General features: G+C 40.7%; 2 protein-coding genes, 1 long non-coding RNA gene and 1 pseudogene across 3 annotated transcripts in view; 3 read left to right on the plus strand and 1 right to left on the minus strand.

Moving 5' to 3' along the window:
- Nucleotides 1-7,884: 7,884 nt before the first annotated feature.
- LOC131244748 (probable methyltransferase TCM_000168) lies at nt 7,885-25,989 on the plus strand (annotated as a pseudogene).
- A 16,609-nt stretch (nt 25,990-42,598) lies between these two features.
- LOC131236956 (uncharacterized) lies at nt 42,599-43,578 on the plus strand. Its single transcript, XR_009166965.1, has 3 exons — nt 42,599-42,724; nt 42,820-43,320; nt 43,437-43,578. It is a non-coding gene; the product is annotated as an uncharacterized LOC131236956 (long non-coding RNA).
- Nucleotides 43,579-47,153: 3,575 nt separating this feature from the next.
- Nucleotides 47,154-48,078, minus strand: LOC131242572 (uncharacterized). Its single transcript, XM_058241300.1, has 2 exons — nt 47,712-48,078; nt 47,154-47,409 (listed from the first exon to the last, which is right to left on the minus strand). Exons 1-2 carry the CDS (start codon nt 48,076-48,078, stop codon nt 47,375-47,377), a joined length of 402 nt encoding a protein of 133 aa, XP_058097283.1. The 3' UTR covers nt 47,154-47,374.
- A 19,827-nt stretch (nt 48,079-67,905) lies between these two features.
- LOC131242590 (S-adenosyl-L-methionine:benzoic acid/salicylic acid carboxyl methyltransferase 2-like) overlaps nt 67,906-72,089 on the plus strand; it is a 10,981-nt gene continuing 6,797 nt past the window's right edge. Inside the window, exons 1-2 of the mRNA XM_058241333.1 lie at nt 67,906-67,993; nt 69,237-69,641. Coding sequence (XP_058097316.1) covers nt 67,919-67,993; nt 69,237-69,641 — 480 coding nt within the window. The 5' untranslated portion in view covers nt 67,906-67,918. The remainder of the gene's footprint in view (nt 67,994-69,236; nt 69,642-72,089) is intronic.

Consider the following 72,089-nt stretch of genomic DNA (forward strand, 5'->3'; position numbering starts at 1 on the left):
TCCGTGACCGTCCATTCAACGAATCCAAGCATCTTTGGACATTTGATCTCACATTTCTATGTGAACTTTGCTCAACCTATCCGCGCTTGAGAGAAAGTAGAACCAGGAATACGCATAGCGACGATCTCTCGGTGGCCTCATTGGGCCCCTCTAATCAAACGGAACAAAGTTTAAGGAAGACCTGTGGGATACGAGAACTAAAATGACAACGGTTCCGCCCATTGCCTGTACAAGCAAATAACATTATTACCACAGCTAAAGGCACCTAGCATACGCCTTAACAAGGATGCTAGAAGTACCAGCAATTCCACCCTTAGTAGCAACAATGGAAATATTAACCACCACCACCACCTCCACCGCAATAAAACCCACAGCCACAACCTCCACAACTACAACAGTAACATCATCAGCAACCCAAAGGAAATGCCTAGTACCCCCACTAGAATCGAAAGATGACTAGGGAGTTCGGGAGATTCACCTCAGTCATGCAAATGTACCGCCATATCATGACAACGTTAGTGCAGAAACAACTCCTTACTCCCCTACAACCCAGACTACCTCCAAATCCTCTGCTAATGAATAACAATGAGAATGAATATTGTGCGTTCCACTAGGGCCGATGTCACTTAACAGAATGATGTTTCTCCCTAAAACATACGATCTAGGATCTCATCGACAACAGACTAAACTTTTGGCTCTAATACCAATTGTTACGGACAAATACCCGCACATGATCAATGTAGGCAAGGCAAAAACACAAAAGAAATGGTCAAACAAAAACAAGAGATATGATCAAGCATAGGGATTTACATGGTTCAACAATCTGCATACTCAACGGGGCAACCACACAACTTTCTTCTTCACTAGAAATAAGAGAAATAGGAATGCAAGGCTTACTTCTCTTCCACCTGTAAAAAGAATCCAACACCAAAGAATACTCCAGAAGACGAATTAATAGAATAGAATATCTCCCTCTAAAAATTGCTTCTCTTTATATTAATAGACAAATTGCACACACACACACACACACACACACACAGACACACAATTCTCACGAGAATTCATGAGATTTTTTTAAGAACTCATCTCACGTGATATGAGCACAAAATTTGAACCATCCATGTGATGTGATACCCCATGAAACCTCCAAAGACCAACTTTCACTTTGATCTAAAACTCTGGTAGGCCATGGAAAAAGGAAATATAGTTTCCTTCTTTGATTTCTCCTCTCTTTGCTATGGCTAACCAGAGCTTTGGATCAAGGTGATAGTTAGGCTTTGGGGGTTTCATGGGGTGCTACATCATATGGATCGTTCAAATTTTGAGCCCAGAACACATATGCTTTTGCGCTTGTAAAAAGGTGCATATATATATATATATATATAAACACATAAAGAGTGTGTATTATGCTCACCTATGCATCTTTTTACAAGTGCACTTTTGCATAGAACCATATATGTGTGTGTGTGTGTGTGTGTGTGTGTGTGGTACTATGAGGTCAACCTCATGGAACTTCCCATGAGGTTGAGCTGTGTGGGCCCCATCATGATGTGTGTCTAACATCTACCCCATCAGTCAAATGCACCATTCCATGGTGGGCCACCGGCTTAAAAATGAAATCAATACATGCCTTGGGTGGGCCACACCACATACATCAGTTTAGAGGGGTTACTCTCCCATTAAAACATGCATAATCATTTATTAAGCCCGTCAAGATGCGGTTCACAAATCCAGACCATCCATTGTGTATCCCACTTGGATGAGGGCTCATACGAAGTTTCAGTGGCATCCAAAACTCGGGTGGGCCCTATCAAGTGCTTTTATATGTTTTAGGCATGTCTTCACATGGTTTTAAATGGTATGGCCCACCTGAGTTCCGTCTATGGTTGATTTATGAGAAATCCCATAACCTAATTAAAGGGGACCCATCAAATGCACGGTGTTGATGTTTGACACACATCACGGTGGGGCCCACATATCTTGACCTCATGGAAAGTTCCCATGAGGTCGACCTTATAGTACCATTTCCCATATATATATATATATATTGTTATGGAAAGATCCGAGCCCCTTCAAGTCTGAGGATCGACGCCATCTTAATCCGATCGGACACATAAGAGTTGACCTGGAACGGTGGAAACAACTGATGAGAAAGGTTCTCGGCTCGACCCCAGTCGCACCCTTGCTCCGAGGCTGTCGGTTCGGGATAATCTGAAGCCAACTCAGCCGGTGTGAAGTTCAGATCGAAACTTACGCGCAGAGCATCAGGCCACCCTATAACTACATGACCAGAGATGATTATCCAACCATCTACGTCTAAATGTTGCTCGGCATGAAGAAATTCGAACGGACGGGATAAGTCCACTACTCGCCTCTGAGCTCGGAAGGGAGATCTCGAGAGTATATGACGGGTGAGGGGGACCACCGTGAGATTGGATCGGAGTCCGTCCCAACCTTTGAATGCTGTCTTTGCTCAATAACTCGACAAAAAAGTCCATATGTATTAGTCCAAATCCAAAGCTCGGAATCAGAGCTTCCTTAGTTTAAGACCCCGAGCTGAGGCCGACGTCAATTATGAACGTCTAGTGTGCTGAACTTAGAAACTGCTTTAACCGGTTACTACCGAGTATCTCGCCCGCAGATACGTCCCTCTAAGGCATGATACATAACATGATCCCAAGATTACGGGCAAAATCCCCACGATCTCAGTATCCCACTGATTGAGTGGATCGTGCTGAGATTAACGGACGCAGATTGTCCAATGCACAGGTATAAATACAAGAAGGTCTCAATCCTACAGGTACGCAAGATCTTACACCCTCTCTCTACACTCAACTTAGACCCATAATCCATAACCTGACTTAGGCATCGGAGGGTCCCCCGGCTTAGCCATGGTCTCCTTTGCTCACTTCTCTGCGTAGGTCCAGGGTCTGTCGGAGGTTCACTATATTGAGTGGAGGGTGATCCAAATTTTGTCCTCAACATATATATATATACTGCACATGTGTGCACCTTTGCACATGTGTCATGGGCCCAAAATCCAAATGGTCCATGTGATGCGTCACCCCATGAAACCCACACAGACTAATTTTCACCCTGATCCACAACTCTGGTGGGCCATAGCAAAGAGATATGTAAATCAAGGGAGAAAGCTATTTTCTTTTGCCATGGCCCACCAAAGTTTTGGATCAGGGTAAAAGTTAGGCCCTGAGGGTCTCATGAGGTGTTGCATCACGTGGACCATTAAGATTTTGGGCTCACATCACGTGTGATGAGTTCTCAAAAAGTTCTTTGGAGAACTCATGAGAATCCGTGCGGAGCGAGGATTGGTGTGTGTGTGTGTGTGTGTGTGTGTGTGTGTGTACGAGGGATGCTCACCTGGGCCCCAGTTCTCGTGAGAACTCATTTTCATCTTATGCAGCACCCCATTAAACCCCATGGCCCAATTTTTACCTAGATCCAAAACTTTGGTGGGTAGTGACGAAAGAGAGAGGCAAATCAAGGGATGAAACTATTTCCTTTTGCCATGACTCACCAGAGTTTTGGATCAAGGTAAAAGTTGGGCCCTACAGGGTCGATGGGGTGCTGCATAAAGTAAACGGTTCAGATTTTGGGCTCATATTACTATAAATGAGTTCTCAAAAAGTTCTCATGACAACTAGTTCATTTTCATGGAACTCTTGAGAACTGGTGTGCAGAGGAATGCTCACCTGTGCATGAGGATTTTTTGAAAACTCATTTTCGATGATATGAGCCCAAAATCTGAACCGTCCAACTTATGCAACATCCCATGAAACCCCTAGTGCCCAACTTTTACCTAGATCCAACACTTTGGTGGGCCATAACGAAAGAGAGAGGCAAATCAAGGGAGGAAACTATTTCCTTTTGCTATGGCTCACCGAAGTTTTGGATCGAGGTAAAAGTTGAGCCTTAAAGGTTTTATAAGGTGTTGTATTAGGTAGGTGGTTCGGATTTTGGGCTCATACTATATATATATATAGGGAAAAGGTACTATGCGCTCGACCTCACGAGTCCGTCCCATGAGGTTGAGCTGTGTGGGGCCCACCGTGATGCGTTTCGAACATCTACCCCACCAGTCAGATGCACCATTCCATCGTGGGCCTAGGTCTCAAAAATCAAGTCAATCTGTGACTTGGGTGGGCCACACCAAGTGGAGAGGGGCCGTGCACCATTCATAATCATTTTTTGGGCCCACCGAAATGTGGTTTGCAAATCCAGCCCATCCATTATGTGTGTCCCACTTGGATGAGGGTTCAAACCAAGTTTCAGACGCATGCAAATTTCAGGTGGGCCCCACCAAGTGCTTTTATATGTTTTAACAGTGTCTTCACATGATTTTAGATGGTATGGCCCACCTGAGTTCTGTATACGGCTGATTTTTGGGATATCCCATAATTTAAAGGGGACCCATCAAATGTACTGTGTTGATGATTGACATGCATCCACACAGCTCGACCTCACGGGAGCTTATCGTGAGGTCGAGCGCATAGTACCTTTTCCCATATATATATATATAGTTGGGAAATGGTATATAAGGTCGACCTCATGGGAACTTCTCATGAGGTTGAGTTATGTAGGCCCTACTGTGATGTGTGTCCAAAACACCATGCATTTGATGGGTCCCCTTTAAATTACATGGTATCCCAAAAAATCAATTGTATACAGAAATTAGGTGGGCCATATCATCTAAAACTATGTTAAGACATGCTTAAAACATATAAAAGCACTTAGTGGGGCCTACCTGAGTTTTGGATGCGGTTGAAACTTGGTTTGACCCCTCATCTAAGTGGGACACACACAATGGATGGGCTGGATTTGTGAACCACATTGATGGGTCTAATAAATGATTATGAATGTTTTAATGGAAGGGTAACCCTTCTCAACTGTTGTATGTGGTGTGGCCCACCCAAGTCATGGATTAATTTGATTTTTAAGGCCATTGCCCACCATGGAATATAGCATCTGACAACACATCACGGTGGGGCCCACCATGATGTGTGTCGAATATCTACCCCCATCAGTTAGATGCACCATTCCACAGGCTTAAAACACCACATGTTTTAGGCATGTCTAGCATGATTTTAGATGATATGACCCCCTTGTATTCCCTGTACAACTGATTTTTCGATATCCCATTACCTAAAGGATACCATCAAATGCACAGTATTGATGTTTGACGCACGTCACGGAGTGCCCAAACGGCTAGACCTCATGAGAAGTTCCCATACGTGAGGTCGACCTCATAGTACCATTTCCCACATGAGACATCATTCCAGCGAATTAGAAAAATAGTCTTCACTGTATATGAACAGAGGAGAGGAAAAGAGAGACGTCTCTTATCAAGAAACGTGTCCTGATGGGAGAATCTCACCACCTAACATGACATGCATCATACGTCTCACATCCTTAAGTTTGGATGACATAAGTTTGCTTAGTAGTTGACTTCATAATGTCATATGATGGATGACTTCATAACGTAATATGATGGATTCATGATCCCACGTGTTGTAAAAGAAAAACAATCACACCTATCCTTTCATCTATTTTACTCTCTTCACGTGATGTAGGTTCCACGCCTAATTTGTATGGGATTTTGAACGTATTGGAATCGTTGTATGGTCAAATTTTTTAAAGAGATTCGACCTTCCAAAGATTCCGAGTATAACCTTCTAACATGTTTTGAGAAATTTTTAAGACCAAATCGCCATTGTTCTTGGTTCAATAACTGTACGGTTTTTTAGTGAATGAGAAGTTATCATGTATTTAATGCTGAGAAAGTGAGGTAGACTGAAGCCTTTTTAGGCATGGGCAAGGCTCAACTTGTGGGGCCCACATTGATGTATGTGTATGATCCATGCCGCCCATCATTTTTGTCATGTCATTTTAGGGTTGGGGCTCAAATATTAGCCTAATCCAGAGCTCGTGTAGGCCACATAATAGAAAATAATAGTGACAATGACATCTGCTGTTGAAACTTTACAGGCTCACTGTGATATTTGTTAGAAGAGGACACTATCCAAGTCTTGAGTTTTTGGGCCCACAGTGAGCTGGCTGACAAGGCGGACGGAACGGATCACGCCATTATAGGCCTCAACTCCTATTATTTAAAAATAATCAAGTTATTAATTACATCAGCCTGACAACCACGACCCTTGCTACATTACAACCACGACCGTTACCATGTTATATGGGTATGAGTCGTGGTTGTCATATTATATGAGTCATGGTTGTAATGTAGTAAGGGTCGAAGTTGTTATGCTATATGGGTTGTGTTTGTTATGTTATATGGGTCGTGGTTGTCATGTTATATGAGTCATGGTTGTAATGTAGTAAGGGTTGAAGTTGTTATGTTATATGGGTTGTGTTTGTCATGTTATATGGGTCGTGGTTGTCATGTTATATGAGTCGTGGTTGTAATGTAGTAAGGGTCGAAGTTATTATGTTATATGGGTTGTGTTTGTCATGTTATATGGGTCGTGGTTGTCATGTTATATGGGTCATGGTTGTAATGTAAAAAGGGTCGAGGTTGTTATGTTATATGGGTTGTGTTCGTCATGTTATATGGGCTGTGACTGTTATGTTATATGGGTCGTGGTTGTCATGTTATATGGGTCGAGGTTGTCATGCGATGTATGGAGGTCTTGGTTGTAATGTAATAAGGGTGGAGGTTGTCATGTTATGAGGGTTGTGGGTCCGATCATGATTTATGTGTCGAATACATTCCGTCCATTAGATTTAGAATTAAATTCAACGTCATGCGCCCAAAAATTAGTTACATCCAAAATTTTTAAAGCCCCCAAAAGATTTTCAATGGTAGGTTTTCAATTTCACTACTTTCTATGGTGTGGTCCACATGAGCCTTTGATATGCCTTATTTTTGGGCTCATTCCTTAAAATGATCTTTCAAAATGAATGGATGGCGTGGATAAAATATATACATCACAGTGGGTCCAATAATACCATCCATCTCTACATACGTCCGGATGCCCGGTGGGCCTAGTTACCTAATTCGTAAGGACCACAATATTTTTAAAATGTACCTGCTCATATTACTCTCCAGCCAATCCCCTCTCTCCTCTTTCTACTCATGTGTTGCACGATACCCAGCCATGTTACTGTTCATTTTGGAAGTGACTTGCCAGTGTACTTGGGCCTCACAAAGTTCCTATGGTGGGAAGCTATGTTGGCCGACAGAGATGCCTGTGACCAATCCACTCCATTCATTAGTTTCAGTATCCAAAAATCAGGCAGACCCAACACTTAGGTGGGTCACACAGATTAAACAACAATCAATAAATACTTACCATTGGAAACTTTGTGGGGGCCACAGAAGTTTTTAATCCGGAAGATATTTGTACCCACAGTTTATCTGAGTGGCAGAAAGCCTATGAACGGTTTAGATGGCATATAAAGATCCTGGTCAGCTCTTGGAAAGTTTCAAAGGTGGACGTTTCCGTTCTAACCGTTTCATGTGGCGTGTCCCACCTGAGGTTTGTATCTACCTGATTTTTGGATTTCAATACTATTGTGATCTTTTGAAACTAATGGACGGAGTGGATTTGTCAAGGGAATATCTTTGGGCCCCAAATAGCTTCCTATCACAGGAACTTCATTTCCATTCCTTAAGCTGTTCCTTTTCATCTACATGTCTTTCATGCGTTTCATGCACCAGAACCTCTAATTTGGACGGGACAGATGATGTGGGTACCTTTTCGGTGCATTAAAATAAAAATAAAAATAAAATCATTTACACATTCCCTGTATCTCCTTTCCTCTGTCCACGTGTGCACGTGCCACAACCCATAGATATTTATGCCACTAAGTAGAAGGCCTATATAAGCTGAAGCATGGCTCTTTACCCTTTCAAAGAGAAGCTATGGAAGTGCAGCAAGTTCTTCACATGATTGGTGGAGCTGGCGAGACCAGCTACGCCAATAACTCAACACTCCAGGTCTCTCTCTCTCTCTCTCTCTCTCTCAAACTACATGGTAGACGTGGACAGTCTACAGCATAGATCTGGGCAGCTCATACAGAGAGATGAAAAGGGGGCTCTATCTTACACAGCAATATGGATATATGTGTAGTGTGATCGAGTTGTTAGGCCTGGGGCTGGGCATGTGGGTCCACTTATGGGCCCTCTCTAATTAGGATTTCTCTTTATGCTATTTTTAAAAAATTGTAAATGAAGGCATTTTACAGATAAACCTCTATAAGCTGAAGCATGGCTCAAAAAGCTAACAGAAAAAGAAAAAGAAAAAGAAAAATATAACTTACGCGGCCATCCAATTAAAAAAAAAAAAACACAATAGTCTAATCCAGATAAAGCAATCCAAGAGATACTGAATCAATGAAAAAAGAAATCCAAACTCACTTGGCTTGTAGATGTTTATAGAACGACACACTTCCCCTTCCTTCATGAGTAAAGATCAACATTGGCACCATCTTCCTCAGCTTCATCTTCTAGGTTCATTTCCAAGATCTAAAAAAGTCGATGAATAACCATTAAAATGCTTATCATGACTATCTACGGAAAGCCTAAAAAGCATATAGAGATCAAGCAATATAACAGATTTAAGAAGGCTTAAACTCTAGTCTTCTGAGTTAAAAATAATTGTTTTGTTTTTTGAACCATAATCTCATTTTCTGTTTTACTTTGGGAATCATGGTTCCAATCATGTATTGATAATTAGCAAAAAGAATTTTCGATCAGGCAAAAGTCCCACTTGAAAGAAACAACTGAATGCAAAGACAAAGTTCTATGAGACGATTATATTACATGTCTAGGGTTAAAATTATCTGGAAGAATCGTGGAAAGAGAAGATGAAGAAAAGAATGGTTGGACTGACCTTTATCATCAAGAAGAATGTGTCCAAGGTCTTCATGAATACATTATTTCCATGCAAAATAGAAAAGAAAATGATTAGCATACAGAATTTACTCCTTTAAAGTTTCAATAGCTACAAATTCATAATCAATACCAAAACTGTGTATATGGCCTCAGTGATGAAACTACAACAGTTACTACTACCAAACATCCACAAAAATAACACATAATGCTTCAAAGTGACTAAGGGTATGACAAAAGTTGAATTTTGTAAAGAAATGAAGAAGGCAAAGATTATGTTAATAGTTTCAGTGGACTGACTAAAACATTAGTTTAAGCAAATAAACCTCGAAGGGAGGGAACAAAGGAAGGAAGGAAGGAAGGAAGGAAGGAAGGAAGAAGAAGAAGAAGAAGAAGAAGAAGAAGTTTCTTGGTTTCATCTTGAAAGGCAGTCGCTAAGACACCCAAGATACACAAGAACCACCCTATCATGGATAAATTCTAAAACAATGTTGCCCCCCATGTAAATTCAAATCTGGGAAGCACAAACAATATCACCTAGTAGAAACTAATTGAGATTGATGAATACATGCTAGAAGATGGAAGCCAATAATATAAACCAAGCCTAGTACAAGGCATCTCATAGGGAGGTAAAGAGAAGAACGTAAACTATACAATGTATATTTCCAACATTGATGCCTACAAACATTAAAAAGGAAAATACATCTGAACAAAATTAAGATCGCCCATAAATCAGAACAAAGGGAGATATTTAGTCAAAAAATTTAGACACTGACCTGCATTTTATATGAACACCCCTGGGATAAAAGTGATTGGCTGGTTCGAAAAATCTGTTCTAGGGAACGAGGTGTCAGTCCCTTTTGCTCCGGATCTTCCAGCCTACCCATCATGGTATAGGTTTTCCCAGAACCTGTTTGACCATGTGCGAATATACAGACCTGCTAAAAAAAACAAGTATATATCATTTTGCACAAAATTGTAAAGTTCATGCTTCATGACACCAAGTTTACACCCATAAGCATTCCACAAAATCATGTACCATTAATCACACAACATCAGCACAACAAACATTTTCCCTTACTAATGGATAACAAGAATTTAGTAAGGAGCAATAAAGGAAACTACGTTGAAAGGAAGAGTTACCAATACATAGAAGACCACTGTATACCACCATTAGAAATAAAATAATACAAAAAAAAAAAAAAAAAAAGACAAAAAAAAAAAAGAAGAGAGAGCAATGACTCCATGAATATAAGCCTACAAAAATATGAATAAACCCTTGTGAAGGGTATGACCACAGTGGAGTTGGGTGAGGTTTTGTGTCCCGACAATGAGTTATTCATTCAATTCCAGCATACCCACTAAAAGTGAAGACATACAAAATTGAAACGAGGCCTAGAAAGTAGAAAGTGTAGAGTTTTAAAAAATCATAAGATTCAATCGTGATTTTGCTCCACCAGAAAAAATCATAAGATTCAATCGTGATTCTATGGGAAGGAGTCCAACCTAAGATTCAATTGTCTTCCATAAGATTTGACTGGAATCATAAATCATAAGATTTTTACTCAAAATAAAAGGCACCTATAAAAGCATCGAAATGCATTTCTAGGTGAAATTTTCTTTTACTTTCTATAAATTGTCTAAAATATGAAGAAAATACCTTGTAAAAAGGTTCCAATTTGTTTGGAGTTTGAATCCCATTTTTCAATAAATCCAGAGAAGTGTTGATGATCATTTCCATATCAGCTTCTCAACTCATCCTTTTTTTTTCAGCTTCTAACATCCATTTAGAGACAAACCACAACAACCAGAAATAGAATGCAAACCGAGCTAGTATTAAATCTTACCAGAGAATTCGAAAGGAAAACAAGGGAATCAAGCAATGTTGTTGGACTAAGACCCAGAGAAATTGTCAGGTAAGGAGACTGAACTTCTGGGCACGAATAAGATAACAAATTAGCTGATCTAATCCTTGCGGTATTCAGCTTAGGAGCATTGAACCCAGCTCTTAGGAGTAAAATCATAGCAACGAGGTTATCTGTGAAATGATTGAAGACAACAGTTTTTGAAACTGTAACAGCTTTCCCTTGAGGTCCAAAGCATGCTTATTAGGAGTAAAATCTATATAAAGCAAAAACATTCACTTGAGTGTAGAACCAAGCATTGCATTGGAAAGTCTGAAAATTAAACATCACTATATGAACTACCCTGGCCCCCAAGAATCAATATAGAAGGTTATGCATGTCGAAAAGGCAGTGTTTTAAATAGCGGTAGCGTGTTGCGTAGCGTTCAACCCTCCGTAGCGTGTAGCGAAATAGCGTAGCGTGTAGCGTAAGCTACACAATACTTCTATTTTTTTAATTATATTTATATATATATATATATATATATATATATATATATATATTAAATAGTAAGGAAAAAAGTAAAATATATAAATGTCACATTCTTCAAAATAAAAATTCCAAAGTTAAGAGCATTAAGTACAATACAAGTATAAAGAACATAAACTGACAGTAACCGGCATTTTAAAAGGGAAAAAATCGGGAAAAAACTAAAAAGACCAAGTTATTTTGTATGATATCTAAACCGTTCATAAGGTCTTTACTATTTATATGCTATCCAAACCGTTCATAAGGTCTTTACAAATGTGATAAAGTGAAAATACCCAAAAGATAGCCTGACACAAAACTTTTTTGGCCATAAGAATGCTTCAACGGTGCTCACTAAATGCCCACTTTTTCCTCTCGCGTGGCCCACTTGAATGTTGGATACGCCTCATTTTTGGTCACATGTCCTAAAATGAGCTGGCAAAACTTATGAATGGGGTGGATTTCTCATAAACATCTCATTGGGCCCTAGCATCCTTGCGCAGGAAGTGCCTGCAAAAGGGCTTCGCAGGAAATACACATCCGAAGGCGCGCGCTGTCACTCTCAAGCTCGAGTTGCATTGGCGGTTCGAAGTTATATAGGCCCCACAATAATGTATTTATTATATCCACACCGTTCAACCATTTAGAGAGATCATTTTAGTTGATGATCCCAAAAATGAGTCATATCCAAAGCTCAAGTGGACCACATCACAGATAACAGTGGGACAGTGATTCTCACCATTAAAACATTCGTAGGGCCCGCCATAACTTTTATTTTCCATCCAATCTGTTCATTAGGTCACACAGACTTGGATGAAGAGGAAAAACGAATATCATATTCATCCAAAACTTTTGTGACCTCAAAATGGTTTCAATGGTAGACGTTCAATCTCTGACCGCTGTTTGCAGTGTGGTCCACTTGATCCTTGTATCTGTCTTATTTTTCGGGCCAAGCCTTACGACGAGCCCGACAAATGGATGAACGGTTTGGATATAATGCATACCTTATGATGGGACCCACAAAACTTGGTGACGTCAACGCGCCAGTAAGCTCGTGGTGTGCGGTACACCAGCCAACGCAAATACCTTAAAAAAAGGCTCGCACGCCATTTTTTTCTACGCAGATAGGGTTCCGGCATTCTGGAACCCTAAAATCTCTCCCAGATTGATGATTTCTCAAATATTAGCGATGATTTCTCCCGATTTCAGAGAGGATTTCTGTGGATTTCGCCCAAATCTAGTCGAACACTACTCTCTTGGGCGGATTGAACAGGTAAGTGTTTTTTTTTTTTTTTTTTTTTTTTTTGGAATTTCTGGATGGGATGTGGATGAGATGTCGCCGGATGTCGCACGACTACAGTCCTACGCAAAAATCTGCAATATCAGGCCTTATCGTGCGATATATCGGCGATATCTCACGATATTTTGTGATATATCGCACGATAAATGGAAGTTTGGCGTTTTTTCAGTATTTTTCAGTATTTTCTGGGGGTTTCGTATCACTGACTGCCGATACCGATATTATCAGCCGATAATATCGATATTACGAACACTGATTACAAGTAGCGCACGCTACCTGTGCTACACGCTACGAAGCCATAGCGTATGCTACAGGGGATATACGCTACGTAGCGATTTTGCTACGCTACGCTACGTAGCGTACGCTACCGCTACGCTACGCACGCTACTGAAAACACTGCGAAAAGGCATGCCACAATAATTGAAAGAAAAAAAAAACAAACAAAAAAAAACAAACAAACCAACAATCTAGCACTGTGCTATGGGTATAAAGATGAAAAGTAGGCTTACAGATAGCAGCTCGAATCGCTTCTTGCACATTCCAAACAGAAAGCATGCTCGCAAGGGCTCTGCAAGAACATAATATTGTCAATTGAAAAGGAAAAATGAATGGCATGTGTCAGAAGCCCAAATGCACATCAAAATCATTAAAAAAAAAAAAATCAATCATCTAATATGTCGCTACTAAGAAGAAGGTTGACATCCGGCAAGCACCAAAAATTCCAAAGAGGGAAAAGAGGCAAACTGGCCTTGCTCATTGAACAGGATGGATGCGAAGGTGATACAAAAAGATAGATGCCAATTGACCAAAATCATGTCACGAAATAATGATATCGCAAACTCAGCCATTAATGGTAGTTACAACAAAGGATCCTTTACATGCAGTTAAAAATTGCAGAACGTGAAAGTGGCATCATTCTCTAATGGAAAGCAGTTATTGGAACAAAAATGTAGTTAATGAAAATACAACTATTGCATGCACTTTTTTAAGCAAGAGGCACACAGTTACTTGAACAAAAAATGCAAAAGACCAACTTTGTAAAATCATACATTATATAGATTTAAACCTCTAATTGAGTTTCTTAGCAGATTCGCGTGGAAAATGAGTCACTGACCAGTGAACTTCCATAGTCTGGCTTCCTGAGGGAGATTGCCGCCCTTCTCCATGCATTTCAATCAGATAAGGAATATAAAATGCTCGCCTGAATTACCGACGCTCCCATTCTGGCCAACACTCTGATCAAGGGGGGCCCACCTCTCAGAAATCAAGGCTGATCATCCCGAGGCACACCCCACCATTGAGGGGTGAAGCTGCACGAACATCCACCGTCGTGCAATCCTAGCCATCCAATAATTGACCTGAAAATAGATGGTTAACAACAAAAATACATATGGGATGCCTGGAGTATATCTTTGGTCAATCGCCCATCTGCCACTCAGCCCACCAGATGGACCAAATCACTGAAAGTGGGAACTCCTTGGAACACTTGGCCCAAATGAAAAGACAGACTATTCAAGCCGAGCATTGCATAATACCTCATCCAATTATGTAAATATGAACAACCTCAATGAAATCCAAACCGGGAATCAACATGAAAACTGAACATTGAATATAAATAAATTAACTAATTTTTAAAAAAAAGTCCAATCCAGAGAACGCTTTACTTAAATCGATTGGTCTGAAATCAACAACTGTTTATCAAAGACAATCAAAGACTCTCATCCGAACATCCGAAAGAAAAAACAGAGCCATCATCGAACCTGAGCCATCGTTGAAGTTGGGCTGAGCCAAGATCCACCAAGCTCGGAATCTCCCAAACCTCAACATTGCCTCTCCTCGGCAGGCCGCTCAACTGATCCAGCGCCTCGATTGTCTTCCTCACTTCCAAACCCTCCACTCTCTCCCTAAACCCTCCGAAATTCGACGGAGGGCAAAGGGATAGGACGGATCAGGGACGCGGCGGTGGGACACGGAGAGCGGGGACTGGAGGGGGATGATGGAGGGTGAGGATTTGAAGGTGGAAGATCTGAGGGATGGGGAGGGTTTTGGAGGGGAGAGATTGGAGGAGAGGAAGGAGATTTGGGAAGGGATTTTGGGGCATTTTAGGTTAGAGAGAGGGGGGGAGAGGGGCGGGGGGTGTCTGGATAGAGCGAGGGAGAGGAAGAGGAATAGGTCTTGCATCCGACTCCCGCCCGGATGAAGTGAAAACGGACGCGGATTGCGTCCTACCCCTCCCGTCTCCAGCTGGGAACGGGCAGGACGTTTGAGTGGCCACCGTGATGTATGGGTCTTATCCACTCCGTTCATCCATTTTTTCGTATCATTTTAAGATACAAATTAAAAAATGAGGCCGATCCAATGGATATGTGGACTACACAATGGGGATTAAACTCTTACCGTTGAAAACTTCTTGGGGGCCCCAGAAGTTTTGGATCGAGCTGATATTTGTGTGTTCTCTTCATCCAGTCCTGTGTAACTTTAAGAATAGGTTGGATGGAAAATAAAAATCATGATGGCCCTAGAAAAGTTTCAACGGTGAGAATCATTATCAACGTTGCTTCATATGGTGTGGTCCAGTTGAGCATTGTATCTGCCTCATTTTTGGGCCTATAATCTAGAATGATATGAAAATCTGTATGGGCTGTGTGGATAAGATACATACATCACAGAAGATACTCAAATCTCCTACCCATTCCCAAGACGGTCGGAGCTGGACGCAATCCGCGTTCGGTGAAACCACGTACCAGCTTAATTCAGAACTTCCGCATCTCTCGGTAAGTTTTTAACGGTGGACTATCAATCCCTACTTTGTGGTCCACTTAAGCCTTGGTTTTAACTAATTTTATACATTGTGTAGTATAATGATATGAGAAAGGAGATGAATGGTGTAGATAAAACCTTTATATCACGGTGGGCTCAACACAGGCACGAGAGTAGGGCTTGCCTTTTAGACGGACGAATCTGAAACGGTTCATTACCGTTTCAAATAAGAAACGGCTCTAAACCGTTTCTGAACCAAAATCCTAACCGTTCCAGTTCAGTGACTTTGGTGTAGTGTGATATCAAACCACAGAAATCTTGACAACCCCTCTCACGGTATTACATGCATTACTACATATGTTTTAAGATTATACGGGTCTCACTGGATCTTTATCTCTACTGTCCTTCAACTCTAATGCATCAGGCTGTCAATGGGTCGGGTTGGCGCACTTCCGGTGTGCTTCCCAAGGGTGAGCCAGGCCCAACATTTAAATTAATCGGGCTGGGTCGAGTTGTGTCTAAGAGCTCATCAGACCGTCTAAATCATTTAACGTATTAATAGAATTTAGGTCAATATCATGCACGACGTGGGCACACCTAATAAACAGCCTTGATCTTGTAAAAAGGATTGTGGCCTCTCAGGCTTTTGGGCTTGGCCTGCTTCAGGCCGGGCCTTGGTGAATACAGGGCTCAAGGGCTGGGCCTAGACCTAAAATATTAAGCCCATTAAATGAATGAGCTGGGCTAGAGCTGTGTTTAAGAAGTTGTCAGCCTGGCTCGAACTCGGCCCAGCTCTTAGTGTATACCACCATGTGATAATTGCATATAAAAAAATCATATTTTGTTATGAACATATGTTTTTTGATGTGGCATGTTAGATGGTTCAGATCATCAGTTCAAGGCACTCTGAGCAGTCTAAGCATTTAAAAATAAAATTAAATAAAAACAAAAAAATAAAAAATAAATAAAAAATAAATAAAACAAAAGAAAGAAGACTGGAAATCTTTTTTAAGAACTCATTTGGGCTGTCTACTTAACAAGTCTTGTCAATCAGATGATCCGACCGTTCAATTGGGTCAGATATTGGTATGGGTGGCACATAAATAATGGGTCTGGTTTTATGGTTGGACGGTCCACAACCCCAATTCAACTCATTTGCACTGATCAATTAATGATTTCTCTTGTGTTTTTATGGGAAAGAGCCATATCAAAGGTCAAAACCATAATAGAAAAAAGAATAATAGACCTCTACTGCACCACCTTCCCCAGGAGCTTGGGCATTGTAGACATGGGCTGTTCATCAGGGCCTAACACATTCCTTGCCATCTCTAATATTATGGATGCAGTGGACAAGAAACGACGTCATCTCGGCCGTTCATCGCCCGAGTTCCGAGTGTTCTTAAATGACCTTCTAGGGAATGACTTCAACAACATTTTCAAGTCCTTGGCAGGCTTCTATGAGAAACTCAAACAAAAGAATGGGCCTGATTTTGGGCCATGTTTCATCGCGGGAGTACCTGGTTCTTTTTACGGCAGGCTTTTCCCCGACTGAGAGTCTGGACTTTGTTCACTCTTCTTATAGTCTGCATTGGCTCTATCAGGTGAGCATCTTCATTCATAACAGGTTTCCAATGACTGCACCCAAGCGCTGTGCTTGGGCAGGACCGGTTCGACGTTGAGGTTAAGGTTGTACTGCCCAAATTGGGGTCCACGCAGTGTATTTTCACCATCCAATCCGTCTATCAGATGTGATACCTTTGAAATCCCTTAGTGCCAAAAAATCAGTCCAATCCAAAGCAAATGTGGGCCACACAAAAAGGGAACCAGTTACGAGAGAGCTGTCATGCAAAAAAAAACATAAATCTCTTGGCATGACTCTTCATCTGGACTGGATGAAGGGTCTGAACATCCTTGATTATATATACACAATTAATGATGAACCCCCACGATAATCAACGGTTGATGTTCCATCTCAACACATTCCTTGTGTTGTGGCCCATATAAATTTTCTTACGAGATATTGCAGTTTTCTGAAGTGATGCATCTTATGAACGGGTTGAATTATGTAATTTTGGTGGTCCCAATATCAAGCAGGGCTTTTGTGAGGCTCATGATTTATTGATTTTATCCAAGCCGTCCAATCATTTTTTTTTTTTTTGGGTATGAGCCAAAAGTAAGTAGATCCAAAGCTCAAGTTTGCCGCACCACAAGATGCAGTGGTAATGACAAGCACCACACACAAACCTTCTTCGGTGTTTATTTGCCATCCTACCCGTTTAAAACGTCATATAGACATGGATAAATGGAAAAGTCAAATATCGGTTTCATAGACTCTTAAGGAAATTTTAACGGTGGGCATTCAATCCCCAATGTGTTGTCCACTTGCATCTTGAATCTGCCTAATTTTTGTGGTGATATAAAAAAATGAACTGGCAAAATGGATGGACGGAGAGGATAAAACCCATACATTAAGGTGGGCTTCATTGAGCCCTTCATTCGACACCTGGAAAACGACTTCATGTTGCAGCATTTTATTAAATAAGGCGGTGAAATGAAATAATAATAATACTTATAAATACAGTAAAGTAAGACAAGTACAGTTGAAATATATAATAAATGATGGGCTTTTCATTCGACACCTGGAAAATGACTTCATGTTGCTGACGTGGATGAAACCACTTCTTTTCACTGAGATATACCGTGATTGGATTGCTAATTGAGTTACTCAGTAGGCTTTGGGCCAACTTAAATATCAAATTAAAGAATGTCTAAAGATCAAGTGGACTACGCCACAGGAGACCCCACGGTGATGTTTATTTGTCGCAGTGGCATTTCAGCATGTATGGGTTTGGAACCCAAGACCTCAAGTTGAAATTCCTTGAATCTACAGCTCAGCCAAGGAATGGAACCTGTCCTGATCCAATGCTTATGCGGGCTAAAGAAGTGAGAATTGAACATATACAGTTGAAACATTCCTAGGGCCATGAAAGTTTTGAATAATGCTAATATTTATGTTTTCAGTTAATCCCAATAGGTATGAGGTTAGGAATGGTAAACATCATTGTCCACCCACGAAGGTTTCAATGGGAATTTTTCTAACTAACTTTTCCTTTTGGTACGGCTCAGTCTTCGATGCTACTTATTTTTGGTTTAATATATAAAAGTGAGCTCACAAAACGGATGGGCGGATTGGATTCCTGCAAACATCACTGCAGCCCACCTCAGTTTCCAGCGCAGGAACTCCCCCGAAAGCGTTTCACAGGAAATCCGCGTCCGTTCCACGCGGATTAGATACCGACAGTTGAGCAGTGAGAATGGTTTTTGAAGTGACGTCACTGAGCTACGTAGGACCCATCACGATATATGTATTGTATTCACACTATCCATCCATTTGGAGAGATAGTTTTAGGCACAAGACAAAGAATGACTCAGATCATACAACACATACATCGTGATGGGTTCCCACGTAGCTTGGTAACGTCACATCAGTAGACACTGGCTATTCAGCCTGTCAGTAGGTAATCCGTCTCCAAATCTCGAGTTGGCAACCGACACGGATTGGGTAGTAACGCCTTTCTGTAGCTGGGAACGGACGGGGACACGAGGGGCACCGTGTGTATGAGTTTTATCCACACCGTCCATCCATTTTGCCGTATCATCTTAAGGTGCCAGCGTAAAAATGAGGCAGATCGAAGGCTCAAATGGACCATACTACAGGAAGCAATGGTAATAATGACACCCACTGTGGAAACCTTCCTAAGGCCTTCCAACCTATTCATAATGTCACATAGGCCTATATGAAGGGAAAACAAACTTTTGTGGTCCCCGGAAAGTTTTCATTTGTTATTGTTTAATCCTCATTTTTTCAATCATAGCCTAAAAATGATATGATAAAATGGATAGACGGTGTAGATTAAACCCATACATCAGTGGTGGCCCCTTGGAACTCCTACTTGTTCCTAGCTATGAACGGGCAGGGGTAGTACGCAATCCACATCCGTGGGCTACATCATGGGAGACCATCGAAAGGAGAAGTCCAACCATTAAAATCGTACAAATTTCATGTGGGGTCCACCATTGTAGTGTGTATATTCCATCTAATCCACTCATCCAATGTATCACATCAGGATAAATGGATTCCCCAAAAACCAGGACATTCCAATACTCATGTGAGCCACACCACATGAATTTAGAAGTTTCAATAATGATTTTACACTATTTCCTATAGTGTGGTCCACGTAAGTCCTGGATTTGACTGATTTTTAAGATTTATAGTGGAAAAGTGATGGGATGGATGGTGTTCTGCACACATCTTCGATGGAACCTTCAATTGCATCGACACCACATTGAGGATTTGTCAATGGTATTGAACTCTTTCAATTCCATCTAGTAATACTAACACCAAAATGTTCTAGCAACCAACATAGATTTTTTGAATTTTTTTGATAGGATCAATCATTTGTCAATGGAGTCGATATCTACTTGATGTCCAACATAAATTTCTATGTTGTCGATGGAGTCGACAACACCCAATGTGGATAACATAAATTTCTATGGTGTCCACTATGATATATATATATATATATAGAGAGAGAGAGAGAGAGAGAGAGAGAGAGAGAGAGAGAGAGAGAGAGAGAGAGAGAGAGGCATGCTCACCTACGCACCTACACACGTGTGCACCCTTGCACACGTGTCATGGTTGTTGAATCCGAATGGTCCATAAGATGCAGAATCCCATGAAACCTTAGAAGGCAAATTTTCACCCTGATATAAGATTCTGGTGGGCCATGGAAAAGGGAAATTCAAATCAAGGGAAGAAACTGTTTGCATTTTTCATGGCCCACCGAAGTTTTGTTTCAAAGTTAAAATTCATACTCGGGGGTTTCATGAGGTTCTGCTTCATGTGGACCGTTCAGATTTTCGAAACTCATCAGATATGATGAGTTCTCAAAAAAGTTCATATGTAGTCTCTACGAGCTGGGTGGCAGGTGAGCGTTCCAAAATATATATATATATATATATATATATATATATATATATATATAAATAAAACTCGGGAAGCCACACTGCCGGCAAATATAGGAATAGAGATGTCCGCTGTTGAAATCTTTTAAAGGCCTACTATGATGTTCATATGATATCCAATCCCTTGATGGGAAAACCAAATATCTGCTTTATCAAATACTTCAGCGGGTCCCAAGAAGATTTTAATATTTTGAGTACCATCCTACTGTTCCTTGTGGTGTAGCCCACTTGACTTTTGGATGGACCTGATTTTCGGGCTTACCTACTAAATTGGTTGTTTTATATGATGGGTGGTTTTATATTTCACATAAACATCCTGGTGGGCTCATGGTGATTTAGATTGCCTGCTCACTGGGAGGAGAGTTTGGGGCCAGTCCATTTAACTGCTGGGCCTGATTTTGGGCTTAAGCCCATCTTCTCATGTTCTTAGGCTTTATAGGAAGCAGGCGTGGCCCGGCCCATCATAGTAGTAAATTGAGTTGTTTTCAAGCTGGGGAAGCGCCTTAATAGAAAAGGTAATGCTGTCAATGAGCCGAGCATAGGCCTAACAAAATCGAATTTTTGAATAGCTTGGCCTAAGAACCTTACTCACCAGCTCAAAACCAGGCCAGCAAGCCCTAAGAAAACGGAAAACATTTGGGTACCTCAAGCTAGGTACCTACCAGGGTTACTTTCACTTTAATGTTTATGAGATCCATATTATCCATCACATACAACCTTTTTTGTCAGAACGTAAAAATTCAGGATGATTAAACAAACCTCAAAAAAATTATACTTGCAACCTCTAAATTCATTAGGTATGGGTCTGTGTGTGTGTATATATATATATATACATACACACATTTATATATACCAGGTGAATGGGTTGATGGCATATAAACACCACAGTCAGTCGTCCTACACAAAACTAATGGTGGCAGCTTTGCCTTTGATTGTTTCCCAATTCCCGTGGTGTGGCCTACCTGAGCTTTAAATGATCATGATTTTTTAAGTTCAATTATTGGAACGAGGCATTATACTTGATGGACGAGGTGGATCTCATGAAAGTTCCATCCATGTAGTTCCTGGTCTACAAAAGTTACCTAGCACGCATGTTGGAGTTTTACGAAAAGTGTCATAATTAGTCTCCTTAAAACCCTAACTTCTCATAAATAAATCTTATTTCAACAGGGAGGGTGCAACAAAGAAAGACACCAATTCATCTCCTTTCATTTTTATCATGTGTTCCACACATGTGGGTCCACCTATATAAACAACTTTGGCATTTTTGGTCCTATTCCAAAGGCTGACATATTTGGCTTTCAGTTCTTTTCCATCTACGATAAATCAAGAAGAGATTTTTTGGATAATAAAATGAATATCATTGAAAGTTTCTTAATAGCATTGATCAAGTAAATCTCTATCATAGTATTTAAGTTTTTTTTTTTTTCTAGAAACTTGGATATATCTAAATGGAGATCCATAGGGCTTAATCTTAAGGTCCGAACCTTTGAAAAGTGTTATTTTCCACTGAGTGGTGGTTGAATCAGTTAAGCCGATTGAGCCATCTCTCTCTCTCTCTCTCTCTCTCTCTCTCTCTCTCTCTCTCTCTCTCACATTTAGATGGCTTAGTTGTGGGATGTGGAGGATTGAGACAGTCTAATGTTATTGAGGGTTCACATGAAAAAAACATCTCACAATAAGAAATCTTTGACTAGAGGGAAAACTATTCTTGCCAACTAGAGAGATTGTAACGCCCTGAAATTCGGGGGTCGAGCATAACTCAGCTCCCGAGTTCCAAAACATCACTTATGCAACATAATTAATGAATGATGTATGTTGACTGTATTAGCACATAAACATGGGATAGATTAAGCCAAAACGCAGATATGATTCAGGGATAAGTGAATAAAGCAAGCGGAAGACTTATAGTAAAATATGTGTACAAGTGTAAGTCCCTGAATTACATATACAACCAGATCGTGTAAAAGTGTTATTTATCAAAATTTATAAGTACAAGTTACATCATTTCAGTTCCCAAAAATAGTAATCCCATAGATCCCGCGCAATGCACGAGGCTCGCTAGAACCCGTCTCAAAACCGCATATAGGAGAAGGCACTGCTCGTCGCATCCAGCCTCCCCTCGCCTCGACGCGCATCCACATCTCGCAACATCAGTGGCCTAAGATGAGTCCGGTGGGTGTGAAACACCGCCTGAAACGTGGGAGTGAGTGATCAACTCGGTGGAACAATAAGGCAATCGGTTAACATGCTATCGCTCAATCAAACAAGAATGATAAAGCAGGACAATTAAATAAATCCTAAGTACTCTTGTTAATGCAAGTATGAATGCAATATGATGCGTGCCCTCACGCGTACACCCTCGGCGTCTTCATCTTACGTTACGCATGACATCGCCTCAAAGTGCGCCACATCTACAAAGCACATGCAAATGCGGTGCATGGATATGATTACCAAGTTGTTATTAGTCCAATTCATACAGCAGGATTGGGAAGCTAAGATACCTTCCTCATATCATCATCCAAACAGTGATCCATACTAGGGTCGTCAATCCTAGACATCTCATACGATCATATAGTTGAGGTCGTAGCAAAGGGCTCCACCAATCAATGCACGCCTTTCATGCCCTTACTACCACAGATCGGCTCGTCACCTCCTTGTGGTATCCAGGTATGTTCGAGGTCACTACAAAGGGCTCGTCACCAATCAATGTAGGCCGACAAAGGACGAATATAGTGTCCCATACCACCATAATCGGCTCACGAGTTTAGTTGCTCACTGGTCACTACGGGAGGCTCGTCACCCCAGCGTAGGCCGACTGACCACGGTGTCCCATACCACCATGTCCGGCTCATGAGTCTTAGCGGATCAGTACCATGGTTATTAGGATTTCACTGGTAAGTTCGGTACCTAGATTCAAGCGTAGCGCCCATACATGGTTAACATACACTGGACAATCGGGTTAGTTGACGAACTCGACTAGCACGAGCGCACGCTGAATTGAACGACATAGAGATCGAAAACACTCCTCGTGGCCAAACCACTGCCCACAACTCTAATACTAATAGTGTTCGTCTAAAGAGTCACACGTCGCGAAAGAAATCTCAACCACGACCAAAGCGACAATTACCGATTTACAGGACTAAGGCATAGTCCCAAACATCCTACACTACGACGATATTCATATGGAATGTAAAACAAGAATGGAACAATAACTCAAATCATGTTACATACACATCTGAATAATATCAACTTAACATAAATGTAAGCATAGGAGATGCTTGAATTTAAATAACTTGGAATGTAAATGCATAAGGGAAATCATGCGCATCCATAGAAGTATTGAGAACCACTTCTCAACGCCTGCATTTAGTGTAATCAGTTACACTTAGGTCATTCATGCATTTCTACAAACACTTAGCATACAAGGAATAACATACATGACGTATGTTGGAATACATGCACTTAGACAATTCCCTTTTATCAAGGAGCTGTCATACATGCATCTAGCATACATACATGACCAATAATCATGGCAAACACAAGTGCGTATTTTATACGTATACGGTACTTTATAAATACACTTAGAATACACAAATCTCAATATAGCATAGGCATAACAGGAAAGCGATGTAAACACAACATTTGGCATGTGAAATCTCATCCATAACAAGAATAAATCACTAACTGGGATTGAAAGCCTTGAAAACCATAACCTATACACTTAAAGTCCGCACCTTAAGCAAAGAAAGAACCGCCGAACTGATTTAGACGAGTTGTCTTCGTCAACGGCGCAAGAATACCCTAAAATAAGGATAGAAATGAGATACAACAACACCAAGTCTAATCTAAGCTCTAACACAAATTAGGGTTAGTTTAACTTACCCCAAAAGAACTCAGAATCGTCCGAGGAACGATTCAAAGTGAAGATTCAAAGGTGAAGAAGAACAAGGAAGAATCAAGATGATTCACCAACCAATCTCTCTCACTAACTCTCTCTTTTCCACTCTCTCTCCAAGCTAGGGTTAGAGAAAATTCGTATGGAAATGAGAGCTAGGGTTTAAGGACTATATATAGGCCTTAAAATGATGGAAATAACCCGTGGTCAAGGTATACTTAGGTAATAACCAAAGTACGCCTTTCTCGATCCAACGAAGCACTTCGGTGGGCCTATAACCACGAAAGGTCGGACTTAAGCTCACCGACCATGGATCTAGGTCAGCCTGAGTTTTCATCGATCAGATTTATAGATCACCCGTGGCGGACCACACTCAATTCAACGGTCACGAAACTCGATCAGTCCACAAGCACTAAGATATGCCGGGCCAACCATCCCGATCGTAGGGTGAAATTGGGTCGAATCCAACGGTCGAGAATGCTTAAAATCGTCGCAAAAGCGACGACTCCGATTTCATAAAAAGCTTATTAAATTCCAACCGTTCTCACACTCTTCACTCGAACTCAATCAAATCGACCTAACGTCCGATCGACTTGATTTTTGAGGTGAAGACCAAGCCCAACTCGGACCGCAATTTAAGATCATCGCCATCGGACTTTCGATGCGCGGTCTAGGTCCGATCCAGATCTTCCAAAAAATCCCCAGAACAACTGGATTTAGCGATGGATCCCAGATTTCAGAGTAACGTAGCGCTCACTAATCTGCACGTTTAGAGCCATGCAGATACAATTTAAAGTGATTGATGCGAATTTCACAAGCAATCAAGTAAAGCACTAACTACCCCAAAACAACTACTTAAGGAAAGATTAGCACAAAATTTCCAAGGTCGTTACAGAGATCCACCTGGTTGGCAAGGATAGTTTGCCCATTGGTTAGGGACCTCAGCTGCTGCCTAGCTGTCTATCAATTTCACAAGCTCACTATAGGACAAGAACCCAAAAATGAGATAGATCCAAAACCCAAGTGGGCCACTTGACAAGAAATGGTGGAGATTAAACACCTACCATTAAAAATCTTCTAGAGGCCGCAAAAGTTTTGAATCACACAAATATTTGTTTTTAGTTCATCCTAGTGGGAATAACATTATAAATTATTTGGATGACGTATATACGGCATAATAAGCTATGGGAAGGCTTCAATAGTGAGTATTGTTTCCATTCTCACTTCTTTTTTTGGCACCCACCTGAGTTTTGGATATGCCTCATTTTTGGGTTGTTGCCCTACCATGAGTTTATGAATTTGATGAATGGAGTAAATTTTTATGGACATCATGCTGGGCCCACATAGCTTCTGCTTATTCCTTTTAATTCAGGGAATCATCAAATAAGCAGAAGTGGATTCTTTCAATCTTCCTTATTATTCACCTTCTGTTCAAGAATTGATGAATGTGATTGAAACTGATAGATCGTTCCATTTAGACCGACACAAAGTTATTGAATTACATTGGGATCCTAATGACAATGACAATAATGAAGACTCTGTGTTCGATAAACTTACAAGAGGGAGGAATGTGGCAAAGATCATAAGAGTGGTGTCAGAATCCATGCTTGCAAATCACTTTGGAGAGGCAATAGTGGATGGTTTGTTTAAGAAGTATGGAGAGAATGTGGCCGAGCACCTGACCAAGGAGAAGACCAAGCATGTTAATCTTGTAATTTCCATGACTAAGAAATGGAGATGTGCACGCGATGCAAGGTTAAATAAATGAGTGGAGCTTGGCGCAATCCACCCAATTTGTAATGGCCTCTTTTTTAGATTCAATAAGAAAGAAACTTTGGCTCAATGGTACACTGCACTGCTGGATTTTTTAGATAGTTTACACTTCCCAATGATGCAACAAAGTTCTAGCTAGCTATTGTTTTTAGGATTCAACTGAGCCTACACTCTTACAAAATCCATACCATATCTGAAAGCTAGAATAATATCTATTACTAATTTATATTAGACTATCGTATCAAATACACTTATAAAGGAACAAGGTAAAGTAAAATATAATCATTACATTTCGCATTATAAAACTATTATTTTACAATAGTTTTTGGGTGAAATAAATAATATAATTGTCATGCCCTAATACTTGATGCCCGAGTTGGCCAAACCTAACTCTAAATCCAAGCCACGATTTATATTTTAAATATTCATAACCATAATTTCATAAGAATTATATAAAAATACACTACACATTCATAAAATATATTAATACATTGACTATTGTTAAAATGTTCTGTTGTCAATAGATGTCTTAAATCTGTCCATCATCGCGCTGCTCGACCAATCGAGGCACTGGCTCGACTCGAAATCCAGCGTGCTATGTTTTTTGGAGGTCTACGCCGCTCGACCGGTCGAAGGGGTCATTCAACCAGTCGAGGCCCTGACTCGACTAGTCAAGGGTTACGCAGCCCACGTGCGGACTGCGTAAATTTGGTGCGGTTTCTGAAATTTTTCAAACTAAGTGTGTAAGCACTGTTTCCTAAATTATAAATAGGGGTCCCTAGGGATATTCTAAAGATTCTAAGGCTTCTTAAAGGTTTTTTAAGGGTTTCTAAAAGGGTTTTAGGGTTATCAAAGGGTGTAGCTAGGGTGAGATTCGAGATAGTTTGAATTAGGTAAGTCCTCTCTCTTTGTAATTTCTATTTCATAGTGGATTTCAGTCGCTTTATGTCGTGGTTTTTTCCTGCAAAGATTTTTCACATTAAATCTTTGTGTTCTCTTGTGATTGCCTGGCGTTATTGGATTGTTATCCTAGATATAGATCTGTGTAATTCTGTAACACAAATCCCCAACAAGTGGTATCAGAGCAATCGTTGGGGCATAGATTTGAATCTGCAGGATTAGTAATAATGAGAAATGACAAGTTTGATATTGAGAAGTACTCAGGAAAAAATAATTTTGAGTTATGGAAGGTTAAGATGATTAGCCTATTAACCAAGCAATGTGAGATTAATGCTCTTGAGGAGCGAAAATCTACCATGAAAGATGATGAATGGGAAAACCTTGATAGTAATGCTTTAGCCTCTATTCGTTTATGTCTCACGGATGAGGTTCTCTATAATGTTTTGAGGGAGAAAACTGCGGCTAGTTTGTGGGTGAAGTTAGAGAACATCTATGCAAAGAAATCCTCTGAAAATCGCCTACACTTGAAGTTACAGTGTTATACCTTCAAGATGGCAGAGGGTGGAGATCTAGAAGCCTACATCAACAACTTTAATAAATTGATGTGTTAATTGCTGGATATGTACAAAGATGAGGAATAGGCATGCATATTGTTGAATTCTCTTCCTGCATCGTAGGAGTCATTCAGAGACAATGTGCACCACAAATAAAATTCTAAGTGTCGACACCGTTATCTCAGCCCTTGAAGGGAAGGCTATGAGAAAGCTAAACGGCAACATAAGGGCATCTTCCGATGCACTAATTACGAGGGGCAAAGATTCTGAGTGAGGTGCAGGATCTTCAAGGCCTAGATCCAAATCCAAGTGTAAGGGTAAAGGAAAATTAAAGTGTCGAAATTATGGGTTGTTTGGACACATGAGGAAGGATTGTAGAAATCGTAAAGCAAAGAAATAAAATTCAGCGGCTTCTTTTAAGGAGGCCAATGTTGTCACATCTGATGAAGAAACAAATGGTAGTGATGTTATGTCTGTTTCCATAATTGGTCACATACACGAAAATCATAAAGACGAGTGAATAATTGACACAGGAGTATCTTATCATATGACTCCTTATCAGAGTTGGTTTGTCAGTTACAAGGAATGTGATGGTGGACATATTTTTATGGGCAATTATAAAGCCTGTAATGTTGTGGCTATTGGTACCATGAGCATCAAGATGTTTGATGGGATGGAGCGCACCTTGATTAATGTCAGGCACGTTCCTTATATGAAGAAAAGTATGATTTCTCTCGGTGCACTCGAGGCTATAGGATGTAAGTTCACTAGTATTGATAGTATCCTTAAAGTTTCAAAAGGGGCACTCCTGGTTATGAGAGCGCAAAGGTACAGAAACCTTTACAAGTTGATTGGGAACACTTCAGTAGGTGGAGCGACAACAGCCATGCTCGTCTGGGCCACATGAGTGAGCGAGGCCTGAAGGTACTATTTGATCGTTGTTTGATTCCATCTTTTAAAAATTCTAATTTAGATATATGCGAGCATTATATATATGGTAAACAATTTAGATTGTCTTTTAAATCTGGAAAACATGTATATAAGGGAGTACTTGATTATGTGCACTCTAACGTATGAGGGTCATTGCCAGAAGTTTCCATTAGGGGGTCATCATGGTTTGTTTAATTCATTAACGATTACTCCAAGAAAGTTTGGGTTTACTTTATGAAACGTAAATCTGAAGTTTTCATCGTATTTAAACAATGAAAGACAACGATGGAAAAACAGTTAGGGCGAAAAATAAAGGTTTTAAGGACTGACAATGGTGGAGAATTTACCTCCATTGAGTTTAATAATTATTGCAAAGATAAAGGGATCATCAGACACAACACAGTACGCCACACGCTCGAGCAAAATGGTGTGGCTGAGCGAATGAATCAAATCTCCTGGAGAGGACTAGATGCATGTTAAGTAATGCTGCATTGGGCAAGGACCTATGGACAGGGCTGTTAACACGACTTGTTATTTGGTGAATCGGTCTCCTTCAATGACAATTGAGTGTAAAATCCCAGAGAAATTATGGAGTGGTCAGAAAATGGACTACTCAGATTTGCGCATATTTGATTATGAGACTTACTCTCATGTACCGTCAGTTGAGAGAGATAAGCTAGACCATAGAGCTAAGAAGTATATTTCTGTTGGTTATAATATTAGTGTGAAAGGTTACAGGTTATTCGACAAGGTCGCACGCAAGGTCATCATTAGCCATGACATCAGATTCGAAGAAAGCTCTTTATTCTACAATAATGATTAAAAGGTACAAGAGGAATTAAAAAGGTTGATCGTAGACGTCCAGATTGACTCAGAAGATACTCAGGAAGAGACAGATGTGCAAACAGAGGTATAGGATCAGGTGGAGCAGCCACCTGTGAGGAGAACTTCACCGCGTGATCGCAGGTTACCGGCAAGATATAGGGACGACTCTAATATTACATATGCCCTCATTACAGAAGAGGGGACCCATCTACTATTCAGGATGCTCTTGATGAACCTGATGTAGAAAAGTAGAAGGCACTTATGGATGATGAGATAAACTCGTTGCATAAAAATCGCACATGAGAGCAGGTGGAGCTTCCTATGGGCCGAAAAGCGATCGGATGCAAGTGGTTATTCAAAATAAAATAGGATAGATACAAAGCAAGGTTGGTAGTGAAGGGTTATCCTCAAAGAGAAGGAATCGACTTCACAAAGATATTCACGTCGGTGGTTAAGCAGGTGTCTATCAGATTCATGTTGGTGCTGGTTGCCCAATACGATCTCCAGCTGGAACAAATGGATGTCAAGACTGCATTCTTGCATGGAGAATTGAAAAAGTAGATCTACATAAAGCAACCAAAGGGCTACGAAGTTAAAGAGACAAAAAGATTTGTAGGTTAATAAGATCGTTGTACAGCTTGAAACAGTCGTTTAGGCGGTGATATAAAAAATTTAATTCTTTCATGTGGAGTCAGAAATTTACTCAGAGTGAACATGATCACTATGTCTATTACAAGACACTGAGTTATGGAAAATTTATCATCGTAGTATTGTATGTTGATGATATGTTGATCGCCTGTCATGATATGTCTGAAATCAACATACTGAAGACTCGGTTATTAGGGACATTCGAGATGAAAGATCAGGGGGCTGCAAAGAGGGTTCTCGGCATAGATATTCATAGAGACCGGAAGAAAAGTAGGCTTTGGTTATCACAGGCAGAATATCTTGAAAAGGTGTTGATCAAGTATGGGATGGACCAAGCAAAGCTAATGAGCGTTCCCCACGTGGCTCACTTTAAGCTTTCCTCAAAACAATGTCCTAAATCAAATGAGAAAAAGCAAGTGATATCTCATGTGTCTTGTTCGAACGCGGTTGACAGTTTAATGTATGTCATAGCCTGTACGAGACCAGATATTTCACAAGTAGTTAGTGTTGTAAGTAGATACATGTCAAACCTCAGCATGCAACATTGGGAAGCGGTGAAATGACTACTTCGATACATTCGAGGTATAAAAAACTACGTCTTAACTTTTGAGAAGACAGGGACAAAGTCGGTAGGGTATGTGGATTCTGACTACGCAGGCTGTGTGGATTCCAGAAAGTCTACGTTAGGATACTCGTTTGTACTAGCAGGTGGAGCAATCAGTTGGATGTCAAAGCTTTAGTCCGTAGTAGCCTTTCCATGACCGAAGCAGAATATATGGCAGTGACAAAAGTATTTGAAGAAGGTGTTTTGCTTAGAGCATGATAAATCAGTTGGGACTTTAGCAGGAGGCCGTGTCGGTTAAGTGTGATAGCAAGAGCGCTATCAATTTGGCTAAAAATTCTGTTTATTACTCACGTACTAAACACATTGATGTTCGTTACCACTTTATCCAACAGGTGCTTGAGGAAGGAGGCGTAACACTGGAAAAGATTCACACCAACATGAATTCAGCAGACATGCTCACCAAAGTTGTTCCTACAGAGAAGTTCAAGTTCTGTGCAACTTCTCTGAGCTTGGCGATGGCGTAAAAGAAGGACGGAGTGTGCACGAGAAGTGTTGATTAAAGCTATGATGCGATGCAGAGATAAGAGAAAAGGTCAAGAAGCTACACGGTTGAAGATTGAAGGCATGGTGGAGATTGTTATCAACAGATGTCTTAAATCTGTCCATCACCATGCTGCTCGACCAGTCGAGGGTGCCCTTTGACCAGTCGAGGCTCGCTTAACTCGAAGTCCAGCGTGCTATGTTTTTTGGAAGTCTGGGCCGCTCGACCAGTCGAGGGTCAGGCTTGACCGGTCGAAGGGGTCCTTCGACCACTTGAGTCCTTGGCTCGACTAGTCGAGGGTTACGCAGCCCACGCATGGACTATGTAAATTTGATGCAGTTTCCAGAATTTTCCAAACTAGGTGCGTAAGTGGTGTTTCCTAAACTATATATAGGGATCCCTAGGGCTATTTTAAAGATTCTAAGGCTTCCTAAAGGTTTTCTAAGGGTTTCTAAAAGGCTTATAGGGTTATCAAAGGGTGTAGCTAGAGTGAGATTTGAGATTGTTCGAATCGGGTAAGTCCTCTCTCTTTGTAATTTCTATTTCATAGTGAATTTCTGTCATTTTGTGTCGTGGTTTTTTCCCGCAAAGGTTTTTCACGTTAAATCTTTGTGTTTCTTGTGATTGCTTGGTGTTATTAGATTGCTATCCTAGATCTAGATCTGTGTGATTCCGTAACACAAATCCCTAACATATATGTTCTAAACTCTCTTTCGAGTTTCCACTACACACACACACATTCATTCATTCATTCATTCATCATTTACAATTAGAGTAGAAGACTACGACTATACAACCGATTAGAATTTCATTATGCTTTGCTCCTTAATTAAACTCCGTGCCCTATAAAATTATTTAAATTGGGGAGAGAATAACATCTCATTAGGATCATATTCTGCCAACTTCTGAAAACTGTTAGATTTATAACGTTAACAAAATAGAGTTGAAATAAAGCAAAAGGAGAGTAATACTGTGAATTGTAATGCAAGTGATGCACAAGATGCAATGCTTTTCATGAATAAAAATTTAAACGATCATCATTATCACTTTTCATAATCCCTTATCAATCCATCCTTTTATAACTGTCCAGCATAATACACTCGTGCATGGAATTTTAGGAAAATTTTAGAAAAAAGCACCGATGCTACGTTTTAGGGAATATAGGGCAGAGTATCATGTTCATTGTAGGATGTTTAAGGCATAGTACTAAGCATGTCATTTTAGGACAATCCCTAGGTATAACATTGTGTTCCTTTTTGGTCCTAAGGCAAAGCACCCGTGACATTTAAGGGAACCTAGGACAGAGCACTAAACACATCATTTTAGAGAACCCAAGGTAGTGCACCTATGATCTCAATCTCAATTCTAATAAATAAAAATCTAATGTAGTGCACCGACCAAAACAATTTTAGAGAATTTGCATAATTCACAATAAGGGAACCCAAGGCAGTGTACAAACTAAGATAATTTTCAAAAACGAGAAGTAGTTTACCTTTTACAAAATCTATAACAGTGTACCAAGATAATTTTAGGAAATCCAAGATAGCACATTCGATCACAATTTTCAATTCAAATTCAAAATCATATGCATAGATATGAATGTAACTTCCAACATATCAAAGTCAAGACATAAACATGCTATCTGTGTTATTTTTCGTCTCAAGCCTTTAAACAAGCTCGCCAATTGGATAGACGGTTTGGATATAATACATACCTCATGATGGGACCCACAGAACTTGCTGATGTTAATACACCTGCTATATAGCTGGTGTGTGGTACACCAGCTAATCCGCTTCTGCTAACTATGGACGCAAATTTCCTACAAGAGGCTTTCGCAGAAGTTCCTCCGCCGGAGACTTAGGTGGGGCCCACCGTGATGTTTGTTAGGAATCCACTCCGTCCATCCATTTTGTTAGTTCAGTTTAGGACATTAAACCAAAAGTGAGCAGGATCCAAGACTCAAGTGGGTCGTACTAAAGGAAAAGGTAGCTAGGGAAATTCCTACCGTTTAAATCTCCCAAGGTTCGACAAGGATGTTTACATGCCATCCATACCGCTAATAACGTCATTCCTATTGGGATGAACTGAAAACACAAATATTAACATGATTCAAAACTTCTGTGGCCCCTAGAGCTAGGCAGAATCCGACCTGATTCAACGGATTCAACCCGATCCGATCCGATTCAAAGGCCAGGATCGGGTCGGATCGAGTAGGCCTACTTAGATCTGATCGCACATCAAGTCGAGTTCGAATCAATGGCCAATCTGGACCAATCTGATCCAAGATCCGATCCGATCCGCACAATGTTCATTCAACACTGTTTCCTATAATGTTGTCCACTTGAGATTAAGATATACCTCATTTTTTGTTTAATACCATAAAATGATCTAGAAAAATAGATGGACAACATGGATGAAATAAATACATCATGGTGGGGTCCACAGAGCACCGACCACCAGCCATTGACTGGTGGCAGGGGGAGTAACCAATACGTCTCCTCTTGCCTCAAGCATCAGACTCCTAACACTGACACCATGGTACACTGTGTATTAACATGAAAGTGAAGTGGATGGGTAGGTGTACCATGCACCAGCTGGTGCATTGACGTCAACAAGTTCTGTGGGTCGCATGAGGTATGTGTTATATCCAAGTCGTCCATCCATTTGGTAGGCTTGTCTTAAGGCTTGAGCTAAAAAATAAGACAGATCTAAAGATCAAGTGGACCACACTACAAAAAGCAATGGGGGGTTAAACGTCTACCATTGAAACTCTTTTCGGGGTCACAAAAGTTTCGGATCAATATGAAATTTATTTTTCCTCTTCATCGATGATGTACAACTTTCGATCATCGATTGGAGACTTGATGAAATGATGTACAATAATTTTCACCATTCGATAAAGGATTGGAGGTTGATCAGATGGTGAACAACACTTTGTATCATTTGATTGTTGATTGGAAGTCGATCAAGCGATCGTCGATGTTGTGCACCATTCCGTTGTCGATAGGGGAATTGATGACATGATTTATGGTGGTATGTACCATTCAATCGTTGATTGGAAGTTGATCAGATGGTCAACAGCACTTCGTGTCGTCCGATTGTTGATTATGAGGTCGATCGGGTGATCATCAATAATGCGCATTGTTCGATCATTGATCGGGAACTTAATGAAGCAATCTACGTTGGTTTCCACCATTTAATTGATAAGAATGCATACAGATGAGCACACGGACAGATGGAGGAAATCTTAAATATCACCTTTTATCCAATCTTTTGTGGCCTCCAAGAAGTTTTCAATAGTACAAGTTCAATTCTAGTTATTTAGGATGATCCACTTGGGCTTCAGATATGCTAAAATTTTAGGCTCATTTCATAAAATGCACTACTAAAATATATGGACAGTGTGGTTTAGACACATACATTACATGTAGGCCACAAAGTTTACTTAGTGTTCTTAGCTTAATGGGTGTTACCCATACAACTACATAGAGAGAGAGAGAGATGGGTGTTGGGAGCGGATAAGCTGCTGCGTACCTGAGTAATACCTTAATGGGTGTTACCCATACCATAGGGCCCACCTTGATGATATGTTACATATCCACACCGACCATTCGTTCGTATGGCTCATTTTAGGATGCGTATTAAAAAATTAAGCATATCTGATGATTTTTTCTTAAGCCACCGAAAAAATCTGTTGGGAAATCACACTAATTTCTTATAGTATGTTTTCCTTAGAAATATTAATAGTGGATTCCAAATGATTGGGAGGTTAATCAAGCGATCACTTCTACCATTTTATTGAAACTACGTTTGTCACAAAAAGAATAATTTGGTATTTTTGCAAGGTGTTGACTTAGTCATCACTAAAACAAACTGTTTGCAATGACTTTTGCGTCATTGCAAAACCAAACGTTTTGCGACAATACTCAATTCATCGCATGAAGTGGACATTAGCGATGACAATTGAAATGCGTCGCGAAATGTATTTCCCACTAAATAACTTGTGCGATAGGTTTTTGCGATGACAATTGAAGCTTGTCGCAAAAATATCGAATATTAATGACGACCTACAATATCGTTTCAAATGCTCTACCCTTTCGTAATGAAACTACAGTCATCGCAAATCGCTTAAGTTAGTATTTCTCGCAACGAGTTGACGTAGTCGTTGCTAAAACAAACTATTTGCAATGACTTTTGCATCATTGCAAAACCTAATGTTTTGTGACGACACTTAATTCGTCGTATGAAGTAGACATTAGCAACGATAATTGAAATACGTCGCGAAAAGTATTTCCTACCATATAATTTTCTGCTAAATAACTTGTGCGATAGAGTTTTGGGATGATAATTGCACCTCGTCACAAAAAATGTCGAATATTGACGACGACTTACAATGCTGTTGCAATTACTCTACCTTTTCGTAATGAAACTACAGTTGTAGCAAAAAGCTTAAGTTGGTATTTCTTGCAACGAGTTGACATAGTCATCGCTAAAACAAACTATTTGTAATGACTTTTGCGTCATTGTAACACCTAACGTTTTGCAATGACACTCAATTCATCTCATGAAGTGAACATTAGTGACGACAATTGAAATGTGTCACAAAAAGTATTTCTCGCCATGTAATTTCTTGCTAAATAACTTGTGCGATAGGTTTTTGCAATGACAATTACAGCTCGTCGCAAAAATGTTGAATATTGGTGACGACTTACAATGTTGTTTTAAATATTCTACCCTTTTGTAATGAAACTACAGTCGTCACAAAAAGCTTAAGTTTGTATTTCTCGAAATGAGCTGGCGTAATCGTCGCTAAAACAAACTGTTGGCAATGACTTTTGCGTTGTTGCAAAACCTAATGTTTTGCAACGACATTCAATTCGTCGCATGAAGTGGAAAGTAGCTACGACAATTGAAACGCGTCGTGAAAAGTATTTACCGCCATGTAATTTTCTGCTAAATAACTTGTGCGATAGATTTTTACAATGACAATTGCAGCTCGTTGCAAAAATTTTAAATATTGGCGACAACCTACAATGTTGTTACAAATCTCTATCCTTTCGTAATGAAACTACAGTTGTCGCAAAAAGCTTAAGTTGGTATTTCTCGCAACAAGTTGACATAGTCGTCATAAAAAGACCCGTGGAAAAAAGTATAATTTTGTATTCGTACAAAAAGCTTGACCGGTCCTTCTCGGGATTGCAGCCAATGGTTGCTTAGAATAAAGAGATAAAATAGGAGAGAAAAATCAGGAGAAAATCGAGGGGAGAGAGTTGGCACAAGAGTGGAACTGCACCGCAGTCCGCTGGCCAAACCGACTCGGGCTGAGTCGAGGTGCGACTGGGGGCTCCAGGAGAGAAAGGAGGAGAGAGGAGAGAAAACAGGAAAGGAAAGAGGGAGAGAAAATCATGCAGTTAGTGCCGCACCACGCCAGACCATTCGACCGTCTGAGTTAGCCAGCAATGAACTTACTCCACAAGTGACCACACCTCGGAATATATATATATATATATATATATATATATATATATATATATGTATATATATATATAAAAAGAGAGAGAGAGGGAGGGTGACAGAGCCCGGAGTTCAATAGGACTCGATTCGATTCGAACTTAAGTCAACTTACCACTACCAAAAAAATGACCAACGCCGACAGTCATATAGTGCTTTCCCCAACGGCTTTTATTCGTCAACATCGCCGGTAACTAAAAGCCATCAGCGAATCCTAATAAGCCGTCGGTGATAGCGCTATTTTATTAAACCTTGCGTTGCCCTATTTTTTGGTAGTGTACTGACTCGCTGGGCGAGTTGCTGTTATGCATTATTGAATGGTTGGGTGGACTCAGCCAGCCTTGCAATGTGAGGTGTGCTCCACTGAGTCTGTGCAGCCTAAGCCCTTCGCTCACGCCAGAAAGACCTCAGAACCAGGTCAACTCTATCTGCTGGTCATGCTTCAGCTGGCAAGTCGAAGCAGCTAGTTTGGTTGCGGTGGGAGCATCTGTTACACCTAGTGGCCAAGTTATAGCACTAATACGGTGGGTGTGATTTAAGTTTCGAATTGTTGAAGACTGGACCATCCTTAGTACATACTGCTGGGATGAGCTGAGTCAACCCACCTTAAATCACAGGAGCTGACTCAGTAATCATCGAGTCCTTGGTTGCTTCAGGGACAAACTCAGCCGGTGGACCAACAACTTTCACCTTCTCAACCTAGATCCTAACACAAAAGCTGTTCGTCAGGTAATTCCTTCAGACCAGATCCAAATCAACTGAGTTGACTCAGTTCAGAGTCAACACAGTAACGATTATGATAAGCCATGATTTAAAACAATCTTAGTCATAGGCAAGGTGTAAGCGCCTTAATCTGACCCTATAAATTCATGGTTTAGGGTGGGACTCGATCCTAAGAGGCATAGACATCTTCCGGCAACGAAATTAAGCAAATTAAACCATAAGGTGATGAATCTTTCCCCTTGAGCTTTCCTCCTGCTTATTAGTTAAGTAATATTTCATTTTATTTCAACTGATAATTGATATATCTGATTTATGATAACTTGTGTTAGATATTGAATCTGATTATCAATTATATATGCTCAACTCTTAGATTGTATGAATATCTATATGTTGTACTTGTGTATCTTTTCATATTTATGGATTGTTTATGGATTGCTTGAAGAACTTGAATTGCTACATCTATTAGTGAAAAACCCCACTTATATATGTACATCCAGACTTGGGATGTAACTTGACTGATCGTGATTATAATGGATCCTCACCTAGTGGCTGCTTTGATTGATGGATTAAATGAAACATTAATGTGGGCTTACCATTCATGGATTGTTGTGCTTGTGGCTTTTTCTGATTGATATTTGCCCCTTGTGGCCCTGATTATTGTATATTTGCCCTAGGCGGTTAATGAATTATTTTGTATGACCATGCAATGGCAAGTCTCACTTGCATTCTAAATGGACCGATTGTTTAAAAGGTCCATTCTCCTATTAGGGATGAGCGGACTATTTAAAAGGCTTATCTCTATGCAAGAATGAGCCGATTATTTGAAAGGCCCCATTCTTTACTTAAGTGAGCTGATTGTTTGAAAGACCCACTATTTTACTTGAGCAGATCGACTATTTGAAAGACTCGTTCCGTTACAAGTTAAATGAGCCGACTATTTGAAAGTTTCATTCTCTTATTAAAAATGAGTTAACTATTTGAAAGACCCATCTTATTGCTTGAATGAGCTGACTGTTTGAAAGACTCATTCTTTGCTTAAGTGAGTCAACTATTTGAAAGGCCTTTTATCTTACTTAAGCGGGTCGACTGTTTAAAGGACACATTCCTTTGCAAGTTGAATGAGTCGACTGTTTGAAAAATTCATTCTCTTGCTTGAATGGACTGACTGTTTAAAAGGTCCATTCCCCTATTAGGGATGAACTGACTATTTGAAAGGCCTATCCCCATGCATGAATGAGCTGACTATTTGAAAAGCCCATTCATTACTTAAGTGAGCCGACTGTTTGAAAGGCCCAGTACCTTGCAAATTGAATGAGTTGACCATTTGAAAGGCTTATTCTCTTGCATGAATGGACTGACTGTTTGAATGGTCCATTCATTTAGCCAAATGGATGTGCATCCCCAGTTGATGTGCATTCACACATCCATGCACTTAAACAAGATTGCATCATGGATTGTTTTGTATGTCTTATTGTTTAAACAATGCTTAATAATGCGACGGTGTGTAATCTTGAGGTGAATTCACACTGAGCTGGGCACTCATTCATCGAATATATAATCATACAAGTAGTGCGGGTGGTTTAAATAATAAGCATGTTAAGGTTGATAAGGAGCAGGGTACAAAGTCTGCTCAAGAGTTGCTACATGATCTTGTAATTCAAGACCAATTGCAATTTATCTTATTTCATGTATTAAGTTTTTTTTTTTGTAATTATGATTAATGAGACATTGGTTTGTATAAGCTTTCAGGCAACCGCTGTAATAATTGGATTTATGTATTTGGATTTCATTTTATGCTTGACTTGTTCTATTCCACTAAACTGCTAACTCTGCTAGAAGGGGAAAATACTTGAAATTTAGCCATCTTTAAAGGTTAACACTCGGGTTTTCGAAAAACGAGTCGTATACTCGGGTTTCGAAAACTAGGGCATTACAATAACACCCTCTTAACTCCCAAGAAAGCCCTCGAGCGAGACAACCTATAGAAAGTGAGCCGATCCCCCCACCCGGGAACCAACGTCAACAGAATGATGACTTTGCAGGGGAAGAACTTGTCACATTAGTTGTGACCTTAATCGAAAAACAAGATCTTACAAATTCCCAAGGAACACTAGTTCTCGCACATTCGCATTTAAATTTGCATAAGCTTTCATCATGAAAAACTAAAAAAGAACAAAAAAATTTTGCCTCTATGAGTCAGGCATCCTTGAAAAAACCTCTCTTATCGTAGCATAATCACCACCAGATCATAAATAGCTATGGCCAACCACAAGCAAGATGTTTAACCCTTCCTTGTTCTCGACATTGCATAAGCTCAACCTGCACAGCTACAATAGGTAGAAACCACACTAATGACCTACATTTAGGAATTGGCACAAGGCATAAAAATCATGCAAGAAATATTCCTATAATTCATTCAGGCACAAGCCACAACAACTATCAACCAAGCGGGCCTAGTTCAGCAGCAACAACAATCAACTCACAAACTTTGTCCAACTTTCGGTTCAAATCAAGCACAATCGTTGGACTCTACACAGGACTACCACTACAAGAAAGTAGGCCTTTAGCCTCAATTTTTTAGCCTCGGTTCAAAAAAAGGAGGCTAAATATGGTTTTTAGCCTCGGTTGTAAAGGAACTGAGGTTAAAAATTCACTTTTTGCCTCGGTTGATGAGAAACTGAGGCCAAAACTCTTCCCTATTGCCTCGGTTGGTGAGAAACTGAGGCTAAAAGTCTGCCCTTTTGTCTCGGTTGGTGAGCAACTGAGGCCAAAAGTCTACCCTTTTGCCTCAATTGTTGAGAACTGAGGCCAAAAGTCTGCCATTTTGCCTCGGTTGGTGAGCAATTGAGGCCAAAAGTCTGCCCTTTTGTCTCGATTGGTGAGCAACTGAGGCTAAAAGTCTGCCCTTTTGCCTCGGTTGTTGAGAACTGAGGCCAAAAGTCTGCCCTTTTGCCTCGGTTGATGAGAAATTGAGGCCAAAAGTCTGCCCTTTTGCCTCGGTTGGTAAGAAACTGAAGCCAAAAGTCTGCCCTTTTGCCTCGGTTGGTGAGCAACCGAGGCTAAAAGTATGCCTTTTTGCCTCAGTTGTTGAGAAACTGAGGATAAAAGTCTGCCCTTTTGCCTCGGTTGGTGAGAAACTGAGGCCAAATGTCTGCCATTTTGCCTCGATTGGTGAGCAACTAAGGCCAAAAGTCTGCCCTTTTGCCTCGGTTGGTGAGCAACTGATGTTAAAAGTTTGCCCTTTTGCCTTAATTGGTGAGAAACTGAGGCCTAAAGTCTACCATTTTGCTTCGGTTGGTGAGAAATTAAAGCTAAAAGTATGCCATTTTGCTTCGGTTATTGAAAACCGAGGCCAAAAGCATACCTTTTTGCCTCGGTTATTGAAAACTAAGGCCAAAAGTCTATCCTTTTGTCTAGCCAAAAGTCAGCAATTTTGCCTCGGTTGGTGAGAAACTGAGGCCAAAAGTTTGCCCTTTTGCCTCAGTTGGTTAGCAACCGAGGCTAAAACTCTGCCCTTTTGCCTCGGTTGGTGAGTAACTGAGGCCAAAAGTCTATCATTTTGCCTCGGTTGGTTAGTAACCGAGGCTAAAAGTCTGTCCATCATTTTTGGAAACTCATTTATGGAAGTGGGCCGAAAAATTATTTCATGAAGACGTCTATCATTGAAGCCTTCTTGAGGCTACCGAACTCATCACGGTGGGCCACGGTAAGATTTCAAAGGTAAATGGTCCCATCATCACTAATCCATGTATTATGACCGATTAGAGTGTTGAATCAGCCTACTATTTTGGGTCCCATTCTAAAATAATATGTCATAAGAGATGGATGGAGCGGATGCCATGTCATGGTGGGCCCTAATGAGCTCTTTGCTTCATGGGCCAGCCAAGCCTTTTTACCTCGGTTATTGAATACTGAGGCCAATATCACAAAGTAGCAAGGGTAATTTCGACTTTCCAAAGTTACAGTGGCATTTTCGTTATTTCCGGTAAAGTCCAGCTACAAAAGCAAGCCGCCATTCCTCTCACTGGCTTTTCGGCCAAAAGATCTCTCAGCGAGTCCAAGCAAGTCTCGTAAAACCCTCATTTCTCTTGATTTTTGCTCGGAAATCGCCATTTCTTTCTTTAGTTCCAACCATTTCGTCGATTGATGGCAAAAGGAGCTTCGGAATTCTCGTTTATCAGACGTGCAGGTCGGTATTGCTCTTGTTCCCGCATTTTCTCATTAAATCTCGTCGAAGATCGGATGTTCTAGCTCTCAATTTCGTTTTTCGTGATTTGTTTGGAATTTCCTTGCTGTTTTCTGTTTTTTCTCAATCAAGAACCCTAGATCATCTGGTTTAGAGAGGAATGTAGAGATTTTTCCTTTTTTTTTGTGGAATTCTGTCAGATTCCCATAAAGAAGACCTTTATGATTTCCTTGTTTACAGATTTTGATTCTTTTCGCAAGTTTTCGAGCTGCTAGAAGACCTTATCATTCAGATCTAGATCCAAATCCATTCTCTCTCTCTCTCTCTCTCTCTCTCTCTCTCTCTCTCGATTGGAAGAAGGAGAGCTGCTAGAAGACCTCCTTATCATTCAGATCAAGATCCAGATCCAAATCAGTTCAAGGTAAGCTCAATTCTTTTCATTTCGCTCCTTCCGCTCCTTTTCTTTCGATCTCAAATTTAATCAGATTAGGAGAATAGAGAAAGATCTGTTATGTATTATGTTTTTTAGGAGCATGCACTTCCTGCATACCACTTCCCTCTGCTAGCAGAAAATGATCCTCATTGGAGATGGATGTGATTCATCTTCAATTTAGATAATTTTGCTATATATTTTTTGAAGACCCATCTGTGCTACAAGAGTGAGATTTGGAATGAAGTGAAGGTAATATGAAATCAAAAATTCAATTACTCTTTTTGTATTTTTGTATACTAAGTATAATTGATGATTGATGTATTGCAGATCAAGTGGAATATTGACGAGGAGCGTCAAAATTGGGTAATGAAGTCCATCGGAGCTTCATGGAAGGAGTGGAAGAAGAGGTTAAAAAAAGAACACTACAAGCGATATTTGACTAATGAGGAACGACTAGCTCACTGTCCTGATCGAGTGGAGCCGACACACTGGAAGTGGCTCGTCACCTATTGGTCAAGTGATGAAGGATAGGTAAAAATTAAACATAAAGAAAAATTATATCCATGTTGGTGTATATTGTTATTTATATTAAAATTTAGTTATTTTACTATGTCACATTGTAGGCCCGCACTCAAAGGAATAAAATCAACCGCAGCAAGCATCGTATGGCCCACACTGCCGGCTCAAGGAGCTTTGCTCAAGTGCGTGAAGAATAGGTAAATTCTTCTTTGATTTCTAAACTTGAAATGCCATCATTCTGTTTTAATATGATTGTTATCAACTCATTTGTTTTTATATGGAAAAAGCGGGCAAAAAATCTTGGTGGAGAGTCTCCTGATCGGGCAACGTTGTTCATAACGACCCATCGGAAGAAAGATGGGAGTGTTGTGAACGAGGAGTCGGCTCATGTTATTGTATGTAGAAATTTATCAATCATTGACATCTCAGCTAATATTTTTCATTAAGTCATGATATTGAACAACTTATTTAATGTTTTTCTACACTACAGGAAATGATCGAGGAGTTACGGGCAACTTAGACTGCTGAGTCCTCTCAGAGTAGCACTGGCCGAGACGATCTCTTATCCCAGATATTGGGACCAGAGCATCCGGGGCGGGTCCGCATGATGGGGTTAGGTCCCACTGCTTCCACGTTATGGGGCACAAGAAATACCATTGCAGAACTCAGAAGGGAGACTGATGAGTTGCGCCGACACATGAATGAGCGGGTAGAGCAACTAGTGGAGGAGCGGATGAAAGAACAGATGGCTAAGCATCTAGAGCAAATAGAGCAACGGATGACAGAGCGAATAACGGAGCAGATGGAGCAACGGATGACAGAGCGAATAACAGAGCAGATGATGGCACGAATGAGAGATACTATGAACTCATTGGCTGCAACAGACCAAACTTCGGGCAATGTACTAAATGTAGAGGCTGACTCAGTATCCACTCCTAGGGATAGACCTGAGGCTGAGGGACCTCAGTCGAAGGTTCCGAAGAATCAATAGGTAGTTTTTTGCTGAGATTCATTTATGTGTTATCTTTTACATATATATTTATGTTTTATTACATTTCATGAGTTTGTAGTTCACCATCATTGAATAGTTGGTCCTTTCTTTTTCAGGTCAAGTCGTATTTATGTGTATTTATGTGTTTGACATGCAAAAGAATCCAAGGGCTGTCTTAAAATGAGGGTTGCAGATTGGAAAAAGGTGGGCCATACTTTTTTGCTTCATGCTTTGTTTGCTAATGAACTTGGAGATCTAGGAATGTTTGATGGTTTGAACTATGAGAACCAAATTGCTGTTGGATTCTTGTAAGTAAATCACTGCCTTTCTGTCTTTTGTAGTTATTTAGAAAAAATGTTTAGGCATTCCCATGTGTGATGCACATGCAATTTAGGTATTTATAGATTTGTTTTAATGCAGGATTGTGCAATCTCGTATCTCTGAACTTTGTTTTGATCAAAACAGCAGTACAATTATGAAGAGATCTTCTGCAAGGTCTCTTCTTATTCTGAAGGCTCTTTCGAGGTATACAGAGATGGTCGATGACATCATTCGGACACAAGCTGAGAAGTTGCAGCAAGGGAGTGAAATAACTAGAGATAAGCTAAAAGAAATGGACCTACCTGATTCTATACTTGCGTTGGAAGGGAATTTCACACTACCAATGGATCTTAAAGAAGATGTAGAGGCAGTTCAAATCGTCGTTGGCCCATCCAGTTTGGAAGCCGAGTTGCAGCAGCTTAAGGATTTGAGAAGGGTGAACCAGGAGCTGCTTGTGCAGACTGAAGAGCTTCTGCAGAAAGAAGCAAGAGAGGATGCTCAATTCTGAAGCCAATTTGGGACACGGTGGACTAGACCTCAGTCAAGCACTCTGACAAAGAACTTGCAGGACAGGTTGAATAGATTTGCTGGAAACCTGAAGCAAGCCACATAAAGTGATGCACGAATCGAGCGTGCTGTGAGAGAGCATTCAGCTCTCATGTCAATCCTTGACCATCGGCCGGTATGCTTGTTACTACTGTGCAATATATTGTAACAAGAGTCATGAATGCTTAAAAATTTAGGATCACTTAGTTCTGGTGGTATTCTTCCTCCATGATAGATTTGTAAACAGTGAATCCAAAAAGGTTTTTCTATGTATTTGAGACAACCCAATGGGGTTGAATATATAGATATTACACTCATCTATAACAGGAAAGGAAAGATATTACAATCATCTATACAAGGTAAGAAGATATACAAGGTAGTATGTGAGCTGTCTAACATCCCCCCTCAAACTAATGCTGGTCATCGACAAGTAATAGTTTGCCAACAAGAAAAGAGTGACGTGCAGATGTGAGGGACTTGGTGAGAATGTCAGCAATCTGATCATGGGATACCACATGTGGAAGAGAAATGAGCCCAGACTGAAATTTCTCGCGGATAAAATGACAGTCAACTTCAATATGCTTTGTCCGTCCATGAAAAACCGGGTTAGAGGCAATCTGAATTGCACTGAGATTATCGACATGGAGTGGAGTAGGATTCTGTAAAGGAATGTCCAAGTCTGAAAGAAGTCCAAGTAACCAGATGAGTTCACTACATGCAACGGACATCGCCTGATACTCAGCTTCTGTGTTCGATTTGGAAACAGGGGTCTGCTTCTTACACTTCTAAGAGATGAGAGAAGTGCTGAGAAAGACACAATAGCCAGTGGTAGATCTTCGTGTGAGAGCGCAACCGGCCCAATCAGTATCCGAATAAGCACGAAGGTCCAGAGTCACCGTGGAGGAGAAGAACAGGGATCGATCTAGATTCCACGATAGTACCGTAGGATGCGCAACACCGCAGTCATATGAAGAGTCCGAGGAGCAGAAACAAACTAACTGACGACTTGGACAGCATAGGCAATATCAGGGTGAGTCATAGTTAAGTAAACCAGACTCCCAACCAAACGACAGTATAAGTCGAGTTGTGCAAGTAGATCACCATCATCACAGCCATAGTGAACGTTAAGTTCTAAGGGAGTCTGAACTGTCTTTTGATCTGTCAATGATGCCAATGCGAGAAGATCTTTGGTATATTTACGCTGGCTGACCAGGATCCCACGGTTGGAATGTAAAAATTCAAGTCCAAGAAAGTATGTTAGATGGCTGAGGTCTTTCATCTTGAAGGATGATTGTAAACTTCCTTTAAAACCGAAATGCCAGTAGCATTGCTACCAGTCAGGAGGAGGTCGTCAACATAGACCAGAACAATGACAATTCCGTGAGCAGTGGTGCACAAAAATAAGGATGGGTTATGACCACTTTGAGTAAAGCCAACACTAGTAACAACATCGTGAAGGCGTTGGAACCATGCCCCATGTGCCTGTTTGAGGCCGTACAGGGCTTTCTTTAGGCGACATACCTTATTGTCAGGGATTAAAGAGCCAAGAGGAGGTTTCAAATATACAGTTTCTTGGAGGTCTCCATGAAGAAATGCATTTTTCACATCCATCTGAGCGAGTGGCCATGAGCGAACAGAAGATATAGCCAGAAGAGTACGAACAGTTTTCATCTTGGCCACGGGAGCAAAAGTCTCATCATAATCAATTCCGTATTCCTGTTTGTATCCTTGAGCGACAAGCCGAGCCTTATATCGATCCAATGATCCATCAGACTTGAGCTTGACAGAATAAATCCATCTGCTACCAATCAGCTGTTGGTCAGCAGGTCGAGTGACAATGTCCCACGTATGATTATCATCCAATGTCGCAAGTTCGTCTGCCATAGCCTTCTTCCAACAATCAAGAGTGGCTGCCTGAGAGTATAAAGTTGGAATAGAAACAGTATCCAGAGTAGCATTCATGGCAGACATAGAGCATATCAAGCGATCAGGCGCTTTATGTTCACGAGCGGAACGTCGTATTGAGGTAGGTTCGGGATCTGCAACAGGTACAGTAGATTCGGGTTGAGTAATAGGTGGTGGATCTGTACGTGGTCGACGTGAGTAAACCTGCAACGGACGAGGGAGAGTTCTTGAGGCAACCGGAATTTCTGGAAAGGCGGTTAAACCAGGAGGGTTTGGAGTGTGCGGAGGAGGAGGAGATGAATGAAAAGCAATGTGTTCAAGAAAGACAACATTTCGTGAAACCCAAACACGACGAGAAACCGGATCATAACACCGAAAACCCTTCTGAGTTTCCCCAAATCCCAAGTACATACATTTGATTGATTTTGGAGATAGTTTGTGACGTTCACGTGAAGCCAGGTGAACATAACAGATACAACCAAAAACACGAAATGTGGAATATGCAGGAGGTAAGCCGGTGAGAGCAAAGTAGGGAGATTTACTGTTCAGAACCTTGGTTGGCATCCGGTTAATCAAGTAGACAGAATGTAACATTGCTTCCGCCCAGAAAGAACGAGGAACACTCGTAGCTGTCATCAGGGTGTTGGCAGTTTCAACAATATGACGATTTTTCCGTTCAGTCACCCCGCTCTGTTGTGGAGTATCAGAACAGGTGGTCTGATGAATAATCCCATGACCTTGAAGAAATGTACAAAAATCTGTTGAGAGATATTCCCCCCCTGAGTCAGAACGGAGAGTTTGAACTGGAACCCGAAATTGAGTCTTTACCATAGAGTGAAAGGACTTGAATTTTTCAAAAACCTGTGACTTCGAATGCAGAAAGTAAATCCAAGTGTAACGTGTGAAATCATCAATGAATATAACATAGTATCATAACCCAGAGAGAGACATTATTGGTGAAGGTCCCCAGACATCCGTATGCACAAGTTCAAACATAGAAGATGATTTTGTAGTACTTAGGGAGAATGGAACACACTTACTTTTTGAAAGACAACATGAAGAACAAGAATAATCCAAATCATTGTTATTAAGAGAAATATTCCCTAACATGCCAGACGAAATTAACTGAAGTAACCGATCAGAATGTGGATGACCCAGGCGAAAGTGCCACAATTTCCACAATTTATTTGCCGAATAAATATCTGATGAAGATGGAGAAAAGAAACAACGAGCCGGAGTGACAGATGGATCAAAATCCAGCACGTACAGACGACCATGCCGCCTACCCCTCCCAAGCACCTTCCCCGTTGCCAGATCCTGCACAAAACAACAATTGGGAAGAAAAATGACTAAGCAGTTATTGGATGTGAGTTGACCAACTGAAATTAAATTGGAGGAGAGGTTAGGGACATGAAACACATCACGAAGGGTGAATTGGCGATGAGCAGAAGGAGAGAAAGTCAATGATCCAACAGACTGAATAGGTAGTCTAGTGCCATCCGCAGTAGAAATAGCCTGATTGCCGGTGTAGGGACGAATGTTACGAAGATGGGATACAGCACTGGTCATATGATTGGAAGCACCCGAATCGAAGAACCATGTAGAAGATGGGGATATACCTGACAAACCGGCCGCAGAAAGGGCCTGAACGATTTGCTGGAGCATCGCAGGAGTCAACGGAGATGAAAGACCTTCAGCGGAAGCAGTAGATGCAGAATCACTAACAGACGGCTCACAAGAAATAGTGGCAGCAGTAGCAGAAAGAGCACGACCACGGCCACGACCACGACTTCCACGTCCACGCCCGAACGAAGATGCATTGGCACGTGTACGGCAGTCCTGAATACCATGACCAGTCCGTCGACAATAAGCGCACCATTCCTTGCATTGAGCGACAACATGACCCACCTTGTTGCACCCGCGACAAGTCAAAGGAGAGGAACCAGAACCACGTGTTGGTGGAGTGGTGGACACAGCAAGCACCATATCAGATGATCCCGGAGTTGAGAAATGAAGAGAGAACTTTCAGTCGTTGTTCCTCAACCAATAAATCATTAATAACTGAATTCAATGAAGGAGTAGGGCTATGGTTCAAGAGAGCAACCCGACAATGCTCAAATTCTGGATGCAGCTTCATAAGAAATTGTCGAACTTGCGCACTCTCGCGCATAGTTTGGAATATCTTATAGTCATGAGGAAATGTTGGATCCATCATAGACATCTTTGTCCAAATTGTAACAATTTTGGAGTAAAATGATTGAATACTGTCGTCACCCTGAGTAAGGTTAACGAGATCCTGTTCCAGGCAATATAATCGGGCCGCATTACTCTGTTGATAAATTGTCTGGAGATGGTCCCACATTGCCTTAGCAGTGCGATGAGGTGTGAGGCCAACAGCAATGGAACGATCAATTGAATCAAGAATCCTGGTAATAATCTGTCCATTGTTCATTTCCCAATCAGCTAATTTGTCAGCATCGGTGGAAGTGGTGATAAGAACAGATCCATCAATTAGTCCCCACAAACCACGACCCTAAGAAAGTTCTGAAAATGGATGGCCCATAGAGAATAGTTGGTACCATCAAAACTACAACGTGAGGCCTCTTAACGTGATGAGTTCTTGTCCATTGAGCTAAAGTATTATAAAGCACCCAAGGAGTTGCAACAGAAGAAAGTTTTAGATGTATCGTACAGCAACAGTAACAGGTTCTGGATCTGGATTTCGATCTGAATCGGGATCGTGATCTGGATCTGGTTCTAGATCTGGAGTGGGATGAACAGAGGGGCGCTAGAGCGAATCGGATCTGGATCTGGAGTATGAAAAACAAGCAGGTGCGTCGAATCTGGAGCAGGGGCGTCAGATCTTGATCTGGAACAGGAAAACCGAGCAGGGACGTTGGATCTGGAGCAGGTGCGCTAGATCTGGAGCAGGGGCGCAGGATCTGGAGCAGGCTGGAGCCGGAAAACCATGCAGGGGCAGCAGGGGGTGGATCGGATCTGGATCTGGAGCAGGCTGGAGCAGCAGGGAGGCCGGACGCAGCAAGGGGCAGGGAGCAGGGAGGCCGGATCTTGCAGCAGGGGGTGACCGGATGCAGCAGGGACGCTGGACGCAGCAGGGGGTGGCCGGACGCAGCAGGGAGGCCGGACGCAGCAGGGAGTGGCCGGATTTGGATCAGTATGGCTCTGATACCATGTAAACAGTGAATCCAAAAAGGTTTTTCTATGTATTTGAGACAACCCAATGGGGTTGAATATATAGATATTACACTCATCTATAACAGGAAAGGAAAGATATTACAATCATCTATACAAGGTAAGAAGATATACAAGGTAGTATGTGAGCTGTCTAACAAGATTGGAGTGTACTGTGTAAGGATACTGATCTTCCCCTAAGACTCTTTTCACTGCCTTTTATAGCTTCAATATCGGGATGTTAAATTCTTTCTTATTAACCTGTTGTCTCCTTTCTTCTTTTCCTTCTCCTGAATCTATTTCTTGCATTTGCATGAAAGATGGTACCTTTGCAAAGATCCTCGTTTCATTTTAATACCAACCCCTCTTAAATCTAAGTTCCACCCTAGTTTCTTCAAAATTTTCTTTACTTTTCTGCATTCTTAAGATTTTATATTGATTGTCCAACTCTGCCAATTTCCTACTGATTCATCAGTTGTGTCACGTCCCTCAAGAAAGTTTTCTCCGAGTCAACGATCATGCTTTCTTGTTAATCAGTGACTATCTTATCTCACAAGAGCTATATAGTTAGCTAGTCAACATTCTACTAGGTCTGATCAAGCGATGAATTCGATTATTCATCTTATCCATAACTAGATTTTGTTTTGATGCTGATATTATTTGCAGTGTGTACTATTGCCAAACATGTTTACATATCTGCTGATTTTAGTTTTACTTTAAAATATAGATAGAAGCTGCTCTTCCAAGTCTTGCAAAGCCAATCTTGTCTTTGGATGGCAATGAAATCAGAGGTGTGGCTCAACCAGAGGTTCCAGGCCTGATGTGACTTCAAACTTGAAACCTGAAATCAGGTTTTAAGGTGTGTTTCTTTGATTCATCTGTCCTATATCACTTTGGAAATTAGGACTGATAGGAACACCCCCTCAAGTTATTTCCGCAGCCCCAATTCCGATTTTGGGAATTGAAACAGTACACTTGTTGTATTTCAATTCTCAAATGCAAAGTGCGCTTACGGAAAACAGAAAAGGGTGGTGTAGATACTGCCTCTATTCAAGCAAGGAATAAAGGGCATTCCTGAATGCCAACCATACCAACTTTGGCCAAGCATTATATAATGCCTCTTTTTTGTTTTTATTAATTTTTTTTCTTATGTATGATTCTCATTCTTTCATCAATATCATCAGGCAGCTGCATACTACTATCATGGTTTGATCCTTGATAAGGGTAACAAACCAATCGATCACATCAGTGCTGTGTGTTGTCTTCTTGCCGCGGATGAGCTTCTCATTGATAGCAAGAGAGCCTGCTTAAGCTTTTGCCTTGAAGTCCCAGTCACCAGGTTGCTTTCAATTTGTTTTCTTTAAGGCACGACAACTCTTTTGTAATACGCAGCTTGTGGGAACTATTGTTCTTTTTTCTTGGATTCTGTTACAGAGCTCCTCCAGTATGGGGTGCAATGAAGCATTTACATCAGAAAATTCCTGAAGTTGCATCTAAGAAATCTCAGATGTATGCATACCTCTTTGAACAAGAAAAGTAAGAGTTTTCAGACTTTGAACATTAGTTCGTTTCTATTTGTTTCAGCATGCAGGCATATTCTAAAAGAGGATTTTCCCTGTCCGAAAGTCACGGTGATTAGGGTGGACAATGGTCTGGGTTTGGCCAGACTGAAGCATGTCCAAGTCCATCCCATGAGCCAAGAACCTCAAAGCTCAGCCTAGCCCTGGCTAGGCTCAGTCTGAGCTGTGCTGCCATCCAAATCTTCATCTCACCAATGTTAAATAAGTCAGGCAGGGGCTGAGATGGCCTGTAGGTAGATGCAAGCCTTCTGTCCAATTACTTATCCGGTGTAAACCTCAAGTCCAGGTTCAACCATGGGCCTCAAGGGTCAGCCGAAAGCAGTAGGGACTCGGGCTGGGCGAAGGCCATCCCAGCCCATTTTCGACTCTAATGACAAGTAGTAAGATCCTTTTGGAAGTTAAAATGCCTTGATATGGACAGGAACATGGATTTGGCTCCCACTCTGTATTCCTGAAATCTAGAAACAAATAAGGTTACATATATATTGTTTGAGATGTTGAGTCGATGAGAAAACTATTAGGTTGCTGGACTTAATCATTGAGGTCCGTGCGAGCTTTCTTAATATCTTTATCATAATTAATTTTTGCAATTTCTATTTAGGTAATGTTGAGAGCTTTCATGTGAGTTTTAGTTCTGGGTTTTCTTTATTTATACTAAGACAGATGAGGGAGGATAATTTTACAATGATTTAAAGGAATTACACAAATTACCATTGATAGGGAAGGAAACCAAATCATCATTATTCTCTAAGCCTTATCCCAACCAATTGGGTTCTGCTCCATAAATCCCGTTCTCCAATGCCACTCTTATCAAGGAAATCAAATGTAAGTTTTTCCCCCTTGTCAAGGCATGCATTCGTGGAACTGGAACTATCCTGTGCACCCTAGAATGAATGTGAAGCTCATAGGAATCCTACTTTCTTAATTGTTTTACCATCATAAATTTGGGAAAAGAGAACTTTGTCCCCCTCAAAGGAGTGTATTCTATAGATAGAAAACAGACATGAAATACCATAAGTTCCCTCCAACAAAGAAAAAGCACAATTCTATCCCTATCCTCTATATTTACAGCATAAAGACCAAAACAAGCAGACAAGAATGGAGAATAACCCCAAAAGAAATGACAAACAACTGTCGGAGAGCTTCCATCTCCGACAGTTCCGAACATCAACCCTTCTAAGTCAAATGATCAAACTCACTGGAATGGCATCAGGTAAATCCAAAGCGCTCAAAACATATCTTCGTTTCTCACTAGAATCACATGAAGCAAATCTTAGATGATCTGTCAACATTATCAGCAACAGCATCTAAGCCTTGTCCCAAGTAATTGGCGTTGCCTACATGAATCCTATAACGAAAAGAAGTAGAAGAAGAATAACTCCATCCCTTCCTAATATTCATAAGAAAGAAACCTTGAAAAGATTGAATAACTAAAAAACTGGAGATAAACTTTTCAATTTTTGTTTCCTTGAAATGGTGATCATCACCAAAACCTACATAAACCATCAAACTCAGTTCATTATAATCACTGGAAAATCAAAATGACTCAAACGAGGTGTTTCTGACCTGACTGGATGATACCATCTGTACCAATTTGGTGGTGATCATAATCATAAAGGTTTCCCTACTCCTACCACAGCTAAAAAGACACCAAGAGGTGCACCTCACCAATGTTTCAGGATCTATGCTCGGATTTTCACAGAAACGCAAGGAAGACGAAATCAATAAATGTCAATGGCGGGACACCATATCTCTGATACCATGTTTTACTATTGAAAAATTGGGAAAGAGGACTCTTAAGGGAGTTAATAAAAATCTACACTGGAATATTTGTAAATTCCCTCAAACAGAGAAAAAACACAGACTATTCCATACACCAATATACAATGCATAACATAAATGAAAGTGGAAAGAATCATGAAGAGTTTGGATATGAAGCTCAAATTCAAAAGTCGTATGAGAGAGCAACCGTGCCCCCAAGAATCTCCTTGATAATGCAACCGTAAATGTTCGATTTGTGCAATGCAAACACGACTAAGAGAAATTCAACAATGGTCACATTCTCCTGAAAAAAAGAGCTAATAGGATCTTCTAATCTAAAGATTTTTGGAGCATGGCCCACCCCCAGTGGGATTCAATAGTCTAATGGTTTGCATTACTGAGCCATGGGCACCAATCAGGAAAGACCCATGAAGCTTTTCTTCTTAAAACAATTATCGACAGGTCTTCAACATGGCAACTTTTCTTTGAAAACTTAGTGGGGTATCATTGCTATAATCTACCATATTTTAATTCTTGTAAATTTCAATTGTGCATGATTTTAACCTAGTTTTTTTTCTCCATCACCATTCTCTATTTTCATTTTCCTGTAACTAGGGCCGGTCATGGGCGGGTTTGGGCCAACCAATGTGACCTGTTAATACATGGGGTAGTCACAGGCTAACCTTGGTCTACCCTGACCCGACCATATATCTTGTATATCATCATCAAAGCCTTGAGGAAGTTGGCTTTAGGATCCTGTTTTTCTAATCATTCACAACAGTTCTCATAATTGCTTGGCCGAAGTTGAATGACTGGCTGTCAGCTTGCCATCAATCCTCTATCTGTGGTGGAACAGGCTGACTAGGGCCACAACCTGAACCCAATTGACCTAACCAAAGTTCAGGCTGACTAAGCCACATTAATTTCATCTTCTGAGTTGGAAAACCAGGCCTGATGTGACTTCAAACTTCAAATTTTCCTTTTTTATTTTCTTGCTTGTAAGATCTTTTTTCTGATTGTTGTGGATGCTTATATTCCTTCTTGTGGCAGGTTCAGCTGCACAGTATCGTTCCTTGGTAGTTAGCTAATTTGAATCTGCAACAACAAGTTGCTGGAAATAGCAGCTATGTTGATGTTGAATTCATCGATCCTGTGATTATGGCCATTGGCAGAGGAAAGCTTCCACTGCCGATGACGCATCAGATCTCTCCCAACTACAGCTCCATCATGTTGGCTGATTTCTCTGAGATGGACCAGAGGCTTCAGTTGTTGCAGTCAAGATCTAGCAATCTGAATTATAATCCAGTGATGACGGTTGATCAAAGCTTCAATTGTTGAATTCTTTTTCTTTTTTTTTTCCCAGATTTCTATTCCAAATAGAAACTAAAATTTCAATTTGAAAAGTCGGTGTGATTCTCATGTTTTTCTCCATGAGTTGTTACCTTATGAGAACAAAAATGCAAGCCATTTGATCAATGGCCACTGAATATGCATAGGTTTATGAATGGGTTAAAATAAATGATTTAGGCTCGATTATTGATAAATGATGTTAGAAATTGATTTTAGCTTCAATTGATGTCAACAAAGGCTAAATCTATCTTTAGTCTCAGTTTTGCCTTAGTTACCTAAACTGAGACTACAACTCCCGTGGCTAAAGGCTTTAGCCTCGGTTGTTGAGAACCGAGGTTAAAAATAGATTTAGCTTCGGTTGGAGGCAATTGAGGTTAAAATTTGGATTTAGTCTCAGTTGAAAATAATGGAGGCTAAAATTTTGATTTGGCCTCATTTCGAGAAAATTGAAGCTAAAAAGGTTTTTAGCCTCACTTAAAGAATTGAGGCTATAAAAGTCAATTTAGCCTCGGTTACTAAAATTGAGGCTAAAGCCTTTAGCCACCGGGGTTTCAACCCCGGTTTGGATAACCGAGGCAAAACTGAGGCTAAAGGCTTTAGCCTCAGTTTTTAACCTATTTAGCCACAGTTTTGAACCCAGGCTAAAGCCCCTTTTTCTTGTAGTGTACTGACCCAACCAGCACTGGGAGTTGGCAATCAGTCTTAAAACAATCCCGCAATTGGGATTCCTAGTCTGTTTCAGAATAGCCTCGCAGCCGGGGCTTCCAATTAGTTTCCACCCAACCTCGCAATCGGGGTTTCAAACCAATTTCAAACTGATCCTCCAAACGGGATCTCCAGTCAATTTCCAGCATACCTCGCAACCGAGGTTTCAAATAAATTTCAAACTTATCCTGCGAACAGGATCTCCAGTCAATTCCAATACATGCCACAACTGAGATTTTAAATCAATTTTAATTAGTAGCTTCCTTGACCGGAAGCCCAAGGATAACAGTGGCGAATGCCCATAATGGGGGTCAATGTCAAGCCCTGCTCAACCATTGGAATGTGGCAAATACCCAACAAGGGTGTCACTTCCCATCATCTCAGCATCCCTCGACCGGGAGTGCTTTTCAATTTCAATTTCCCACAAATGGGAACACATTTCAACAAGCTCCCCCTCACGGGAACCATAGGGTCAAAGAAATCGATCACTATGTTGAAAAAGTAGAATAAGCCTTGCCGCGAGAGACACCGGTTTCTCAAATGAGCCGTATAGAAATATAGGAGTTGCGGGAGCAGCTCTAAACCATGTAATATCAGCTTCAAAGACAACAAATGGGTCGATCTCCCCCCAACACAGTTTAGGGACTTATATCCCTTCCTAAATGCATAGGTACCTCAGAATTTCGAGGTACCTAAATTCAAGGGATACGACAGTAATGGATGTCTTACGGCATATCTTAAGGTATTTTGTGGGGAATTGAATGCAGTAACATGGAATGAATGAGCCCTTATCCACCCAAAAGTCTCTTAAGGGTGATGCCCTTGATTAATACACTTCCTTGAATTGTCACCGAATCAAGACATGGGAGCAACTCTCGCAAGTGTCTGTCGACATGTTCGCCTGCAACATCAACATGACTTCTAGGACAATGGACTTAACAGCCTTGAGACAAAAAGGTGACAAAATGTTATCTACATATGTGGGATGATGATGACCAATGGCTGCCAAAATGCGTGCCTCAATCGACGACGATGAGTAACTCTTCGTGATTGTTCATTCAACAAATCCAAGAATCTCTGTATATATGATTTCGCATTCTTATGTGAACTTTGCTCAACTTATCCGCACTGGAGAGCAAGTAGAAGCAGAAATACATACGGGGACGATCTCCCCTTAGCCTTATCAGGCCAATCTAGTCAAATGGAACAAAGTCAAAGGAAGACCCATAGGATACAGGAACGAAAATGGCAATGGTTTCGCCCATCGCCCGACAGAAGCAAATAACATCATTGCCACAACTCAAGGCACCCATCATGTGCCTCAACAAGGACGCCAACAGTACCGATAGTACCACCCTCAGCAGCAACAACAGAGATATCAACCACCACTTCCACCACAACAAAACCCACAACTATAGCCTCTGCAACTACAATGACAGCAGTAGCAGCAACCCACGAGAAATGCCCAGTACCCTCATCAAAATCGGCAGATGACTAGAGAGTTCAGGAGATTCACCTCACTCATGCAAATGTACAGCCAAATCATGACAACGTTAGTGCATAATCAACTCCCCACTCCCTTACAACCCAAACTACCTCTAAATATCCTCAACCAATGAAGTACAATAAGAACGAATAATGCACGTTCCACTAGGGCCGAGGTCACTCAACAAAATGATGTTTCTCCCTAAAAAATGCAATCCAATATCTCATTGACAGTTGAAATATTTCCATTTAGGCTCAACTTTTGACTATAATACCAATTGTTATGGACATACACTTGCACATGATTAATGTAGGCTAGGTGAAAACACAAAAGAAAAGAACCAAACAAAAATAAGAGACATGATCAGGCATAAGGATTTACACAGTTCGACAATTTACCTACTCCACGGGGCAACATCACAAAACTTTCTAATTCACTATAAACAAGAGAAACAAAAATGCAAAGCTTACCCTTCTTCCACTTTTTTTTTAAAAAAATCTAACACCAAAGAATACTCTAAAAGATGAATTAATATAATAAAATACCTTCATCTAAAAATTGCATCTCCTTATATATATATATATATATATATGAATGCCCACCTGCGCACCTTCTTACGTGAGCACCCGTGCGCGCCTTTGCATATGTGTCTTAGGCATAAAATCTTAACGATCCACGTGATGTGAAACCCCTTGAAACTCTATGGGCCCAATTTTCAGCTCAATCCAAAACTTGAGTGGGCCATAGCAAAGAAAAATGCAAATCAAGGGAGGAAACTATTTCCTTTTGCCATGGCCCATCAGAGCTTTGTATCGGGTTGAAAGTTAGGCTTGTGAGGTTTCAAGGGGAGCTGCATCACATGGACCATTCAGATTATGTGCCCATGACATGTGTGCAAAGGTGCGCAGGTGAGCATTCATACATTCACACACACACACACAAAACTCATCTCACATGATATGAGCACATCTGAACCGTTTATGTGATGTGGTACCCCATGAAACCTATAAGGCTCAACTTTCACCCTGATCTAAAACTCTGGTGGACCATGGCAAAAGGAAATAATTTCCTCCTTTGATTTCTCCTCTTTTAACTATGTCCTAACAGAATTTTGGATCAAGGTGAAAGTTTGATGTAGAACGGGTCGTGGAGAGTTTCATGGCTAAGATGGATCAGAAAGGGCCCGATCAGAAGCGAAAGTGATTTGGACAGTCAGGACTTAAAACGGACGTATCTCGCAAACCGGAATGAGCTATCGGACGTACCATATATGATTTTGGAGTAGGACGAGCTACTTTATCCAGCCAACCTGCTATGTCGGGTTGACCACACCGAATTTGTGAAATACCATCAGATCGATGGTCGAAATCCTATTTTATTTTCGTTTTTTACTACTTATAGTATATTTTGGTTTGAGTATAACTCTTCATCTGTTGGGCTTTAGGAGTTGCGCCCAACATAAAAGGTGCTTAGAATGATTAGGAGAACATCATCGTTCAACCAAATAGGACACTTACTATTTTTGGTCGAAAACCATGCCACTAGTGGAAATCATGACCGCTTGTAAACAGTTAGTTTACTATTTATAGTAAGTCGAGATTTCTAGGAGTTTTAGTTGTAGTTTGATTCTGAAACTTTTCCTATGGCTTAATATCGTTATTTAAAGGGTGTGAATTTGTTTATTTCATCTATCAATCAAATTATGAATTTTATAGAATTTATTTTTTATTTTTCTTACTTTTTTTCTAGTTGATTTGAGAAGTTTTTACAAGGAGTCCAGAGAAGTTACGTGAAGTCAAAGTAGTTATCCCCAAGGAAGTTGGTGATCTACCTCATCACGTTCATCCCTGGATTAAAGTTGTGCCTCAAAGGTTTCATGCGGTGGACATCACATGGAATATTCAGATTTTATGCCCAGTACATGTGGGTAAACGTGAGCATAGAAAAAACATGCACAAGTGAGCGCATGACGGACACTCTTTCCATATCACATGCTTGAGAGGGCAATTCTCCGACCAAGGGAAATAGTGCAGACTGTACGACCGTACATGCAGATAAGACGGGAAAAGAGATGTCTTTTACGAGGAAACGTCTACCGGTGAGAGACTCTCACCATCGTAACATAACATGCATTATATAGATGTAATATGTATTATCATAGCAGCGATCAACTACTGGCAATGGCACCGCTAATGTCATGGTGCCGGATCCTCTTTCCTGATAAATGTACATATAACAGGCAACTAACAAAAAGTTAAACTGTCCAATTGGTATTCCGCGCTTTCGATGGATCATAAACTAAGATTCTATACACATTCGGTTATCTAACCAGCCGATTTTTGGACCTTTATTGGACGGTTGAGATGAAACAATCCATTGGTCTGAATTCAGCAAACAAGTATATGTAGATCAGAGTAAAAGATTGTTTAACAAATCTGATTTCAATATGATGAATTTTGTACAGTATTTCCCGAAATTTTGATGGTTTGATCGGAGTTGATCTATGTGATTCATACGATTTCAGAGTGCCTGGGTATCAACCCTTACATTCTCCAGAGTATCAAGTAAATCCCCTTGCCCCATGTCCGTCTGTGTAGTTCTAAGGTCCGATGCACCAGGACATGAGTAGTGTCAGGAAGAGCTCATTTGGTATACGTGGAACCATGATTCAATGATCCAAACCGTTAATCTAATGGACCCACCGTGGATGGAGATGCCTCATAAGTTTCCTAGGTTTGAATTTGTTGCTACTTGTGGGGCCCATGTTTCGATGATCCAGGCGGTTGATCTATATGGGAATGCCCCTAAACATTTCCTAGGTGGGATATAAGGGTTCGGATCTTTTAAGGTGGTCCATTTTAGGGCTGATCGGTCCCATTGAATCAACGGTCAGGATGATCGTATCATGGCCCCACGTAATGCATCAAGATCCTACAATTCCTCCTGTGTGAAGGGTTTTTTGAGTTGGTTTCTCCATTTGGAAAGCTTGGTGGTATTGCATCACTCCATCTTACCGCCATCGCTGCCACTTCCGATTAGGGAAGAACAATGGATAAATACACGATTAGAAATTTTTTTAGCAAAATTTTTCAACATACCCAATTAGGGACCAAGTATTCTAACTAGGCAGCAATTAGGTGTTGTGAAATTCCAGATTAAACAATTTCATACTAAATCCAAAATGCAATTAGGGATAAACAATTTCAAAAAATTCACAATTAGGGATTTCAAATTTCAAAGATCCACAATTAGAACCAATTTTGAAAATCCCAATTGCGGATTGAAATTTCAAGAATCCTCAATTAGGGATTTGAAATTTCAAATCCCCAGATAGATTTTTACAATTTTCCGAAATTATTAAACCGTAATGGTTAATCCTTGAGAAGAAGATGGGGAAGAGGAATAGGAGAATTACCTATGAAATTTCAAAGTTGGAAGTGTGCGACTATCATCCCACTATTGGAGGTTTGTAGATCATGAGAGAGAGAGAGAGAGAATATGAGGGTTAGGGTGTTTTTAGCGCAACAAATGGAAGAATAGATTCTGTGGGCTGGGGTAGGTAGATATTACTGACCTGTTAGGGTAGTGTGGAGTCCACCAAGAAACTCTTAATTAAATCCACACCATCTATCTATTTTAAAATATAACAATAATATAAAATTCAAAAAAAATTAGGAACATACAAAACTCAAGGGGGACACTAACAAAAAAGTTGAAATAGAAATGTTGGGCATTAAAACAGGTACAAAGTTTACAACGGTTTAGAACCGTTCCCAATTAGGAACGGCAACCGTTTTAAAAACAAAATCCTAGCCATTGTGGGGGCCCATTGTGATGTGTGTTGAACATTTACCCCATCAGTCAAATGCACCATTCCATGGTGGGATACTAGCTTAACAATCAAGTCAATACATGACTTGGGTGGGCCACACCACACAATCTCATTAAAACATGCATAATCATTTATTGAGCCCGTCAAGATGCGGTTCACAAATCCAGACCATCCATTGTGTGTATCCCACTTGGATGAGGGCTCGTACGAAGTTTCAGCTGCATCCAAAACTCAGGTGGGCCCTATCAAGTGCTTTTATATGTTTTAGGCGTGTCTTCACATTGTTTCAGATGATATAGCCCACCTGAGTTCCATCTATGGTTGATTTTTGAGAAATCCTGTAACCTAAAGGGGACCCATCAAATGCAAGTTGTTGATGTTTAACACACATCACAGTGGGGCCCACACAGCTTGACCTCATGGGAAGTAATACTATTGGTCTCTTGCGCACCATACCGTAGGATAACTTCTGTGCACCAAATTCCCACTAGTCAAGCCAACCTAGTCAAGTGTGCTACAAGTGAGCCTTCCCTTGATCCACTCTGTGCACCAAATTCCCACTAGTCAAGCCAACCTAGTCAAGTGTGCTACAAGTGAGCCTTCCCTTGATCCACTCTGACAATTCAATCTGTGATATCAATTTGAAGCATTGAGTGGAAAAAATCTGGCTGATTTATGATTTACTGGGCCACAAAAAGAAAAATAGTGGGAGAGGAAAATCCTACAGTTGAATTTTTAAAAGACTTGCCATGATGTTTATGTGAAAGCCATTCCATCCATTAGCTGCCTTGGGGAAGTTAATGTATGGATACCAAACATTAGACCTATATGCGATGTATGTGGATCACACAAAGTGAAGTAATTTGAATGGTGGGTCCCCTACACGATTTCCCATCATGTGGCCCACTATAATTATAGATGAAGCTGATGTTGAAGCAATATGCCTAATTTATCATCATGCCCAATTATGGTTGGAGTGATTTTACATACATGTCAAGATAGGCCCACCTCCGACTGACCCGGTATTAGCTGGGATGTTGTCCTAGGCCATGGATTACATGCTGGGACGGCCAGCAACCACCTAGCAGCTGGTTGGCACTCGCTCGCCAGCCGAATGTGTGACATGATAAATTAAAAAAAAAATGTGTCCGATACGATTTCAAGTGGACCACGCCACAGGAAAGATTGCTGGAAAGTCCACCGTTAAAAAAATCTTTGGGCCAAAGTAAGTTTTGGATCAAGCTAATATTTGTGCTTTCCCTTCATTCAGGTCTATGTGACCTAATCAATAGGTTGGATGGCAAGTAAACTGTAACGTAAGAATTTTAACGATGGATGTTTAATCACCACTATTTTTGTGTGGTGTGGTCCACTTTAAATTTGGATATTCCTCATTTTTGGCTTCATGCCATAAATTGAGCTGGAAAAATGGATGGACAGCTTGGATTAAATATATACATCATTGTTGGGCCCACTACCACCAACCAGTAGCAAGGTCGGCACTGAGAGGGTCGGCATGCATTAATCCACGTCTTGATTTATGCCAACCGTTACTGAGTCAGCTGGGGTGGGCCAACCGTGACATGTCTTTGAAATCCGCTCCATTCATAAGGTGTGTGACAATAATTTAGTCATCGGAATAAAAGATCAGCCTCATTTATAATGTTAGTGGGCCATATGAGCAAAATTGGTACAGGGGACGCCTATTATGCAAATGGTTTCACTTGGTGTGCCCCATGTAAATCACAACTCTACCTACTTTTTGAGACATGTTGCTAAATTTATATCACAACACATGGTTTCACTTGTGTTGGTTGATGCCCAAATTGTCTCGTGCAGTACCATGCGCAGGATACCAATACTCATATATATATATATATATATATATATATATATATATATATATATATATACACACACACACACACATACACCCACACACACGAGAAATGCTCACCTGCGAACTAGTTCATACGTACTATATACAAACTTTTTTGAGAACCCATCATACGTGATGTGGATACAAAATCTGAACTGTTCATGTGAAGCAGCACCTTGTGAAACTCCATGGGGACCAAGTTTTACTTTGATGGCCCATAAAAAATGAAAACAGTTTTCTCCCTTGATTTGCATTTATCTTCGCTATGGCCCACCAAAATTTTAGATCAGGGTAAAAATTTGTCACATGGGGTTTCATAGGATTCCGCATCACATGGACCGTTCAGATTAGACACCCATGACACGTGTGCAAAGGTGCGCACATGCGTAGGTGCACAGGGGAGCATGACTCTCTCTCTCTCTCTCTATATATAGAGGGAAAAGGTACTATGCGCTCGACCTCACTATAAGCTCCCATGAGGTCAAGCTGTGTGGGCCCCACCGTGATGCGTGTCGACCATCAACACCGTGCATTTGATGAGTCCCCTTTAAATTATGGGATATCCCAAAAATCAGCCGTATACGGAACTTAGGTGGGCCATACCATCTAAAATCATGTGAAGACACCGTTAAAACATATAAAAGCACTTGGTGGGGCCCACCTGAAATTTTCATGCGTCTGAAACTTGGTCGGAACCCTCATCCAAGTGGGACACACATAATGGATGGGGTAGATTTGCAAAACACATCTCGGTGGGCCCAAAAAATGAATATGAATGTTTTAATGGTGCACAGACCCTCTCCACTTCTGTATGTGGTGTGGCCCACACAAATCACGGATTGACTTGATTTTTGAGATCTAGACCCACGATGGAATGGTGCATCTGACTGATGGGGTAGATGTTCGAAACGCATCACGGTGGGGCCCACACAGCTCGACCTCATGGGATGGACCCGTGAGGTCGAGCGCATATTACCTTTTCCCATATATATATATATATATATATATATATATATATATATATAGCAGTGGTCTCCTGCACACCATACCGTGGGATACTTCTGCGCAACAATTCCCACAAGTCATGCCAACTCAGACAAACGTGCTACAAGTGACTTTCACCATGATGTGTACCTGTGATTCACGTTGACAATTCGTATGTGATATCAATTAAACCATTGGGTTGAAAAAATTTGGCTGTTTTATGATTTATTAGACCACAAAAAGGAAAACGGTGGGAGAGGAGAAGCCTACATTTGAATTTTGTACAAGACCCGCCATGATGTTTACGTGATATCCATTCTAATGTATGGATACCAGGCATTAGACCCACATGCGAGGTATGTGGATCACACCAACTGAAGTAATTTGAATGGTAGGGTCCCGTACACGGTTTCCACTCATGTAGCTCACTATAATTATAGATGTGGCTGATGTTGAACCAATACGCCTAAATTATCATCATGCCTCATTATAGTTGGAGTGGATTTTAGGTTCACGTCAAGGTGAGCCCACCTTCAGCTGACCCGCTCTTGGTTGGGATGTTGTCCTAGGCCGTGGATTTCATGCTGTGACGGCCAACAACCACCTAGCAGCCGGTTGGTACTCATTCCCCCAATAATGACGTATGTGTTTAATCCAAGCCGTTCATCTATTTTTCCAGCCGAGTGTGTGGCATGATAAAAAAATATGAGTCATATCCAATCTCAAGATCTCAAGTGGACCATGCCACCGGAAAGATTGTTGGAAAGTCCACTCTTACAAAATTCTTTGGGCGAAGTAAGTTTCAGATCAAGCTAATATTTGTGTTTTCCCTTCATCCAAGTCTATGACCTAATTAATAGGTTGGATGGCAAATAAACTGTAACCTAAGAATTTTTAATGATGGGTGTTTAATCACCACTATTTTCATGTGGTGTGGTCCACTTTAAATTTGGATATTGCTCATTTTTGGGTTCATGGCATAAATTGAGCTAGATAAATGGACGGACACCTTAGATTAAACATATAAATCATTGTTGGGTCCACTACCACCAACGAGTTGCAAGATCGCTTAAGAGGGTCGGCATGCATTAATTAATCCACGTCTTAACGCATGCCAACCATTATTGAGTCAGCTAGGTGGGCCAACCTTGATGTGTCTTTGAAATCCGCTCCATCCATAAAGTACGTGACAATAATTTAGTTGTCAGAATAAAAAATCAGCTACGTTTATAATTTTGATGGGTCATATGAGCAAAAATAGTATAGGAGATGCCCATTATCCAAATCGTTTCACTTGGTGGGGCCATCTAAATACGAATCTACCTACTTTTTAAGACACACTGCTAAATTTATATCATGGACCTAATGACAGGGGTGGATTTCATGAATGCATCAAGGTGGGGCTTAATCCCAGCTCACCCTTTCTACTTGTGTTGGTTGAGTGTATTGATTATATGTGTGGGCTTGTATTTGATTGAATATATATATATATATATATATATATATATATATATATATATATATATATATATATATATATATATATATATATACCCAGAGACGGCTGATATAAATATGGGGAAAAGGTACTATGCGCTCGACCTCACGATAAGCTCCCGTGAGGTCGAGCTGTGTGAGCCCCACCATGATGCATGTCTACCATCAACACCATGCATTTGATGGGTCCCCTCTAAATTATGGGATATCCCAAAAATCAGCTGTATACGGAACTCAGGTGGCCCATACCATCTAAAATCATGTGAAGACACCGTTAAAATATATAAAAGCACTTGGTGGGGCCCACCTGAGTTTTGAATGCTGCTGAAACTTGGTCTGAACCCTCATCCAAGTGGGACACACATAATGGATGGGCTGGATTTGCAAACCACATCTCTGTGGCCCAAAAAATGATTATGAATGTTTTAATGGTGCACGGCCCCTCCCCACTTCTGTATGTGGTGTGGCTCACACAAGTCACGAATTGACTTAATTTTTGAGACCTAGGCCCACGATGGAATGGTGCATCTGACGGATGGGGTAGATTTTCGAAACGCATCACGGTGGGCCCCACATAGCTCAAATCGCATATGCGATCGCACAATCGCATATGTGGTCGCATATATATATATATATATATATATATATATATATATATATATATATATATATATATATATATATATATTCAACCACAATTCTGCTACTTGACGCAGACAGAGGAGGATCAGTGTGTGTGTATGACACACACACACATGGATCGTCTGTTTGCGTCAATCAGCAGAATTGTGGTTTAATACGGAACCTCTGTCTGCGCCAAGCAGCAGAATTGTCGTTGTTGCAGTCTAATTGGACCGTGTGATTATATATCGTATTGAATAATGCACCGATAACTGAAACGGACCAATTACTTACACAGCAAAGGAGGGAAAAAAAAATAAAAAATTCGTGGTTTCAAAGATCTTTCCATCCAATCCTTTCTCTCCTCTCACTAGATGTGGATTGGCTACTTGTAGGTCGATAAGCGAGACGGACGCTGGCTACTGAAGTGACGTCACCATGTTCCGTGGGATCCACCATAATGCATGTTTTGTATCCATACCATCCATCCATTTGGTGAGATTATTTTAGTGTATGAGCTAAAGAATTAGCTAGATCTAAATTTCGAGTGGACCCCACCACAGAAAAACAGTGGAGATTGAACGCCTACTAGTAAAAACTATAAAAGGGGCCACAAAAGTTTTCGATGAAGATGATACTTGTGTTTTCACTTATTTCATGTCTGTGCTAAATTATAAGCAGGTTGGATCTCAAATAAATATAACGGTGGACCTTCGAAAGGTTTCAACGGTGGCCGTCACTCTCCCACCCATTTTATGTGGTGGGGTCTACTCGAGCTTTGTATCTGACTCATTCTTTGGCTCATGCCCTAAAATAAACTATCCAAGTGTATGGACGGTATGGATACAATATATACATTGTGATAGGGCCCACATAATATGATGACGTCACTTCAGTAGCTACTCTCCGTACTCAACCTGTCAGTACTCAGTAGCTAATCCGCGTCTCTATGCTCTGCGCGCGTGTTGCACGATCCCCACCCTAACTTGTATTGGGAAGCGGATTGGCTGGTGTACGACACAGCTATATAACTGCTCTAGGTACGTGTCGCTCGAAGACAAGCACTGATGCTCCTTGAGCTCCGAGTTGTTCTAACGGTTCAAAGGAGATCAAAGTTACATGGCCCCACGGTGATGTATTTATTATATCTACACCGTTAATCTATTGTTAGGGATCATTTTAGAGCATTATCCAAAAAATGAATCATATCCAAAGATCCGATGGACCACACCACGAATAGCAGTGGGATAATGATTTCCTTTTAAAAAATTCTTAGGGCCCACCATAACGTTTGTTTCCCATCCAATTTGTTCATAAAGTCAAAAATACGTAGATGAAGAGAAAAAATAAATTTCATATTAATCCAAAACTTATGTGACCCCGAAAAGGGTTTCATTGGTAGACATTCAATCCACCACTGCATTTTTCTGTGTGGTCTACTTGATAGTTAGATCTGTCTTATTTTTCGTCTCAAGCCTTAACACGAGCTCTACAAATGGATGAACGGTTTTGATATAACACATACTTTGAGACCCTGACATCAATACAGCAGCTATATAGCTCGTGTGAGGTACACCAACCAATCCGCTTCCGTTGCATGGATTAGAATACTCTTCGTTAATTTTGGAAGTGACCTGCCGGTGTACTTGGGCCTTGAGTGTCGTATGAAGATGAGGGCCGACGCTCCTCGAACTCCCAACTGTACAAACGGTTCAAAGAAGATCAAAGTACACGAGCCTCACAATAATAGATTTATTATATCCACACCGTTCATCAAATTTTGAGATCATTTTAGAGCATTAGCCAAAAGAAATCATATCCAAAGCTTAAATGAAAGGCACCAAAAATAGCAGCAGGATAATAATTTTCACTATTAAAAAATTCTTAGGGCCCATCGTAACGTTTATTTTCCATTCAATCCGTTCATAAGGTCACAAATATCCGAAGAAAGAGGAAAACACAAATTTCATATTGATCGAAACTTCTGATGACCTATAACAGTTTCAATAGTAGATGTTCAATCCCCAACTTCCTTTTGCAGTGTGGTCCATTTTATCTTTAGATCTGTCTTATTTTTTGGCTCAAGCCTTACAATGAGCTAGACAAAAGGATAAATGGTTTAAATATAACACATATCTCATGATGGGACCCACATAACTTGCTGACGGCAATACAGCATTGCGTGGTACACCAGCCAATCCACTTCCCCGCGAAGTTCCTCTGGACGGAAGCTATGTTGGCCGACAGAGATGCCCGTGACCAATCCACTCCTTTCATTATTTTCAGGTATCCAAAAATCAGGCAGACCCAACACTTAGTTGGGTCACATGGACGAAAAAGCAATCAATAAATGCTTACCATAGGAAACTTTGTGGGGGCCACAGAAGTTTTTAATTCAGAAGATATTTATACCCATAGTTTATCTGAGTGGCAGAAACCTTATGAACGGTTTGGATGGCATATAAATATCACGGTCGACTCTAGGAAAGTTTCAAAGGTTGACGTTTCCGTTCTAACCGTTTCATGTGGCGTGTCCCACCTGAGTTTTGTATCTTCCTGATTTTTGGATTTGCATACTATTGTGGTTTTGTGAAACTCATGGACCGATTGGATTTGTCACGGGAACATCCGTGGGCTCCAAATAGCTTCCGATCACAGGAACTTCACTTCCATTCCTTTTCCATACATTCCAAAAGAACTTTCAAAGCTGTTGCTTTTCATGTACATGTCTTTCACAAGACCACAGCCTCTAATTTGGACGGGACAGATGATGTGGATACCTTCTAGATGCATTAAAAAAAAATAAAAAATCATTTACACATTCCCTGCATCTCCTTTTGTCCACGTGCGCACGTGCCACAACCCATAGTTTTTTATGCCACTAAGTAGAATGCCTATATAAGCTGAAGCATGGCTCTTTACCCTTTCAAAGAGAAGCCATGGAAGTGCAGCAAGTTCTTCACATGAATGGTGGAGCTGGCGAGACCAGCTATGCCAATAACTCAACACTCCAGGTCTCTCTCTCTCTCTCTCTCTCTCTCTCTCTCTCTCTCTCTCTCTCAAACTACATGGTAGACGTGGACAGTCTACAGCATGGATCTAGGCCGTTCATACAGATAGATGAGAAGGGAAGCTCTATCTTACACGGCAATATGGTTGCATGTGTAGTGTGAGAGTAGGTTTGTTGTTTTTTTTTTTTGTTAGCTTGTTAGTACACTCCACTGTCAGTTCACTGTTAGCCACCCCCACCAGGGATCGATACCAAGACCTCAGTGTTGAAAAGAGGTATCTTCCGCTGTCTACCACTTGAGCTACAGACCAAGGTGTAGTGTGAGAGTAGTTAGGCCTGGGGCTGGGCCCTGGGTTGTTATTATACGTGGGTCCACTTATGAGCCTTTCTAATTACGGCTTCTCTTTATGCTATTTTAAAAAAATTGTAAATAAAGGCATCATACAAATAAATTTCTATAGTTTCTATTATCAAATTAATATAGTATTATAGCAGAGAAATCTTGACAACCTCTCTCACTGTATTACATGTATTACTACGTGTGTTTTAAGATTGGATAAGGTTGGCACGCTTTCCAAGAGTGAGCCAGGCCCAATAATTTAATTAATCGGGCTGGGTCCAGTTGTGTCTCAGAGCTCGTCAGACTATCTATTTCGTTTAAGTTATTAAGGGCATTTTTGTCAATATCATGCATGATGTGGGCACACCTAATAAACAGCCTTGATGTTGCAAAAAGATTGTGGCCTCTCAGGCTTTTGGGCTTGGCCTGCTTCAGGCCGGGCCTTGGTGGAGAGTAGGCTCAAGGGTTGGGCCCAGACCTAAAATTTTAAGCCCATTAAATGATTGAGCTGGGCTAGAGCTGTGTTTAAGAAGTTGTCAGCCTGGCTCGAACTCGGTCTAGCTCTTAATGTATACCACCATGTGATAATTGCATTAAAAAAAATCATATTTTGTTATGAACATATATTTTTTTGATATGGCATGTTAGATTGTTCAGATCATCAGTTCAAGGCACTCTGAGCAGCCTAAGCATTCAAAAAAAAAAAACTGGATATCTTTTTTAAGAACTCATTTGGGCTGTCCACTTAACAAGTCTCGTCAATCGGACAATCTGACCGTTGGATTGGGTCAGATATTGGTATGTGTGGCACATAAATAATGGGTCTGGTTTTATGATTGGATGGTCCACAACTCCAATATTTCAACTCATTTGCACTCACTTGATTATTTCTCTTGTGTTTTTATAGGAAAAAGCCATATCCAAGGTCAAAACTATAGTAGAAAAAAGAATAATAGACCTCTACTGCACCACCTTCCCAAAGAGCTTGGGCATTGTAGACATGGGCTGTTCATCAGGGCCCAACACATTCCTTACCATCTCTAATATTATCGATGCAGTGGACAAGAAACGACGTCATCTCGGCCGTTCATCGCCCGAGTTCCAGGTGTTCTTAAATGACCTTCCAGGGAATGACTTCAACAACATTTTCAAGTCCTTGGCAGGCTTCTATGAGAAACTCAAACAAAACAATGGGCCTGATTTTGGGCCATGTTTCATTGCCGGAGTGCCCGGTTCTTTTTATGGCAGGCTCTTTCCGACAGAGAGTCTGGACTTTGTTCACTCTTCTTATAGTCTACATTGGCTCTCTCAGGTGAGAATCTTCATTCATAACAGGCTTCCAATGACTGCACCCAAGAGGCCCGCTTGGGCGGTACCGGTTCGACGATGAGGTTAAGGTGGTATCCCATAAATTGGGGTCCACGCAATGTATTTTCACCATCCAATCCGTCTATCAGATGTGTTACCCTTGGAATCCCTAAATTCCTAAAAATTAGTCCGATCCAAATTAAATGTGGGCCACACAAAAAGGGAACCAGTTATGAGAGAGCTGTCATGCTAAAAAAAGAGCGTAAATCTCTTGGCATGACTCTTCATCTGGACTGGATGAAGGGTCTGAACATCCTTGATTATATATACACAATTAATGATGATCCCTCACGATAATCAACGGTTGATGTTCCATCTCAACACATTCCTTGTGTTGTGGCCCATATAAATTTTGTTTTACTTATATTGCAGTTTTCTGAAGTGATGCATCTTATGAACGGGTTGAATTATGTAATTTTGGTGGTCCCAATATCAAGCAAGGCTTTTGTGAGTCCCATGATGTATTGGTTTTATCCAAACCGTCCATTCATTTTTTTCAACCATTTTAAGGTATGAGCCAAAAATACATAGATCCAAAGCTCAAGTTTGCCGCATCACAAGATGCAATGGCAATGACAGCCACCACACAAACCTTCTTAAGTGTTTATTTGCCATCCTGCCCGTTTAAAATGTCATATAGACATGGATGAAGGGAAAATTCAAATATCAGCTTCATCGACTCTTAATGAAATTTTAACCGTGGGCATTCAATCCAGAATGTGTTGTCCACTTAAGTCTTGAATCTGCCTCATTTTTGTGGTCATATAAAAAAATGATCTTGTAGAATGGATGGACGGTTGGATAAAACCCATACATTAAGGTGGGATTCATTGAACCCTTCCTGGCAATTCCTGCCAAAATATTTGACATTTTAGTAAATAATGAAATAAAATGAAAATAATAATAATTACAAATACAGTAAAGTAATTCAAGTACAGTTGAAATATATAATAAATGATGGGCTTTTCATTCGACACATGGAAAACGACTTCATGTTGCTGACGTGGGTGAAACCACTTCTTGTCACTGAGATACACCGTGATCGGGTTGCGTATTTAGTTACTCAGTATGCTTTGGGCCAACTGTGAATGAATGTGGTTTATCCACGCTGTCCATCTGCTTTTTCAGATCATTTTAGGAGTTTAATCTCAAATTAAAGAATGCCTAAATCTCAAATGGACCACACTACAGGAAACAGTGGATAATGATTTCCACCATTGAAACCTTTCTAAGGCCCACAGTGATGTTTATTTATTATCCAACCCGTTCATAAGATCACACAAACACGAATGAATGGGGAAAGCAAATACCATCTCATCCAAAACTTCTGTGGCTCTGATAGTTTTTCAAATGGAAAATGTTCAATTTGCACTATTTCTGGCGTGTTTCATTTTTTGTCTTTTTTATTTTTTTATTTTGTTATTTTTATTTTTTTTAACACATGCGCGCACACACACACACACGCTCACACTAGTGGAATTTCACCACCTATGGATATTCGAACCCTTGACCAGGTGTTTCATTTTTTGTCTTAACCTTAAAATTATATGGTAAAATGGATGGATGGATGGAGTTTATAAAATGTATAAATTACGGTGGACCCCACAGAGTCTACTCAGTGAGCAATCCGCTTACAGATACACCCCGCCATGTGTTCCTACTACGGCTGGCAGTAATTAAGTTCCTATGCTGGGAACCTAGGTGGGGCCTACTGAGATGTTTACGTGAAATCCACCTGTTAATCGGTCTTTTGAATTCATTTTAGAATAGGAGGGAAAAAAGAACCGGATCCAATGCTTAAGTGAACCGAAGACGTGAGAAATGAATGTCCAAAGTTGAAATATTCACAGGGCCACGGAAGTTTTGAATAATGCTAATATCTGTGTTTTCAGTTAATTTCAGCAGGAATGAAGTAATGGACCGTACAGACGGCACGTAAACGTCATTGTCAACTCCGTGGAGGTGAAAATTTCGTAACCATCTTTTCCTTTAACACGGCCTACTTGAATCTTGGATCCTGCTCACTTTCTATTTAATTTCCTTAAATGAGCTCACAGCACAGATGGACGGAATGAATTCCTTACAAACATCACTGTAGGCCCGACCTCAGTTTCCAGCGCAGGAACTAGGCGCAAAAGATCCGCGTTCGTTTGTAAGGGAGCCCAATCAATAATCAATACTCGGGACGCGGATTGGATACTGAAAGGTTGAGTAGCGAGAGTCGTTACTGAAGCCATGCCTCACTAAGCTACGTGGTCAGATCATGCAAAACATGCAACGTGACGGTCCCCACATAGCTTGGAAAGGACACTTCAGTAGCGACTCTCGCTACTCGAGCGGGCAACCGACGCCGATTGGGTACCAACGCATCTCTCTCTAGCTGGGAACGGAC

Source organism: Magnolia sinica, chromosome 1, assembly GCF_029962835.1.
Source record: "Magnolia sinica isolate HGM2019 chromosome 1, MsV1, whole genome shotgun sequence".
NCBI classification, from domain to species: Eukaryota; Viridiplantae; Streptophyta; class Magnoliopsida; order Magnoliales; family Magnoliaceae; genus Magnolia; species Magnolia sinica.

What these genes read in the sequence shown, in the direction of transcription:
- LOC131242572 (XM_058241300.1), bottom strand. Translation starts at nt 48,078, where the DNA reads ATGGTGCTTGCTGTGTCCACCACTCCACCAACACGTGGTTCTGGTTCC. An exon ending in TTCTGCGGCCGGTTTGTCAG is followed by an intron (nt 47,410 to 47,711) that starts GTATATCCCCAT and finishes TGTTTTGTGCAG; the next exon opens with GATCTGGCAACGGGGAAGGT.